General features: G+C 37.0%; 1 protein-coding gene and 1 non-coding gene across 7 annotated transcripts; one reads left to right on the top strand and one right to left on the bottom strand.

Annotated features, from left to right (window-relative positions):
• Positions 1 to 14233: 14233 nt before the first annotated feature.
• MTDH (metadherin) lies at positions 14234 to 69552 on the top strand. Of its 6 annotated transcripts, XM_045560724.1 has the most exons (13): positions 14234 to 14982; positions 28139 to 28237; positions 41623 to 41707; positions 42386 to 42562; positions 43976 to 44041; positions 45295 to 45531; positions 48280 to 48369; positions 50685 to 50783; positions 56983 to 57107; positions 61478 to 61585; positions 64303 to 64443; positions 67043 to 67199; positions 67830 to 69552. In XM_045560724.1, the coding sequence occupies exons 1-13, from the start codon at positions 14602 to 14604 to the stop codon at positions 67898 to 67900; spliced, it is 1836 nt and encodes a 611-aa protein (XP_045416680.1). In that variant the 5' UTR covers positions 14234 to 14601; the 3' UTR covers positions 67901 to 69552. The 6 variants fall into 6 exon arrangements, with proteins under 6 accessions (XP_045416680.1, XP_045416681.1, XP_045416682.1 ...); XM_045560725.1 differs by lacking the exon at positions 43976 to 44041; XM_045560726.1 differs by lacking the exon at positions 48280 to 48369.
• LOC123645564 lies at positions 35341 to 35628 on the bottom strand. Its single transcript, XR_006737679.1, has one exon. It is a non-coding gene; the product is annotated as a small nucleolar RNA U89 (small nucleolar RNA).
• Positions 69553 to 72089: the final 2537 nt, after the last annotated feature.

The raw sequence follows: 72089 nt of genomic DNA, 5'->3' as shown, positions 1-72089 counted from the left end.
ATGGATGATGTGTCATTTTACTCTAATCTGCATTCTCCCATCTTGCTGCCTGGAACTTGGACGTGGTAGCAAGCCATCTAGGACCAAGCGAATGAAGCCAATGTTTTAGGGGCACTAGAACCGCAGGATGGAAGGAGCCAACTTATCAGCGTTATATGAGAAATGAATCAGACTGTCAAATGAGATATCCAATTCTATCTTGTTTAAATTCTCATTGGCCTTTGTTAAAGCAGCTGAATCTTTATCCTAATTGAAACATCTTACAATTTCAATTTCAGTTGTATTACATTTAGTTTTTGTTTTTGTTAGAATTCATGTTATACATCTAGAATTCATGTTACTAATTGCTACTTCATTTTCACTAATTGTTACAGAGTATTTAAGGCAAGGAGCAACAAAACATTCAAATAATTATACAAATTTCTGTACAAAGAGGGATAGTAATTTTGCTAAAAGTAGTGGATGTTAACATCACACAATAGTTCAAAATGGTCATTTTATCAACTAATTATAAAAATCCAAATCCAGTGAACAAGTTCGATACTCAAGTTTATGTAAAATGCTGCCCACTCATAAAGAACATTAACGTAGTCTGTTAGGGGAGTGTGCCTGAACACTGAATTTGGTTCTTGGACTTTTGGAATAGTTAGGGCAAAAGCTAGAAGAAAGCATTCCAGTCATTCATGATAAATAAGTAATTTCCTGGTGCTAAATCCCATTAGTGGGTGTAATCCAATTACTCTCAATCTATATTTAACAACTTTTTAAAGTTGGCCAAGAATAGTTTGTTCAGAAGAGATAATGGCCATGTTCAAAAAGTTTCTGATATAAACTGAGATTGTTGTAATTATGAGCTCTTTCACAAAGCAGATTGCTATTAGATGCAAATTTCCATTCGTAAATAACTCTGCTAGGGAACCGAGAAAGAAAGTTTTGAGTCATTTCTCTTAGAATTATTAATACGAGGAAGCAGTCAGGAAAAGGGAAATAATCTTGAAATAGCACTAGTGCCTGTAAGTTTTATTTCATTGTGATGCCTGATATGACCATAAGTTCTATTTCTACTGTGGCTACCAGAAATAAAAGAAGTAGTATTATTAGAAAGGGAAAAGAAATGTGTATTTCTAGTCCTTATAATTCTCCTTGGACTATCAAAGTAGGGTGACAGTGGTAAGAAAATAGGATCCTTGAATGTTGCTGGAAGAGAAAGATATCATATGTCTTCAGAGAACCCTCAGGGAACATGTGGGAGAAGCTATAAGGATTTTCAGTTTCTCAAACTATGAATAAATCCTAAGAGTAATCTCATTTTAAAGTGAGGGCAGTAGTAGTGAACTAACTTTTCTTAGCTTCTCTATTTTCCTTAATGGGACAGTGATCACCATGTCACTTGGTCACAGAGCACTAGTTATCCATAGTTCTTCCCTCCCCTTTATCCCACTTCTTATTGTCACTCATTGTCACCCTTCTTTATTCCCACCACCACTGAGTTTAGGCACTTGGTACCTCACATCTTAAGCCACTGAAACAGCCTTCTTCCCACCCAAATTTCCAATCACCACATTCATTAATTCATTAGTTCAATATTTATGCTAATTGGTACTACAGTAAACCCTAGAAGTACCACAGTGTACACGTCAGACACACTTCCTACCCCCATGGAGCTTATGCTCTAGGAAGAGATGTTAGCTAGCCAATTGTATGACATACTCATCCTCAAATCTATAGAATAATCCCAGACCTTATCCTCTGTTATGAACTGAATTGTATTCCCTCTCCCCACAAATTCATATGTTGGCGCTCTAAGCCCCAATATGACTGTATTTGGAAACAGAGTCTTTAAGGAGGTAATTAAGATTAAAGGAAATGATATGGGTGTGGCCCTAATGCAACAGGACTGGTGTCCTTATAAGAAGAAGAAGAGACATCAGAGACCTCTCTCTCTCCAAGGACACACAGAACAAAGGCCATGTGAGGAGACAGCAAGAAGGTAGCCATCTACAAGACAAGCAGAAAGGCCAGGAGAAACTAATCCTGGTGGAATTTGATCTTGGACTTCCAACCTACAGAACTGTCAGAAAATAAATGTCTATTGCTTAGGCCACCTAGTCTGTGGTATTGTTATGGCAGCCCAAACTGACTAATACATCCTGTTACTGTTGTTTCCACCAGATTTAGGCATTCTTCTCCAATACCATCTCTCAGCTCCAGGTAAGTAAAATTTTCCAAAGACATACCACTTCCTTTCTATTCCAAACCTTTGCTCAAGTTGCTCTTCATCATCGTTACTAGACCTGACTCTTTGAATACAGAATTCCGTTATTTCTTAGAGCATAACTGCAAGCAAAGCCTGTTAATACCTCTCTTAGATCTTCCTGCCTGTGACTGAAGTCTGAACTAAAGCACTAATAGGGGGTTTTCTTACTTTAGTTGTAAAGTAGGGAATAAAACAACTTCATAGGAATAAGAATCATAAATATAACGTAACTGCCGGCTTGGTAGATTTGCACCTGTCCAGCACTTTCACATACTTAGATTTCATTTGTTACTTACAGAGAAGTAGGAAGCTGACAGTTATCTTGGCCAAAACTAAGTACAATTATATATTTTATTTTAAAGTAATTAGGTATTCCATATTATAGTTTTTTGTCTTTATTTTTCCAAGAAAACAATGCCCTAACATATTTATCTGAAAAACACATCACCTATCAAAAATGTATTTTTTTGGTAATGGTGACAGGTTTGTACTGAAGCTCTCACATATAGCCACAAAATGGCTTATCAGGATTAAGAGTCACAGCAGAGACAAAATAAGTTTCTCCAAATAGTAACCACACTTGCAACTAACTTGCACCATATTTTAAGGAAAAGAAGAGAAAAAAAAATTTACTAGGTTCCAGTAATTCATCAAATGTAGGATTTATTATAATAGATGTATGTAGCAAGGCCATATTGGAGTGATAAACTTGGTAACTGCCAAAGCTTATTTTTTAGATTACACTCTCAGTTCTTGTGTCAGCTTTTGTGTATCTGACGTTACTAATTTGCATAAACACTTTGGTCTTTCCCAGCAGGGACAGCTGTTTCTTTCCTTTCTGCTCAGCCACCAGAATAGCTACTCATTTTCTTACATACTTTAGGTCTCAAACGAGGTTTGAGGTATTTTTTTCTCTCTCCAGGAGAAGCTATTTATCACCTTCTAAAGAAGTTTTTCCTTTTAGTAATAAAGGTTTCATGGCTTTAGAAAAACACTTTAAACTAACTAGAAGCCTCTGGGGGTATATTAATAAATGAAATGGATTGACATATCTTAACATTTAGTGGTGGTATTATGTGGCAAACTGTGCCTCAATGAAACACAACACTTAAATAAATATTACAACTCTTAGAAAGTGTTTCCAGGGAGGCATTTTCAACTTATATTATACTAATAAATATTACTCAAAAAATGATAATCCTCTTGGGACAAATTTTTCTATGGTCAACAACAAGCTTCTTCTCGAATTTTAAAAGACAAATGAAAACTTATTTTATTCTGATTAATTATTTACATAAAATATTCAAACAATTCAGAAGAGCATAGAGAAAAAAGTAAAAACCACCGAAAAATGCTAATCCCTAGATGTGGCCCTTATAAACTCTTGTAAAGATTTTGGGAATGTCTTGCCAGATGTCCCTCTATCCACATATACACCTACACATATTCTAAAATGTTAATGAACTAATACTAAGCATGTTATTTTTGTAACCTAATTTTATTCACTTAGCAATGTGGCTTTTCATGTCACTGAGTAATTTATATTCCTAAATATATATCATATGCTTTAGTGGCTGCATAATACTTCTATTCTTGTATATGCCACAATGTATCCAAACAATCACTTCTTTAGGTTTCTTCCAATTTTTTTTAGATTATAAACTATAATATAATGACTATGTGATTTCACTTTTGTATCTTGTCCAATTATTTCTTTTGTTTTTTTTTTTCTTTTTTTTGAGACAAAGTCTCGCTCTGTTGCCCAGGCTAGAGTGCCATGGCGTCAAGCTCACAGCAACCTCAAACTCCTGGGCTTAAGCAATCCTTCTGCCTCAGCCTCCCAAGTAGCTGGGACTATAGGCATGCGCCACCATGCCTGGCTAATTTTTTTCTATACCTAGCATAATGCCTATCTAGCATGTGATAGGTGTTCATATTTTTAGCTGTCCAGATCATTTCTTTCTATTTTTAGTAAAGACGGGGGTCTCACTCTTGCTCAGGCTGCTCTCGAATTCCTGAGCTCAAACAATCCACCCTCCTCGGCCTCCAGAGTGCCAGGATTACAGACGCAATTATTTCTTTTGGATAGTTTTCTAGCAACGGACTTCGGTGGATAAAAAGACATTTACCTTTTGGGATTTTAATTTTTTTTCTTTAAGGTTATATTGTCAATTTGCCTTCAGAAAGCTGTGCACCAGTCTACTCTCACCAACACTGTTAGAGAATGCCTGTCTCCCCACAACCTTGCAAATACTGAGTATTGTCCATCTTTTCCAACTTTGGCAAAAATAATAGGTATTTCCATTGCTGTGTAACAAGTTACCACAAACTTAGCAACTGAAACCACATTATCTCACAGTTTCTGTGACTCAGGCACCCAGCACACTTATAACTGAGTCCTCCACTTGAAGGTCTCTCATAAGGCTGTGATCAAGGTGTTAGCCAGGGCTGGGGTCTCATCAGAAGGCTTAACCAAAGAAGGATTCACTTCCAAGATCACGTATGTAGTTGCTGGCAGGATTCAGTTCCTCTTGAGTTGTTGGCTGGAGGGACTCAGTTCCCAGCTGGCTGTTGGACAGAGGCTGCCCTCAGTTCCTTGACATGTGTCCCTCCAACATGGCAACTTCTCTCATTGAAGCCATCAGGGAATAAAGTCTGCTAGCCAGATAGAAGTCAGAATCTTCTGTAATCTGATCACAGAAGTGCTATTCCCTCAATATTGAGATATTCTATCGGTTAGAAGCAAGTTACCTAAGAGAATGGGATTACACAAGGCTGTGAATACCAAAAGACAGGGATCACTGGGGACCATTTTAGAAAATGCTTACCACAGTCGACCCTTTGGTCCCCAGTGATTTACATCACTTCCACATGCAGAACACATTTACCCTCTACTAACGTCCTCAAGAGTCTCATCCCATTACAGTCCAGAATCTCACCATACAAATCAAGTCCAGGTGTGAACGAGGCAACTTTAGGTGTAGCTTGTTCAGTACACCTTCTGAAGCACAACTCCTCTCAATCTGCAGACCTGTGAAACTAGAGAGACAAGTTTCCTTTCCCGAGACAGCCAACCTACAATGGTGCCACAGGCAAGGAAAAACAGCACAGATATTCCCATTCAAAAGTAGGGGATGGAGGGGTATGGGAGGTACAAAGGCAGTGGTCCATAGCAATTCTGGAATGTAACTCAGCAAATGTTGGAAGTTCCTTGATTAGGTTTCAGTATCTGGGAATACTTTTCTGTGGGTCTTGGCGCCACCTTCTGTGCTCTTGGTTCTACCTCCTGAGTCTGCCTTCCTTTTTCCATGAAAGGTGTACAAGTTTAAAGCTAAGTGGTTTTCTTATGCTGCTTCCTGCTGGTAGAATTTTCGAAGTCCAATGCCATCTTTTCATTCTCTACTATCTCTGTCCCTCTCAGTCCAATCTGGCAGTGTTTTGGGTGATAGAATTTTCTCAAAAACTTTGTAGGCCTTCTGTGAATTCCACTGAGGTTCACTCCATTGGATAAAAGCCACATCCAAAACTTTTCTCTAGGTAAGATCTTCTCTACCTTGGGCTCCTGTTGATTTTGCTGAGGAACCATGTCCTTAAATTGTTTGAAATGTTCCTTGAAGCACACTCTTAACTTCTTTCAAGGGCGCTTTGTGTAACTGAATACTTTGATTCTTTGATTTTTGTGAGGTTTTTGTGATTTTGTTTCAAGAAACAGGGTCTCTGCTCTGTCACCCAGGCTGGAGTGCAATGGTACCATCATAACTCAATGCAGCCTTGAACTCCTGGGCTCAAGGGATCCCCCCGCCTCAGCCTCCAGAGTTGCTAGGATTACAGGTGTGAGCCACTGCACCTGGCTAAACAAAAAGTTATACAGTCACACCCTAAGCTTTTTCTCTGTGCCACTTTTCCTGACAGTGCTCAGAAGCCTTTTCTATTCTAGCATCTTCTCCCATTTGAAGAGACTGAGAATTTTCAAAATCAAGTCTCAGATCTTTTTGTTTCATAGTTCTTCTCTCAATTTACTTCTCTCCCTTCACATTTTACTATAAACATCAAGAAGAAACCCAGTGGCAGCTTCAACAGTCTGCTTGGGAATATCCATTACTATTATATATATATATCCAAATCTACTGCTTACATGTGCTGCTTTCCACGTAATTGCAAGGGACATATGACTAACTTTCCTACTATTACATAACAAACATACCCCTTCCTCCAGTTTTCAAAAACATGCTCCTCCATTTCCTTCTGAGCTTAGAAGTGTCTTTTAAGTCCATATTTCTACTAACAGTATGTTCAGGGTAATTTGGACTTCATCGTGCTCCTCCAAATTCTTCCAGCCTCTGATCAACTCCTTGGTCTCAAAGCCACTTTCACATTTTTAGGTATTATAGCAGCACCATTACCATGTACCAAAACACCAAAATACCAAAATCAGTTCTCTATCACTACATAACAATATCACCACAAACTTAGCAGCTTCAAACAATTCACATTTACTGTCTCCTAGTTTCTGCAAGTCAGAAATATGGGCACAGCTGAGCTGGCTCCTCTGCTCTAGAGCCTCTCCGAAAGTGTAGGTCAGGACCCGGTGTCATGTAATGCCCAATCATGAAGGGATCTGTTTCCAAACTTATGAGGTTGCTGGCAGGATTCAGTTCTTTCTGGGATGTCAAGCTGAGGGTCTTGCTTTCTTGCCAGCTGCTGGTAGGAGGCAACCTTCAGTTTCTTACCACATGGGCCTCTCCCCATGAATGCTCACTTCACCAAAGCCAGTGAGGGAAAGAGAAGACAGTCTACTAGCAAGATGGAAGCTACAATCTTATGTAACATAATCATGGAAGCAACATCCCATCACCTTTTGCCATATTCTACTGGTTAGAGCAAGCCACAGGTCCCTCTCCTACTCAAGGGTGTAAATACTAGGAGGTGGGGCTAGCTGGGGGCCATCTCAAAGTCTTTCCTCTACAGAATACTAACTGATGCCTTCAATTAGAGGTATATCTTTGTGCCATGTGTAAATAGCTATTTTTATTCATATTAACATCAATATAAACTATCCTTATAAATATGTTCTGAACACCTATCACATGCTAGATAGGCATTATGCTAGGTATAGGGTATATAATACAATGGTGAATGAAAACAGACACAGTTCCTGTTCTCATGGAAATTATAGTCAGAAGGAGAGAGAAAATAATTACATGAATAAATGTGAAATTATTATTTTGACAAATGCTATGAAAGTTCATGGAGCTATGAAAATAAGTAACTTGAGGAAGTGACCTGATTTAGTGGTGGGGCATAGCTTCTGGGAGAAAATGATATTTCATTTGAGATATAAAAAACTGAGCAAGGGCTGGGTGCAGTGGCTTATGCCTATAATCCCAGCACTTTGGGAGACCGATGGGGAAGATCACTTGAGTCTAGGAGTTTGAGATGAGCCTGGGCAACATATTAAGACCCTATCTCTACCAAAAAAAACCAACATCAGACAGGTGTGGTAGTCCCACCTGCAGTCCCAGCTACTCAGGAGGCTGAGGCAGGAGGATACCTTGAGGCCAGGAGTTCAAGGTTGCAGTGAGCTATGATTGGGACACTGCACTCCAACCTGGACAACAGAGCAAGACCCTGTCTCTCTGAACAAAAAAGAAAAAAAAAGAGCAGGAACTAACTAGCAAAAGCAAGGAAATCCATTTCATGTGCAGGGAAGAGCACATGCAAGGGCCTGTGACTACAGAGAACATCAAATGATTGAGGAATGAAAAGCTGGAGCCAGGAAACCAAGAGGTACCTCCAACTCTGATCTCTACTTTGGGGTCTTCGCCCATATGTCCATGTACCTATTTGGTATCTTCATTTGGATAGTTTGTACTTCTCAAAATCAATGTGTACAAAACCAATCATGGTTTATAAAACTTAGTTCTTTCCCAGTATTTCCTGTTTCAGTGATGGTACCACCATCTGTCCAGTTGAAAGTGAGAAGCCTAGAAGTTAATCTTGACAATTCCCTTTTCTTCAATCCCTCACCAAATGTCATGGACTTTATTATTAGGTACCCAACAGTGCTCACATAATCCAGACACACTATGTTCTTGCATGTCCCTAGGCCTTCCCTTTTCCTGGTCCCCATCCTTGGAAATCCCCCTCCATCTTCATCCCCTTCTCGACTTAGCAGCATCCTAACTTATCCTTCAAGACTTAACCCAAATACAGTGCATTCAGTGTTCTGCCACACCTATGCTGAAATAATCTCCTTTCCTCAGTGTTATGAAACACTTTGCAAATATCTCATCATCCCTGTTACAGGTTGGTTGTCTGGGAAGCAGACTTTGAGACAGATCAGCATGTAGGATATCTATCAGGAAGTGCTCTTAGAACCAATGCCAGTGGAAGGAGAAGCAGGCAGGATTGGGCAGAGGGAAAATTGAGTTGAGATGCAGTACCAACAGTCCTCAGCCACGCCCATGGAGTGCTCTGGCTGGGATGGTCCTGGGGATTTTTCCAAGTTGGGACAAGAAGGCGGGGACTTTAAACCCCCCACCCAGCCACCCCCACCCCATCCAAAAAGGCTGATAGGTCATTGGATGTGGGCTATCCCTGGAAAGAGGCATGACCTTGGCTGAGAGTTTTCCTCAGTAATTTCCTCAAAAGTATGACAGGCTACGGATGTCTTCTGGCAATAATCTCAGTACTGAGGAATAAGTGCTTCATTCCTGAAAAGGGATCCAGGAGGTGCACTGCAGCACCCACTATAATCCCCAGGCTCAAATCAACTTACTGTAGTCTTACTCCTTTGCACTAAGGAAGGCTCCAACATTCTCACTAGGTTTTGAGATTTTTGAGGATACTATGCATTTAAAGCTGAGAGTTGGGATTTAATAAAAATCTGGTGATAGAATGACTGAATAAATGACCCAGAGAGACAGATTAGCCAAAAGCCCAGGACCCAAACTGACAAAACAGAGTGCCAAATTCTTCCTTTACACCAGTGTTTCTCAACCATTTTTTCATCACCACCACCCCCGAGTATTTTTAGATTTTTTTTTCCTGATTGTCTCTTATTAAATTTTAATGCCACAGATGTATTATGTATCTGTGTATGTACTATATCTGAACTTTATACGTTAAAAAAGATTTTTTGCCTCCAAGAACCAATAATTTTCATTCCCATGGGAGCCATATTGCTCCATTGAGAATGCATGATTTATAGCAGTAATTGCTAAGCGGGTCAGATTTACTAAAAGCCAAGATCTTTGACCCATTCTGTCTTATGTAGTAAAGTCTACATGAGAAGTCACATTACAATCTGGGTATGGTGTATGGAGCATGAAATCAGAGTAAAAGGGGTTAAATGCCCTTAGGAGATACCTATTGAGCTAAGATCCTCCAATCTAGTTTTCCCCACTGTACAATTATAACAACCCAGTAATTGTGTAGTCAGGGGAGACTCCATTATTTTATCGAGATTCTGTGCAAACTATTGCCTTTGTCACTTAATTCGTGTCACTTAAATTTAATTATAAAGTATTTCAAGCATACAAAAAGTAGAGATAAGGAGCACCCTCGTAACCATAACCTAGTTTAAGTGATATAACATTATAGATATATATCTAGCCTCCTATATATTGACACTTCTCATTGGTCCCATCTCTTTCCCACCCTCCCTAGAAATAACTACTCTCCCAAATTTGGTGTTCATTATTCCCATGCATGGTGTTATATTCTTATTACATATGTATTCCATTAAGTGAACATACCACAACTTTCCCTTTTGTTACCACTTTCACAGCCTCTGTGTTTCCACTGGCCCCCATCCTGATGTTCCAGTGAGGTACAATTGATAAAATTCCAGTTTTTAGTTCCATTCAGATTCTTAGCATATCTTCTGCTCTCTTAAAGACTTGGAAACATCTGGCCCTTTCAGCAACACATTTATAAATTATATTTCAGTTTAGGATTCTGAGGATACTACTACAGATAATTTCATTATTTACTAATTCTTACTAGATTTATTCTGAGGATAACCCCTTCCTGACCATATCTCCAAATTCTTGCCACACTCAATGGTAGTTCCCTCACTGTAAAATCATCCTCCTAGGTGTGTAACTCAGTGACCCAGCAGTTTATAATGGCAAGAATCTACATTTTGAAGACCCAAGCCAACATTCTTCTTTCATCAGCCCTCAAACATAAGCTACTTAGGTGGAAGTTAGCTTCCCATACTGCAATGGTCTTAATGTTTGTCTCTTACAAAACTCATATACTGAAACCCTAATCTCCAATATGACTGTATTTGGAGATAAGGCTTTTAAAGAAGTAATTAATGTTGTAAGGGGTCCTAAAAGTAGTCTTGATCTGATAGGATTAGTGTGTTCTTATAGAAGGGGATATCAGAGACCTCTCTTGCTCTCTCTCTGCTGCATGAGAGAACACAGCAAAAGTGGACATCTGCAAACAGGAAGAGGGCCCTCATCAGAACCCAACCACACTGCCATCCTAGCTTGGACTGACAGCCTCCAGAACTGTTGTTTAAGCTACCCAGTCTGCGGTATTTTGTTATAGTAGCCCAAGCAAACTAATACATGTACTACCCCAAGAAATGACCACACAGTACACTGACGAGGAGGAGTGACCGAGTCAAGAGCAGTGGGAGGTCTGGGTTCTAGTCTGAGCTCAGCCACTCTGACTCTAGGGTATGCAACTTAACCCTTGCAAGCTCCCTTTTTCTTGTCTATACAAGTAGCACTTCTTCAGGTCCCTTAAAACTTTCAAATTGGGCCGGGCGCAGTGGCTCACACCTGTAATCCTAGCACTCTGGGAGGCCGAGGCGGGCAGATTGTTTGAGCTCAGGAGTTCAAGACCAGCCTAAGCAAGAGCGAGACCCTGTCTCTACTAAAAATAGAAAAGAAATTATACAGACAGCTGAAAACATATATATATATATATAGAAAAAATTAGCCGGGCATGGTGGTACATGCCTGTAGTCCCAGCTACTCGAGAGGCTGAGGCAGGAGGATTGTTCGAGCCCAGGAGTCTGAGGTTGCTGTGAGCTAGGCTGACGCCACGGCACTCACTCTAGCCCAGGCAACAGAGTGAGACTCTGTCTCAAAAAAAAAAAAAAACTTTCAAATTGAAAGTATTTAATTCACATATTGTGGGCTACCTTTCAAGTAATTACAGTGCCAGGATTCTAACCTCAGGAAGTAATCACGAATACTCACAAAGATTTAGTTATAAGCATGTTCATGACAGAATTGCATTTAATGACAAAAAAAAATATGTTAAAATACAGAAAAGACAGCTAATAGACTATCTTGCCATTAGAAATGATACTGTAAGTGAATATTTATTGTGCAAACCTGTAAAAAAATACTTTTGCTAATTAATGTCAAGGATGTAGTATGGGGGGAGGGGATGGGTGTATCCATACATAATGAGTGCGATGCACTCATTGTACCCCCATAATATGCTGAAATTATAAAAAAAGGATGTATATCAAGAAACCTTGTTCTAAAATAGTACAACCAAAAAATAAATAAATAATATAAAGTGAGGGAAAATAAAAATCTTGTTCTTTGAAATCATAGACTGGCAAAATTTTGTTTGAAATCCCATCAGTGAGAATGGAACATCTCACTCTTGTTAGGATCTGAGCCATGAGAGTCGTTTTTTAAAAACTTTTCTGAACTGCTTTATTGGAGTATAGTTGACACTAATTAAACTACAAAACTTAAAGTATACAATTTGATAAGTTTTTGAAATATATATCTGTAAAACCATCACCACAATGAAAATAATGAACATATTCATTACTCCCAAGTTTCCTGGGGCCCCTTAGTAATCCCTCCCTCCTACATCTCCTTGCTCCTATCCCACATCCCCAAGTAACCACTAATTTGCTTTCTGTCACTATAGATGAGTTTGCATTTTCTAGTTTTATATAAATGGAATCATACAATATGTACTCTATTGTCTGGCTTCTTTCAGTCAGCATAATTATATTGAGATTTGTCCATGTTCTTGCATGTATTTATAGTTCCTTTTTATTTCTGAGTAGCATTGTGTGTGTCACTCCTAGAAAAAAGTTATTTCCAGACCAGGTGCAGAACTTCAGCTAAGGGGTTTCAAACACAACATCTTAACTTTGTCATTTACAAGGAATTAGGATTCTCAGTCTACTTAGGCCAGACCTGATATTAATTCCTTTACATACAGCCCTGCTTTGCTTTGAGTTTTTCAAAACATTGCTTTATTTAAATTTTACCTAAACTCCATCCTGCTGCAAATGAATAAATCTAACTTTGTGGGACTACAGGTCTGTTTTTGGTGGGTTTACCAGATGGGCTTTATCAGTTGGAATGAATGGTGATGACTACATTAAATGCAAAACAGTAAATAGCATATGACTCCATTTTTGTTTTTAAAATGTAAACAAATGGAAAGATGACAAGAATGTTATATATGAAAAATTAGTTTATCTGTATTACCAAATACAGTAAACATATTTTTGTTTTTCTACTTTTAAGATTAAAGGTCACAGAAAAAAAAGAAGGTGATGGATTTTACTGAATCAATACTTGCTAGTCTGCCAAAGGGACTGTAAATCCCACTATTACTACTGTAATTGTTTAATGCGTTAAGTACACAGGTGTTAATCTACAACAGTTAGTGAAACTTCTAAGGAAAATCAGGATGTTTCATGCCTCTGGAACCAAAATATATATGTAGGATTACAAATCTTATTTCACAAATATAAGTGTAATTTGGAAACTTTTAAAGCTAAAGCAGATCCCGATGACATCTTCTAAGTTTTGGGCCTTGTAATTTAGTTTTTAATTATAAGTCTGTATAAAGTTTAGCAAGAGTAATTTATTTCTATTGTTTACAAAGCTCCCTTCCACCCATTAATCACAACATTCGTTACAACACTTTTGCAAAGTAGGTCAAAACACTCCCTAATACATTTTTGGCATTCGGTGCACACTAATATTACCCCTGTGATATTCTTTGAGAAAGCCCGTATTTAGTTCACTTAAGACACATGCTTACATGCTAATTATCACTTAATGATAAAAGAGTTTTCTTACAGCAAAATGATGGAATTTTAAAACCCTCTGGCAGCCTCCAAACATTTTCTTGTGATTAAAATCTGAAAAGGCACTTCCTTTCCTTCTAACTGCATCCCACAGATGGTCAACACAGCACATAAAACAGGATTTTGTAAAACTCTTTTTGCGGTGTTGTATAAAAGCTTAAAATAAAACTCAACGAGAAAGCTACCTCCACACGTAAATACAATCTAATGTGCTTCCTCTTATTTCTTACTAAAGCTACAAATTAGTAGAAGAATAGAGCCGCCCACGAACTTTCCCAACTTTTGAATACTGGGAACTAACAACGTGAAAAGCAAGAGTGAATGAGCGAAACGATGCGAACGCGCCCTAGCCAGGCTGGCAAAAGGCAGGCTCGCAGGACGTTAGCTGGCCCTGAAGAGAAACATCCAATTTGTGAATTAAACCCAGGCTCCGCAAGAAGAGAGCCGGCTTCAGTTCAGCCTCCGCTGAGTTCACTCTGGAAGCATCCAGTGCACCGGGGTCACCGGGGAGAAAAAGCGGCTTCCACCTCAACACCAATCCCTAAAAGAAAACGAAAACGCTATACCTGCTAGGACGACTTTGACCCAGACCTGGTGACCCGGTTCCCTGCTCTTCACCCTCCTCTTCCCGCCCGCTGCCCCATTCAGAGCGCCACGTCTCTCATCTCCGCGCCACCAGCTACCCCGCGGGGGCTTCCTCCACATAACCCCTCGCAGTCCGCCGTCCAGAGTCACCCGACCCCACGCTCCGCGTCTCCACCGGGCCCAAAGGGCTACCGCCAACCACAACAGCCGCGCCTTCACCCCAACTGCTCCCGCCCCGCCCGACCGCGCCCGCACCCACGTGACGCCCACGCCCCGCCCGCCTGTGCCCACGTGACCCGCGGTCGTCCCCGCGCGCGGCGTGGATCGCGGCCTGAGCCGCCATTGTTCCTCCCCGGGAGGACAGCGGGGCCTGGCGCTGGCGCTGGCGCGGAGACGCCGCTTAGCGGCCGCCGCTGGAGACACTCCCTCCCGCCTGCCCCCCTCCTGCTGGCGGCGGCGGGGTGAGGCTGACTAGGGGGAACCTGGGAGCCCCCTCTCTCCTCCGCGCGGCGGCAGCGGCCGATCCCCGGCTCCGGCGCGAGGGGCGGCCGCGATGCGCTCGGCCTGAGGCTGCTCAGTCCGGCCCCTCCTCGCTTCCCTTGACTAGTCCACAGCGTCTCCGCGCCCCGGCGTCATCCTGTGAGTCCCCCTGACGGGAGGGAAGATGGCTGCGCGGAGCTGGCAGGACGAGCTGGCCCAGCAGGCCGAGGAGGGCTCGGCCCGGCTGCGGGAAATGCTCTCGGTTGGCCTGGGCTTTCTGCGCACCGAGCTGGGCCTCGACCTGGGGCTGGAGCCGAAGCGGTACCCGGGCTGGGTGATCCTGGTGGGCACGGGCGCGCTTGGGCTGCTGCTGCTGGTACTGCTGGGCTACGGCTGGGCCGCGGCTTGCGCCGGCGCCCGCAAGAAGCGGAGGAGCACGCCCCGCAAACGGGAAGAGGCGACAGCCGCGCCGGCCGCGGCCCCTGACGACCTGCCCCTGCTGAAGAACCTCAGAAGCGAGGAGCAAAAGAAGAAGAACCGGAAGAAACTGACGGAGAAACCCAGAGTGAGTAGGGGAAGAGAAGCGGTAGAACAGGGGCGAGGGGCTGGTGCGACGGGCCGGCGTGGATGCGGACCCTCGAGCTAGGGGAGACCGAGCCTCAGCTGGGAAAGGAAAAGAGAGGCGTTAGTTGAGACGCAGATCTCCAAAGTGGAGGAGAAGGTGGATAGGTGGACATATTACTTGGGGAATGGGGAAACTCAGGAAGTATAGGACGGGTGAGGAAGATCAGTTTGGAGGAAGGAAGTTGAAACATCTGGGGTTCCGCTTAAATAAAAGTGCCCAGGGTTCAAACCATTTTCGGAAAACTTGACCGCTGGAATAACATACCAGTCTTCGTAAAGGCCTGCAAGGTAGGTTGTATGTGGAGAATAGTGGGACCGTAAGGCTGGGAAGTTACGGAAAGACTGCGCTTGGAAGACAGAAGTCTATCTCAAATCACATTGAGACGGTGGCCAGTGGAGGAAATACGGTGACCTAAAAACTCTGGGGCTTACAGAGGATTAAAGGTGTGCAGGTCTAGACGCGCTTCCATTTTAGTTGGGACTGTTAGAGGGAAATGGTCGCTTGCTCTTGTTCTGGTGAATGTGGCCAACGGAGACCGGAACAGGAGCAAGGCAAGAAGGAGTGGGTTACCTAATATACTTTGGGGTATATGGCCTTATGAAAAAGCGATAAGGCGAGTTCAGTGAAGAGGTCTGTTGTACACCCGTGGTACGGGAGGTTTTTGAAATAGAGTAAAAGGGGATGACAGGGCAGAATGGTGAAAGCTGAGAGGAGAATTCAGGCAGCGATTTATTGGGCCACGTGTGGAAATGCAGAGGGCATCACCTAAGTTTTATCATGTCTTCATATTTTACTTCTACCTTCTTTATTGCCATTCCCGTGATATCTGTCATAGGTTTTTATATTTTTTAAATACTTTACAGTTCAGCAATTTAAGAATATGGAAGGTGTGTAGAATTAGAAACAGCTTCTAACCCTTTTTTGTTTGTTTGTGTTTTGGAGACAAGAGTCTCCCTGTTCCCAAGGCTAGAGTGCCATGGCATCAGCCTAGCTCACAGCAACCTCAAACTCCTGGCCTTAAGCGATCCTCCTGCCTCAGCCTCCCGAGTAGCTGGGACTACAGGCATGCACCACCATGCCTGGCTAATTTTTTTCCATATATTTTTAGTTGTCCAGATAATTTCTTTCTATTTTCAGTAGGGACAGGGTCTCGCTCTTGCTCAGGCTGGTCTCAAACTCCTAACCTTGAGTGATCCTCCCGCCTTGGCCTCCCAGAGTGCTAGGATTACACGCATGAGCCACCGTGCCTGGCCCTAACCCATTTTTATATCCACTGAATTAAGTGCTTTACCTTTTCAGTACAATTCAGTAAGCCAGTACCAAGACCTTACTATGTGAAGTGTGCTCTAGTGTTTGATGGGCAGTGCGAGGTGTACACATATGAGAGTTAATCACTGGGACAGATTCATAAATAATTACAATTTTCCATAGACTGATAGGTGCTATGGAGGGGTGAACAGAATGTTTGGAGATTGGAAAACTAATTCCATTGGAGAGCTTTAGGAAAGGTATTGGAGGAAATGGGGTTTGAGTTCAAACTAAGAAGAGTATTGTTGGTAACAGTACAAGAAGACTATATTAGAGATGTGATAGGTTACAGTGTGTTATTAGGCCTAGAAAAGCATTCACATTTTGTCTGCTGATTAAGAAGATGCAAGATACATACAAAACCTAGAAAAGGGCACAACTTTATTAATGTGAATACTCCCTTAAGTTAGGAGGGGAGAAAATAGAACTGATTTGGAACATATATAATTTAAAAATTTATAGAGAGCATCAAGGATTATCAGAAAGTAATGTTATGGTAGAAATAGAGAACCTGGCTCCAAAGTAAGGGAAGAAGTTAATCTTGAAAAAAACACATTAAGCATAAGCCTGTGTGGATGAAGCAGGTTATAAAAATTTCAAAGCCCTATTTGGGACGTCTAGAATTTCAGATGGACTTGAGAGACAGGTGCTCCAAGAGCCTATCTGAAGTGCGTAACACTCAGATGAGTCATCTGAAGAAGGAACACTGACTGTGGTGAATGCTTATGTACTGTGGAAAATGCTCATTAGACTTAGGACTTACCCCCTCCTCCTTTTCATCTGAGTTAAGGAAACGGAAAATGAATAAGTAAAGCTAGTGTTAACCTTTGAGGAGTGGAGAATGGGAAGACTGGGTGGCTGAGTATTAATTAAGTGAGAAAGTATCTTTGTATACAGAGTGTTGAAAATGTATTGGAGAAGTTTAGTTTAATCAACGTTTACAAAATTGTGGCTTTCTAACTTTTTTGACTACAACCCCCAGTAAGAAATACATTTTACATTACAATACACACACACAAAACTGTTGTTTTTCTTTAATATTATTTGTGACCTGCTAAATTGGTTTCACATTTGATTATGAGGCATGCCCTACAGTTAGAAAAATTGCTTTACAGGGCTAAAGAGTATTTTATAATATTACTGCCTTCAATTTGTAAGCCATATCTCACAAATTGTAGGCAGTAAACAGGAATACAATATTAGTATGTCTCACTGTGAAGGGGATACAGAAGTAAAAGCTCAGTTTCTCTATGGGGAGCTTTTTGTTCCAGTTGTGAAAAAGGTATACTCAAAAAATTAACAATACAACCTCAGTGTAGGCCCAGGTGGGCTTGAAAGGCTTTGTCACAGAAGCTGACTTTACAAGTGATAGGAGCAAGATAGTGGGAGGGCCCTGAGAAACAGCAAAGGACCTGGATTGGAGGAAGACTTAACTCTGTCAGCCTGGCAGGAATGAGGAACTCTGAACTTGAGTAAGGCATTTAACCTTGCTCCGTTCAGCTTATCTTGTTTATAAGTTGGAGATCTTAATTAAGTTAAAATACTGCAGTATTCTTCCAGTGTTACCCTGGCTATTTGTTGTAGAGTCCCTTTGAATGCTTGTTAAAATTTACAGATTTCTGAGGTACACCATAGATCTTGTAAGTTCAAAGTCTCTGCATGGGTCCAGGAAGTCTGCATTTTTTTAACAATCTCTGTTGGTGAATTCTTGCCTATTAGTTTGAAAATCACTCACTAGAATAGGGCTATAAGATCTCTTAGTGGGGCCATGTATCATCTTATAAGATCTTACCATCTTTTATTACTGCATCATTCTAATATACATTTTAGGATATATTCTGATTCAAGTGGATTTAGTGGTGTAAACTGCCACAGTTTCTTTGAAAGGACATTACATATTCTTTTAAGACATTTTACTTAAATATAATTTTTACTTTCATCTTTTTATTTCACTATTTTTAGCTTTCTGTTAAATCGTTTCAAATTTTGCTCCCATTTTCAAAATTTGTTTCTAATAGTTTGTTTTTATTTGTAGGGTAGGTGGTGGTTAGCTTTTGAAAATCTGTTTTTACTTCAACCTATTCATAAACATTTTTGGAAATTCTTTTATCAATTTGGTTTTTGTCCCCTAATAAAATCTTGCCATAGGTCTTTTAGAGTATGAATTGCAGTTTACTCCCTTATTAAAAGTGAAGGGGAGGGTGCATTTTTCATTGGACTTAGTTCTTAGCATTTTTTGAAATTACTGTTATATGTATTTTTCGTGATACCTAGTTTGATGTGGGTATTACATAGACACTCAGTAAATATTTTTTTTGCTTGATTTTTAATCTGAATAATGATTTAGATGAATGTGAGATCTCAGATAACTAGTCTATAACAGTTGTTGCTTTGAATTTCAACTAGAAGCACATAATCAGGATCGACTTCAAAGAAAATTCATTTTAGTGAACAAACTATTTGTGTATTAGTGTAGAAAGTTTCATAAAGATTTTCTGTAGTGTAATTGTCAATATTTCTTAGCTTAGATAATAACAGTAGTGTTTCCTCTTGTTTGCTGCTATATAACCTTGCACAGTGCTTGGCACTCAAAAAATAATTACTGAGAGCATAAGATGTCCCACCAAAGTATTTATACAGCTTACTCCTATTCTTCATGCCTGGTAAATAGCCATATAAGCCTCCTTTTTATTTTTACCGTAGAAGATGGCTGTTTGCCTCTTCTGGGTTTCATTTTGTGAGGTCCATTCTTCTGCAGCCAATAAATTACGGTCATGTGCTACATAATGATGTTTCAGTCAACAATGGACCTCATATATAATGGTGGCCCCTTGCGATACTTTTACTGTACCTTTTCTGTGATACACAAATACTTACCATTGTGTTACAGTTGCCTACAGTATTCAGCACAGTAACATGCTATACAGGTTTGTAGCCTAAGAGGGAAGGCTATACCATATAACCTAGGTGTGTAGTAAGCTCCACTATCTAGGTTTTTGTAAGTAATGCTCTGATATTTGTACAACGACAAAATCACCTAAAGACACGTTTCTCAGCTTGTATCTCCATCATGAAGTGATGCATTCTGATGGTATGCTGTGTCTTTTGTAGTCATTACTTCTGTTCCAGTTTCAGTGCCACTGCTCTACTTTAGGACTTCTATTACCTTTTGCTTAGACTATTCTAACAACATCCTAACTGGTTTTCCTGCTTCCAGTGTCTTGTTGCTAATCTTTTCCACCCACTCATGCCAGTTAAATCTTTTGAAGCCCAGTCCTGATCATGTGACTTTCATGTTCACATCTTTTCAGTAGTTTCCCTACCACCTGTTGAATAAAATCCAAAGTCCATAATATGGCACTCAGGCTTCTTCGTGATCTAACCCTACCTTACCTAACCCTACCGCTAAGACAAGAAAAAATTCTGCTTAGCTAGATTTCTATCTCTTTGTTCCTATTATTTTAATCATTAAAAGACCCTTTTATCTCTGTACCAATTTCTACCTGTCCTTCAAGGCCCAGCTGCAGTGCTGCTTCAATTGTAAAGCCTTCTCTAGCTCCCCAGCTAGTTATGTGTTCTTTGTAACACCTACCATAATGTTCTATATTTAGTAGAAACTATGCAGTTGCTGTATTTTTAGATCAAAATGGTCTAATATCACCATGTTATGTGATTCTGTCTGTCATTCAGCAAGTAACTGACCATCTGCTCATTATCCATATTAGCATAGAGCATATTGCTAGTTGTTTACGCACATAGAAGGTACTTTATAAACAGTAATGAAAGGCCAGGTATGGTGGCTCACACCTGTAATTCCAGCACTTTGGGAGGCCTAGGTGGGAGGATCACCTGAGGCCAAGAGTTCAAGACCAGCCTGGGCAACGTAGTGAGACCCTATCTCTTTAAAAAAAAAAAAAAACAATGGAACAGATCGATATGGTCAATTCTTATTTGTGGTGGTTCTGTAAAGTTGCCACAAACATTGAATTAGTACTGAACTGGTGCTCCTAGGGAAAACGCAAGGTTAGTTTCCTCCAAGCCTCTGGTCACAGTATTTTCACCAGCCAATCAATACCTAGCCTGTTTTATGTGTGTTTCTGTTTAAAAACATTTTAATTAACATAGTTGATTCATTAACATTGAACTTATTGCCAACAGCAGTAGAACCATAGCTGAACAAAGCTTATTTAATGTGCATGTTTTCTCTGTAAGGTGTATCACAGCCTTCTTACACATAGGAACACTACACAGCAAGCACTTCAATACTATAGTTGGGGGCTGTTTTAAACGGTGAAATTACCAACAGAAAGCATAAAAATGCAGAGTATGTGACACTAAATTGACCTCAAAAAGGATACTTGTTTACAGTTATGAGAGCTCAAGTAAAAAGGTAGAGTGCTGCCTTGATCTCAGCTGGGAATGTGCCTGTATGAGGACTCAAATTTTTTGCAGCTCTATGCATGTCCACAAATGACTGTGAAAGCTAAAGTATTGATTTTTATTCTAACAACATCCTAATAAATTTTAGCAGGCAAATTCACCAATACAGCATCCATTGATAATGGGGATCAACAGTGTATTAGTCCATATCTGTGTCTGGACCATTCCTCTCATCTCCAGATCGTCATGTCTAGGTGTATATTTGATTTCTCCAATTGGAAGTCTAACATTTATCTCAAACTTTTAACATTCCTGAAACAGAACTCATAATTCCCTGTCCTCTCCCAGTCTTCCCCATTTCTGACAATGGTAAGTTATTCCACCATCCATTGAGTTATTCAAGCCAAAAATCTAACAATCATCCATGATTCTAACCTTTTTCTCACTTCCTGATATCTTCCTCACCTCATATCTAACCCATCAGTTTTATCTCCAAAATATATATTCAGTCTGACTATTCTCTTTCTACTATCACCTTACCTCACCTGAACTTCAGCAGTAGCTTTCCCTTGACTGCCTCCAGTCCTTTTTCAGTGCCCTGGTAAGGAGTCTTTTATCAAAACAAATCACTATCTTGTCTAAAACCAACACTTCGGTAGCCCTTTGGTTTAAAATCTAAACCTTCTTCCATGGCCTTTGTGGTCTAGCACCTGCTTTTCTTTCTAAGCTGATTTTGAGTTAGTTTCCTTTCATTTGCTACTTCCAACTACACTGATCTTTTTTCAGTTTTTCAAACTCTTTCACAACCCAGTGCCTTTACGTGAGCTATTATTAATACTTCTAGAACAACCTTCCCCCCACTATTCTCATCATCCTTTAGCCCTCCTCTTAAGGTCACCTTCCCAAAAATCCATTCCTGATCATCCTATTTGAAATTGGCATCCTCTTTTGTTTTCTCTCTCAGCCTCATATATGTTTCCTTCATAACAGTATGGTTTGTAAATTATTTGTTTACATATCTATTTTTGTGGAACCTCCCCCTTATCCCCAGATTGTAAGCCAGTGGTAAACAGTGCCTGGCATATAAGAACTTTTGGTAATTATTTGTTGAACCAAATGCTGATTGAAGTGGCTAAAATGACATCTCATAGTTTAATTGGATAATCTGTTATTGAGCTAAATAAATTTGTCTCTTAATATATTCCCAGTAGAGTTGTGGGGTTTTTTTTAATTCTTAGGTAATGGTTTTGCTGGTAAGTAAATTATATCACTTACTACCTGTAGGGTTTTCTTTTTACCTTTAAGTCACTATCTTTTTTAGTTTTAATTCTTAAAAGAATAATCATTTGATTTAAAAATGCCAAGAGTTAGGTAAAACAAATATTTGTGATTTTACAAAAGAGGAATCTTGAGATTCAGAGATTAAGTGACTTATTCAAGGTCATAAACCAAAGATGTTTCAAAGGCTAAACTTATCCTAATATTCAGTCTAAGAACTGCCAGTTATTTCCACTGTACGTCTCTGGGTTCGATGGCATGTTCCAGGATATTAAATTGTATTCAAAGAACAAATCCAATTTTCCCAGTGAGTTATAACTTACTTTATTGCTTTTAAAATTTGCTTTTAGAGTCAAGTTTCTGATGAAAATTATACTGACCTTTACAAAAGCTCCAGAATTTTGGCCCCATTTGTTTGGTTATGTGATAGGACTTTTTCATCTTTTCATTTTATTCTGCTGGAGGCCTAGCATAAAAGACCTTTAATAGTTCTGTCAGAAAAGACCTTTAACAATTGTGCTCATTGTAGATACTAAGAACAGCAATAAACTCTCTGAACATTCATTTTTGTTGTGCTTTGTCATTATTAACTAGTGCATTATTTCTCAAGGTTGTGAAAGCCTTGAAAGTATTTTTGAATTATTATTCAAGCAAAATCAAGAGATCTAAGTGAGGAATTGGTGTTATTTATATTGATAATTTACTTTGTTTTCTCTCCAGCTATGCTAGTAGTTTTCAAACTGTTCCACAGAATGCCAGACTTCCAGAAGACATCCATGAGTATCTAAGAAACACATGCATGGATATGTGTCAGCTGTATCACTTGTAGTCCTTTTCTCAGTACCCATCAGATATAAAATCTTGAAAACCAATGCTTGTATTTTTTCAGAAGTCATCTTTAGCATAATTTGGCCATGTGACAAGTATTGTCACCTCCCCATCTCATAAAAGTAGCCTTGAGCATCCCTAATGTAGTCCACAAGGAGAGGGTTTGGAATCCCCAAGAAGAGTTGAATTTTTGGCTAGTGTTTAGAAAGCACACAGACCTTCACCACTAAAGGAAATATCTCAGGAGATATAGCAAGATTTTACAAATTTGAAGTATAGTTCATATTTGTAAGATTGTTCTCTCGGTTATTAAGAGTTTAAAATTGAGGTTGAACTTAAAAATAAGTAGGTAAATTATTAAATACAATGCCTGGAGCTGTAGTTTATGTGCATGTTTAATTTATATAGTTGATATGTGCACAACATTGGGCAGGGAAAAAACACATTTTGTGCTTTCAAACAAACTGACAAGAAATTGTTCTATCTTGAATTTGTATCAGAACTCTTTACAACTAAAACAAAGAAATCGATCAAGAGTAGATCTTGTCCATTAAATGAGATAATGCGTGTAACATACCTAGCAAACACTTGGAAATTGTTAGTTAATGTTAGACTATGTTATAGTCTAACTTATCAGCTAAAGGTGGTGCCTCTTTTGAATTTCCTAATGTCTTACCTTTTACCTTTGTTATGGTGGACATAATATATATATTTATGCCTCCTGTATGCTAAGTATAACTGTCAGCCAGTAAAATTGAGACTCCAGTGAAGTAGTAACTTGTCCATGGTCACACATGTTTGGGATTTAAACTCTGGTCTCTCAGCTTGCCTTCAAAACTCATACTCTTGAGAGTATGAGGGTGAGTATACCTTTTGTCTCGTATCTTAGCATGTGCTATTGTATACCTGTCTCTCTTTGCTAGGTTCTAAGCTTCTTACGTGCGTGCGGGATTGAGCCTTACTTTACTTGCCTTTGTTTCAAAGTTGTAAGGGTTCTACATATCACTGTACTGTATTTGCTTACTGAGCATCGAGGAATGAACACATGAGTGAATGTAATATTATGTAATTTTCTTAGAAAACAGCAGTTTTTTAAAAAAGAAAGATAACATTGCAGTGCTGTCTCTAGAGTGAGCCTGGACTGTTTTTAGCCTCTGAGAGGATATGTTTACTTATCATTTGTGATCGATTAATTTTTCAAAAAGTTAGTGTCTAGAGCATTGGGCCTGACAGATACATGTCCAGGCCCTTTTGACCACCAGGACTTAATGTTTATTTTGAGCTTGCTGGTATGAAAAATGACCCAAATGCTTAAACATGGGGATAGAAAGTATGGGCCATCATAATTTTGGAGAGGAAAGGATATTAGAAGAGAAGAAAATGTTTCTTGAGCAAGTATGCTTTCACATGCTCTCTCATTTGGTGTAATTCTAACAAGAAACCTGTAAGACGAGTACATATTTTTCTCATATTTACAATTGATGAAATTGAAGGTTAAGTCAAGAAAAATGCTTAAAATGACAGTGATTAAATTTCGAAGTTGGCCCTTAATCTCAGGCTCGTCCGACTCTAAAACCCAACGCCTTTTCATATATATTTTTTGGTAGTTGGTAGACTGCCCTTCTATATTCTAAACCTAAGAAGTTTCCAAGTAATTTTAAGTCATGATCTTTACATTTTGTGTCTAGAAATAAAATTTATGTAACTAAATGAAAATAGGATTCTAAATGATTTCATTTTAGAAGTCAGTGTTAAGCCTTATGTATGCTAACTTCAGATACAGATTCTTTTGCAAGTCAGTTTAACAAGACTACTCAGATGAAGTAGAAATCTATTATTAAGCATACCTTCTTATTGTGAACTTTAAGATTCCCTGAGAGCAGATTCCTTTCATATGTCTGTTTACAAAGTCCCTGTCCCAGTGCCTGATACTTGAATACTTAATAAATAAATGCTTATGGAATTATGTGGAATTAATAAGTTTAAGATTGATTAACATGAACCATTTTATTTTCTTGAAATCAAGAATCATAACATAAGCTCCTGCTCTCCTAATACTATGGCCCCTTCTTCCATTCTATTCTCCTCTGATGTTTAGGTGTCCTCATTCTGGTTTACTACCACCCCTGCCAACACACACACACACAGTTCTTTCTTGCATGCGTTTTAAAAAAAGATCCAGGTGGGGGTTGAAGGGAGTTATAACAATAAGGTAAACATAGCAATAACTACAAGGAGTTTATCCACATAAATAAAATGATTATATCATTTTTCTGTTACTGGTTGGCTTTCACCAAATTTGAAGGACATCTTTGGTCTAACTTAAGATACAAATTGTATGCTATAAGTTTGATTGGCTCTGGAGAGGAAGAACTCAAAGTTCTCCAGAGAATTTTAGGATATGGTACAATGGGAGGCCTATATAATTGCTAATCTGTATAAATCCACCTTATATATTAAAGTGGTATGATTGGAGAAAATAATACTTTTATATAAAATCCATGTTGACAGTCACAAGGGTAGACACATTGGATTTGAAGTGTTGGTTTGCATTTAGTTGCTTTTTGTGTGAGCAAATCTATATAATCTCCCATTTAAGAATTTGCTAATTTATATATGGTTAATGATTTTCCAGGACAAGGCCTTCTTGACAAAATAGTGGCAGAATAAAAGGACTAATTGTGCTGCTGTGTGAAGGAGAGCTGCTATAGTATATTCTTTTTTCCGGCTACCCAAGAATTCTGTTGACTTTACTCTTGGGATAGAAGGCTTTTTGTTGCATGGTGTCAGTCATGTGTGGGGAGTTGTTGATGACTCTGGAATCTAGTAGTGATGAGAGCTATATAAATCCCAAGAGTTAGTGGAAAATTTGTTGATCTGCATAGGCCAGAGAGAACAGCTGCAGTTATTGCCATTACATAGGTTGATGTTGCAGAGGGAACTGAAATTGGCGCAGGTAAGGGCACATGTGCACTTTTGGTTTGCTAATCAGTTCAGAGCCTGTAGAAATGGAAACTGAGTGTTCCTGGATCTGTGAGAGTGCTGTTGGTCACTGACTGAAGACTTCAGAGTTTGTATTTGTTGGAAAGGAAAGATTGTTTCATCTTTCATTTAGGAGGCTACATTGATAGTGTTTGCAGTTGGTCTCAAATAAATGGCATTGAGCTTTTTGGCAAGTTTTTAAGACAGTTTTCTCATCTTTTAGCATTTAGTAAATAAATGATTCAGTGTATTCATTTATGTGAGTAAAATGGAAGTGGTGTATAAGTGACTATGATGATGGCCGGGTGCGGTGGCTCACGCCTGTAATCCTAGCACTCTGGCGGCTAAGGTGGGAGGATTGCTTCAGCTCAGGAGTTCGAGACTAGCCTGAGCAAAAGTGAGACCCGTCTCTACCAAAAAGAAAGGGAATAAAAACTCAGCTGGGCATTGCAGTGTGCAGCTGTAGTCCCAGCTACCCAGGAGGCTGAGGCAGAAGGATCACTGGAGCCCAGGGGTTGGAGGTTGCAGTGAGCTACAATGACACCACTGCACTCTACCCAGGGGGACAGAGTGAGACTCTGTCTCAACAAAAACAAACAAGGCAACTGAACACCCCTCCACACAGCCCACAACCCCTTCATTTTAAAAAAAAAAGTGACTATGTTGGAGTTTCCTATGTAAGCCTTGTGAGTTGCTAATGGAAGAGATGGAAAACTGTGTAATTAAAGCTGCGAAATTAGCCAGTTAGTGTAACGCTTTCATGGAATGGTGAGGCTAACCCCAAGAAATCAGAAAAGGTAAGTTTGACTAGGAAGGCTGGTATGAACTAAGAAGTAACATGAGAATAGACCAATAAGTAGATGATGATATTAGAAAGTAGGATTAAACAAAGTTTTATACTCCTGATGTAGGAAGTTTCTTACCTTTCTCCATGTACTGCCTCCCTCTTCCATCCTCCCGCCATATATATACATACATATACAGAAAGAGAGATTAGAAAAGGCAACAACATTAAAAAGGCAAAACAGCACAGAGGAAAGAACCAAATCAAGAGTAAGGAAACCTGATTTTGGCATTAGCTGTCTGACTTTAACAAGTTGCTTAAGACCCAGCAGATTAAATTTGGATTAATTAGGAATTTAAGCAGCTAAAAGACAGCTTTTGTTTTGATTTTCTGCCACAAATCTTTGGAAAGCCTATGAATTGGATTTTAGAATATAAATGGCCTCTTTGTCTGTGTGTCCCTGATCATTTTTAACAAATGCAGGTAAAGTCACATAGAAACTTTAAACATTCATATTGTTTTCTTGAGTATAGCTCTGCTATAATGAGTAAGTAGTCTGGTGGAAGACTGTTGTACAAGAACTAAAATATAAAGCCATTGGACCTGTTATAATAGTATATTGGTTTGCTAACTTTATTGACTTTGAGGGGAATGCACAATTGGAAAGAAGTGGTAGAATTTAGAAAGAAGGTTAGAATACAGATACCTAGGCTCCATTCTTAAAACTCCTCAATCTATATACATTTCTGATGATGAAACGCAGAAATAATTATTTAAAATGAAAAAAAAAGATTCTGATTAAAAGCCAGATTTGGGAATCACAGATTTGACTCTGCTCACAGACACCTCTATCATTTTATTTTAGGAATATTAGGAAAGCTGAGATAGTCTTTTTAGGCTATGGCAGTGGGTTGGAAAAGATTCTTAATCCCAGAACAGTAGAGTCATTAAATTATAGAATTAGAGGCGACATTAGAGATATTTAACATTCATTTGTTTGTATACTATCTATGGCTGCTTTTGTGCTACAATGGAGAAGTTTTACATAGTTGCGACAGAGGTTAAATGGCTCACAAAACCTAAGATATTTTCTATCTGACCCTGTACAGAAAAATTTTGCTTTTGAATAAATTACACCTATCATTTTATAGATGTAATAATAAGGCTCAAAGATAATGAATACAATGTTCTGAGATTACAAAGCTAATCGGTGGTCAAAGTGTGAATACAGGTTAGTTCTCCTTTTAACTGCCACTGTTGCATTATTTTTGTTAGAGGGACTGATAGATACGTGGATGAGATTAGAAAATTTGTGACACAGAATTTTGTTTATGAGTGTACTATGTTTATATTCCAAAACAGTGTTACTGGGGACAATAATCCACCAAGTCTTAGATAACATTGCTGGACAAAAACCTTTTTAATTTAGGTCAGGTGGTAGATTTTGGTTGTAGCATATACTGTTTCCTGAATATAAATCTTTAGTTTGATCTGCTAAGCATTTTGATAACATAATGCTTTTTGTTGCCTGTGCAGCCAAATGGACGGACTGTTGAAGTGGCTGAGGGTGAAGTCCGAACTCCTCAAAGTGTAGCAGCAAAGCAGCTACCAGAAATAGACAAGAAAAATGAAAAGGTAAGTTTGGGAGCATATGAAATTGTATGCAAGGTTCTTAATAAAGAGAATGACATATAAAAATGATGCTTTCCTGTTGTGTAAGCTTGTATGTATATCTGTCATTTAAGGGAAACTGAAAATCTGAATTAATCATAGTGGATGGTTGGTGAAAGTTTAACTAGGTTATTTTTTAGTTTTTGTTTTTTTAAAACAAGGATTTATTGCCAAATATTTTAAACATCGCTGTGGCATTATTAAATATTTATAATGCCAAAAACAATTTATTCACAACTTGAACATCTTTTGTATGAGTAAGGTTCCAGATATATAACATATGTCTTATTCAAAAACAGAATTGTGGAATTGTGTTACCTTCGTTAATAGTGCACCTCTACCATAAAAAGCTTAGCAAAATTGTCCAGTGGTATTTAGTATTAAAATAGATTTCTGTTGTATTGGAGATATAATCATTTACTTATTACAGTTTGACTTTAACAAAAGAAGTGTTCTGCACTTGGGTCATTATTAAAAAGCGTGGTTATGCACTTCGGTTTGGATGTAAAGCTTTCCAAATAGGACAATATATCATAACCCAAAAGTGATACATTCTTGGGATTTTATTAATTTTCTAGTTGCTGGTGTTAGAACTGACCCACTTTTACTTAATGTAGTTGGGAAGTAGGCAAAATAAATAAACTTAACAGTGGTTCCTTCTACTATGAGAGTTGACTTTTCATTCAGTTCTTTTATGTACATTGAATCACCTCTCCCCCCGCTCCACCTTTTTTTTTGCTTTGTTTTTTACTCTGCATGTGTAACCCTTTTTCAGGATACACTAAAAACAAACAAACAAACAAAGTCACTGGTAGGTAAGTGATTGCTAGGAGCCAGGGTTCAACAGCTCTAGCCTCATGGGATAGTGGTATGAAATGATCACTGCAGTTTCTTAATGCTTCCAATTTCAAAATGTCTTGAAAGAACTGGTGAAATCACTTCTCCGCCTGTAACCCAGTGAAATTGATCTAGAGCCAGGACAGCTACAAGACAGCTCGAAATGAAAGGTAGTTTTGGAAAGAATTAAATTTATGTTTGACTTTGCCTTTGACAAAAAAGTAAATAGTAAATGACTTTCATTAACAAATAAGCATATAATTTAAGGATTGTGAGTTTACAGAGTGAATAGTTGATATGCCTAATACAGATTTACACATCTCACACGTACTGTTTTCTTGTTCCTGGGCTTTCTCTCTATTAGTGAACAATTTATACTTACTTATACCTGCTTCCACTCCCTGAATTATCCTGAAAAATTTGTAGTTGGGATAATTAAGGAACTACCGTTAAGCTCTTATTGCTTAATCATATATAGATTGAGTGTAACAGGGTGTAAAATTGCAGTTTAAAGTTTATAATCATCATTCTGAAATTTCTTATGGTAGGAAATAATTATAATAAGTATAATACAGCAGACACCATGCAAGGTGAGGTATGTGGGTATGTGTGAATATATTTACAAATCTAGTAGTGACAACTTACTGAGCACTTACTGGGTGTACTTTGAAGACTTTGTAGACATTATAAAAAATAATTTGTGACATTACTTATCCTCATAAGAGCTCTGAGGTAGTAGTATTATACCCATCTTACAAGTGAGAAACCTGAGGCTTATGTTAAAGTATGTATAGTCAGTTCTGACCCAAACCCATCTGACTTTAAAGTCTGTACTTTTTACTCTCCTAAATTATTTCTAATCCTCTCAGAAACATTGTCAGGCAGATAGCAATAGCCCCATTTTATAGATAAGGGCTTTGAAGCCTAGAAGGATTTTGTGATTTCATTAATTTCGTACAGTTCTGAACTAGAATCTGAACCCAGCTTATTCTGACACCATAGCCCCATGATCTTTTTATCACTTGACAACCTTTCAGTTGCTGTTGCTTTTTCAGTACAAAATTTCTACCTTTGGTAGAAATTCTGCCTATTTGATTTGACTTTTTGAATGATGATAAATGCTGTAATTTATGGCTGGTGTTTCTTTTTTGCCATCCTGCATTTTGAATTTGTGTTTTAACTTGGTTAAATCTAAGTAACTCTCATTTTAGTTCATTTTTTATGTTGTTGCACTGTGTGTTTTTGTGTATTTTAAATAGGCGGGTTTTTTAAGATTTCTTATTACCTATCTTTTTAAAGAAAAATATCTTAGATCTACTTAGGTACCTTAATATACATTATCCTATGTTTTCCTCTCAGAGCCACATCTTAGGCACTTTGAGAAGTACGACTTTTGTCCATAGAGTAATTGTACTCTAAGCTGTGATATTGGTTACCTTGCTCTATCACTGGAGTAAGACTTACAGATAAAACTTGTCTATATGACAAGAGCTATAGATCCTAGGTCTACAAAGCAGGTTAAACTACCATAGTCTTCTAGGCCTTTATTTGAGTATGAAGGTCAGTGCTTCATTGATTTTAGTCTCCAGTGGAGTACACATAGGACCATTAGCCAGGCTGAAGCTCTGTGCTAATAGATGCTAAAGGGAATAAAGAGAAATGTAAAATATACTTAACCCTCAGAGAGATTACAGTGTAGTTAAGGGAAGGCAAGCAAAGAGAAGTTATCTAGTAACGTAAGGCATTAAGTACCAGATATTTGTAGGAGAAAAGGTATCCTGCTTGGGTAGCCAGAAAAGACTGACTTAATTGGGCTCTTAAGGATGGGAATGATATTTCTATAAGCAGAAGTAGGGAGACCTATTTTGGAAGAGAAGAGAAACAAATGGACATACTCAGACATATTCAACGGAAAGCTCTAGACACATTTGACCATGAAGGTGAGGTAGGAATATGATAAAAACTTAGATATGTTCAGCTGGCAGCAACATTTATTAATATTCATTCATTCATTAATGAATCAGTTTTGCATCTCTGATTATAAGGGTCTAAATTCAGGTAGAAATGTAAAGATTGCTAGTAAGAGAAACAACAGAACCAAAATGTATAAATTTGGTCACTACCAGGTTGTTAGGATAAAGTCAATGGTATCCACTGAAACCCTGATATCATTCATTACAAATATTAATAAGGTCTTACATTTTTATGATCCTACGCAATGTACAAAATATTTTCACATCTCTTAATACTGATGAACAACTCTGGGGCGATATTATTATTTCTTTTATATAGCTGAATAAAGAGTTTAGTGGATTGCCCAAGATCACATAGCTGATAAGTAATGTTCCTTCAGTTTTTCTAAGGCAACAGTTTGCAAAGTGTGGTCCTTGAACCCCTGGGAAGGAGCCCCAGGGGTACCCTTTCACTGAGTCCTTATAGATAGAACTATTTTCATAATAATTAAGACATTATTTGCCTTTTCCACAGTGTTGATGATTATACTGATGGTGCAGAAGCAATAGTTGGTAAAACTGCTGGCTCCTTAGCATGTGAATCAAGGCAGCTAAACTACCAGCACTCATTGTATTCTTAACTGCCATCCATTCACAGTAAAAAAACAACAAAACTAGTTTCACTAGAGTGTCCTTGATGAAGCAGTAAAAATTATTATTTTATTAGTCACAATTCTTGAATACATGCTTTTTAATTATCCTATGTGATGAAAGGGAATATATGCATAAAGTATACTACGTACTGAAGAACGATGATTGTCTTGAGGAAAAACAGTTGTGCAGTGACTTATTTGCTGAACTAGCCACTTATTTCATGTTACTCCATTTTTATTTGAAAGAACAACTCAGACAAGTCATGGTTATTCAGACTTGGGTATTTGCAGACATTTTTTCAAAAATAAACAAGATGATCCCGTCACTTAAAGGAAACTGGTAGTATTTGCTGCAAATGATAAATGATTTGTTGCCAAGTGAAGATTAGAAATTTGAAAAATTTGGCCGGGCGCGGTGGCTCACGCCTGTAATCCTAGCTCTGGGAGGCCGAGGCGGGTGGATCGCTCGAGGTCAGGAGTTCGAGACCAGCCTGAGCAAGAGTGAGACCCCGTCTCTACCAAAAATAGAAAGAAATTATCTGGCCAACTAAAAATATATATACAAAAAAATTAGCCGGGCATGGTGGCTCATGCCTGTAGTCCCAGCTACTCGGGAGGCTGAGGCAGTAGGATCGCTTAAGCCCAGGAGTCTGAGGTTGCTGTGAGCTAGGCTGACGCCACGGCACTCACTCTAGCCCGGGCAACAAAGTGAGACTCTGTCTCAAAAAAAAAAAAAAAAGAAGAAATTTGAAAAATTTGTATCCACAACCATGAACTAAGGAATTTCTGATGATATCAGTTGTAATATTAATAAATGTGATTTTTTTTTTTTAAAAACTGTATAATGTTTTAAATTTTGGAAGCTCTGTTTTTAACTTAGTAAACCAATATTTTTCAATTGACCAATGCTTGCGTGTTACAAAATCATGAATAAAAGATTCGTTCAAAGTGTAAGGTAAACCAATGGATTTTAATGTAATAGAGTATGGAAAGTTCACTGATGCAGTTTCAGATTCCACATTGCAACAACTTTTAAAAAACTACTACTTGATGAGTTTTAGTGTAATATTTTTTCCTTCCTCTGTCTAAAACCCTTTTATGTTTTCCTGTTGCTCTTAGAAAATACTCCACAACCTTAAACATGACCTAAAAGCCCTGGCTGTGGCACCAGTCTCGTCTCCTATTTCTTAACCTCTCTAAGCTCCAGCCATGTTGGTTTTCTCTCCTTTTTGTTAAATAGCTTTATTTTAAGATATGTAGTAAAATTCACTTGTTTTAAGTGTACAAGTTTAGTGTTTTTATAGAGTTGTACAGCTATCACTATGATCTAATTTTATTAATAGAACATTTTCCTCACCCTCGAAAAATCTTGTGCCCATTTTCCCCTCTCCCTAACTCATCCCCAGTCCCCAGCAGCTACTAGTCTCTGGTGTGATATCAAAGAAGATTACCTGCAAGTATCTGGAGAAGCTATTAAAATACTCCTCCCTTTTCCAATTGCATATCTATGTGTATGTACCCTGATTTTCTTCTTGTGCTTCAGTCAAAACAATGAATCACAATAAATTAAATGCAAAAACAGATATGTGAATCCAGATATCTTCAGCTAGACATTAAAGGTATTCGAAAAATGTAAAATAGTCTGAAAGAGCATCCTGTGACCAAGATGTTTCAGAATTGCTGCTCTAGGAGTGATCAATGTCTAGAAGGCCAAAAATGGAATAATTCTGAGACAACATACATTTACACAAGCATAAGCTAGAGCAACTCTTAGCAAAATAGAATACCTGCATGCCCAGCAAGCTTACATACATTTGTGTTTTACCCTCCATAATACATCTTAGAAACTACAATTTAAAACCAGTGGTTGACAAACCATGGCCAAATCTGGTGTTCTTCCTGTTTGTGTAAATAAAGTTTTATTGGAACACAACCACACTTTATTTTTTTATTTATTGTCAATGGCTGCTTTATACTACAACCGCAGAGTTCGGTAGTTGCAACAGAGGCAAGGCTTTATGTTCTGCAAAGTCCTAAAATATTTACTATCTGGACTTGTTTTTTTTTTTTTTGGCTAAACCCTTGGTTTAAATTCCCATTGTAGTCTTTTGGATTCATCACATGTTTTATCTGAAGTGCTTTGATGTGGTCTGATTCTCTGAGTCTTGGACTATTGACCTTTTGGGTTCCCTTCTGCCACAGTTTGTAGCTTCATTGATTTCTTGGGTTTCCACCCAAGGAATTAGTTTTCAAGGTTCTCCTTAAGGTAAACAAAACTGGTAAAAGAGAGAATATCTTACCAGGGAAACTTCATTTCTGCTTTTATGTCTAAACTCCAAACAAATGGTGGAACAGAGACCAAAACCAGGGCTTCTGCCTCCAGTTCATCGTATTTCCACTATATAATGGTTTTACTAGACAGGGAGTGGCAAGAGGGGATTGAAATACAGTGAAATGGTGAATTTGGCTTATATTTGCTAAGATAGAGGTGAAAATGGGATGGTAAAGTGAAATTAATTTTTTAGCCTATTGGAAATCTAATAGCTGAGAGGTTTTATTTGAGTGAGAGTTAGGTAGACAGAGCTATATGTAATGCAGTCTAATTTTAGTCTCTTTCATTGGTTAGCCAAATATTAATTGAATACTTCCTGTGTGCAAGGTACATACAAAAAATTTTTTTTAATTAGCCAGGCATGGTAGCACACACCTGTAGTCCTGGCTACTCAAGAGGCTAAGGCAGGAGGATTGCAGGTTGGGTTTTTTTTTCCCTACTCCTCATCTGGCTCCAGGAGGATTGTTTGAGCCCAGGAGCTGGAGGTTGCAGTGAGCCATGATCATGCCACTGCACTCCAGCCTGGGCAACAGAGTGAGATCCTGTCTCCAAAAAAAGAAAAAAACAAAACAAAAGAACTCTTATCAGCCACATGATCATGAGGTAATGATGATTTAACCAGATGTCATAAATTCATCCAAAAAAATTAAAATCATCAATTTTTGAAATAGGAATATATTTTTTCTTTCTTTTTTTTTAGCTTAAGTAATAAAAATTTATTGCAAATTCCTGGGTTGGTGACCTGGAGGGCAGGAACAACATTAGGAAATCACTGAGAAATAACACACTGTCTCAACACCCCTGGCCAATACAAAGGAGGAAAGTCGTTCACCAGAAAAAGGGCTGGTCTTTAGTCTTCCTTGATCCAAGACGGGTAACGAGGCCAGTGCAGGTACAGGGGACCATCACATGATACTGAGGGTGGAATGGGAGTATGCTGGACTGTTAGCTGGCTCCTCAAAAACTGAAGAAGCAGATCCACTTGCTTTCTGGGGGTGGAGTTCTTGGTTCCCGGGCTCACTTCTTACGTTGATGAGGCTGTCGCTTCCCCAAGTGAAACTTTCATCCTGTAGGTTCAGCACAAGGTTGTCAGCAGTGAGACAGATATGATTCTGTGATGTGGCAGTCATCTTGGAGATGTTCTGGGCTACCCAGATCTTGCGAAGTTTGATGTAGCCAGGGTTCTTTATCAGCACTTCTCCTTGAGCAGGGTAGGGTTAAGGGTTCACACAAGGGCAGGTCTCATCCCTGACCTCATCCTTACCGTTCCCTTGGTCCAGTCCTCCTTTGGGCTATCAGATCAAAAGTGTCACTCAAATAGCTGGTGCCCAGCTCTACTTTGGGCGTCACCTGTGGGCCTCCCTACAGGCTGCTGCCAGGAACTGGAGGCAGCAGCAGAAATCGAGGCAAGGCCAATGTGCTTTCATTTTTTGAGACAGGGTCTTGCACGGTTGCCTGGGCTACTAGAGTGGTGCAGTGATCTCATAGCTCAAACTCCTGGGCTCAAGTGATCCTCCTGCCTTGGCCTCCCAAGTAGCTGAGACTATAGGTGTGTGCCACCACACCTGGCTAATTTTTTCTTTTTTCTGTAGAGAAGGTCTCACTATGTTGCTCAGCCTGGTCTTAAACTCCTGGCCTCAACTGATCCTCTCACCTTGGCTTCCCAGGTGAGAAACCTGCAGGGATTATAGGTGTGAGCTACTGCATCTGGCCTTTTTTCTACTTTTGGTAAGAAACCTTGCCCAATTACACTGTGCCTCGAATTTTAGCTAATGATAATCTAAAACTATCCCAATTTAGCAAGATATCTAAACATTTACAGTGTGAAGGCTGACCTCAACAGTTTTTTAGAGATGTTTGTTTATACATTATTCTATATAATAGGACTTTACTAAATATATTTATAAGTACTTAGATTAGATGCCTCTCTTGAGGTTTCTTGTTTAAAGAAAGAATAAGACATATTATGGGGAAATATTTGTTGTTTCTGGCTGGGTGCAGTGGCTCACGCCTGTAATCCTAGCACTCTGGGAGGCCGAGGTGAGAGGATCACTTGAGGTCAGGAGTTTGAAACCAGAAAGAGCGAGACCTCATCTCTACTAAAAATAGAAAAATTAGCCGAGTGTGGTGGTGTGCCCCTGTAGTCCCAGCTACTCGGGAGGCTGAGGCAGGAGAATCACTTGAGCCCAGGAGTTTGAGGTTGCTGTGAACTAGGCTGACACCATGACACTCTAGCCCAGGTAACAGTAAGACTCCATCTCAAAAAAAAAAGAAAAGAAAACTATGATGACAGAAGAGGGAAAGCCAGATTATAAATTGGAAGGCCAAACCTTCAAATTATAGTAAGGGCCAGGGTGGTAATCATCATCCTTTATTCTACAAAGAGGATTCATTGATTACATGGTAGCAAAAGTGAACCATACTTATTTTATTTTATTTTTTTTTACTAAAAATGAAGTATTCCAAATCTGTTGATCTTTTTTATACTGACAAATGGTTGTCTGCTTAGCAGATACTTTTAGGAAAAGTTTATACATAAGCTGTCCTTTCAAGGTTAAGGAATGTTTATTTAACAAAGTGTCAGCAAGTAGCTGGTTTTTGAAAGAAACTCATGCAATGAAGAATGTAATCTGGAAAATTTATATCATTGTGTGATTTTGTTATTAAAAATCATTTTATATCAGATGTGAAAATTCTCATATCTGTATTGCTTGGGAACAGTTTTCTAACAGAATGATAGCCTAACTGCCCAAATTGTGGAGCATGAGTACATGGGATTCAATTCCAGCTCCGACGTTTACTGATTATGTGATCTTGGAGTTGGTTAGTAATCACTTATGCCTCCCTTTTCTCATCTGCAAAGTGGAGACAGTAGCATCTACCTAGGGTTATTTTGAGAATTTAAATAGGTTAATTAGAAAAAGCTATGTAAGTAATAGCTATAAACCAGATTTAAAAATTTTTACTGAACCTATTTGTTAGAAATTACAAAAAACAAATAGAACCTTCTGATTCACTTGGAAAAAACAATATATTGATGTTAAGGAAGATTAAAATTTATTAGCTGAATTCCCACAAAAACCTTTGCATACTTAGAGAATGAGACTGAAAAATCAGTGTCATGATTAGTAAGCGCAGTCAATGTATGTCCTGCATTTGGATCTTCTTACGTTTTTCAGCTAACAGTGGTTGATACCAAGTATTTGAATGCATGAATGAATGAATTTAGAAGATGTTAAAAAGTAATGAAGCATATTCCTGCATATTACTGTCACTGAAAATAGTTATATTTTACAAATGTATATACTGTCAGTGTATTAGAATATGTATAAATTTATAAGTAAACATTTTCAAATACATGCTCAATTTTTTCCCATGGAAGTATAAGAACAACAAACTTGTTTAACCCATTGTTTAAAGAGTGAATAACAAACCTCTTTATCTGGCATACTTAGGGATTTAAGTGAGTTAACATATATTCCATGAATGTATTAGCGGTTGGGTATTGGCACTGCTTACTTATATATTTTGAATAACTCCTAGTGAGATTTTAGAATTTTCTGAACTTCCTATTCATCATAATTTCCTAAGAAATTATCAATCCATCTTATTTAGTGTATATTCTTTAGCAGTTTTAGAAAGTAGTGATAGGGGATATAATAATTATTTATCAAAGCTTTTTCATTGTCTAGATTTATTATATTTGTTTATTTAAAGGCAAGCTCTCCTCTCTCTCTGTTGCCCAGGCTGGAGTGCAGTGAGGCAATCATAGCTTACTGTAGCCTCTAGCTCCTGGGCTGAAGCAATCCTCCCACCTCAGCCTCCCAAGTATCTGGCATTACAGGAGTGCACCTAATTTTTTTATTTTTTTTTTTATAGATGGGGGTCTCACTATGTTGCCCAGGCTGGTCTCAAACTCCTGGCCTCAAGTGATCCTCCCACTTCATCTTCCCAAAGTACTTATAGACGTAATTATAGTCATGAGCCACCAAGCCTAGCCACCCCTACTAATTTCTAATGCTAAAGAGACTTCCTCAAGAGCAGATTTCTTCTTCATCTTTGTATATCAGTACTGATTGTGAAGTATTGGCAGTCCCCAGGTTACAGATGACCAGATTTATGATGTTCTGTACTTAAAAACGGACTCCCAAGGCTCCCCATAAGGATAATTTGTAATTAAATAATTAAATTAATAATTTGGGAGCTTGTTTCTCCCACACATGTAAACAAGCCTACATTGCATAAGCGGTCCGTTGGCGTGGCGTCTTTACACTAGTGACTAGTCCCAGTGCTTATGTGGTCACTTATGCACAGCATCACTTTCATGTTCTTGAGTTGATTTTGTGAGTCTTTGTTTACTCTTATGACCGTGCCTCCAAAACAAAAGTCTACTGCAAGTCCAGGTGAGCCTGAAGCAAAGAAAAAAGTGATTACAGTGGAAACAAAAGTAGAAATAATTAAGCATTTGGAGAAAGGCCAGACACCATCATTCAGTGGGAAAGCATTAGGTTTCAATTGCTCAACTATTGGAACAATTATAAAGGATAAAGTGAGAATAATGGAACATGTGAAAAGCAGTGCTCCAATGAAAGCATCAGTTATTACTAAGCAGTGTAGTGGATTAATTACTGAAAGGTTATTATTGATTTTGTTAGAAGATCAAAATAAGCATGACATTCCTGGTAGCCTGGCGTTGATGCAACATTAGGTGAAGGTTAACCTTTAATTTCTCTTATCTCCCATCTAAACTTTTTGTATGAGTTTGTTTTTATGTTCTGTTCATTTGAATTAAAAGAAAGCACAATGGTTTCTGTAACTTACTACAATACAGGGTATTATTATTACAGTATTACATTATTATTACCACATATGAGCCATTATAGTATTGTTATTATTATTACTGTATGTGTACTCTTCATCAGGGATCTGAGTTACATACAAATCTGACCTAAAGATGTCTCAGGAACGTATCTCATCCATAACCTGGGGATGGCCTGTATTCAAATAAAATAGAGAGTCTAGAGAATATAGTGAAATATCTCTTATTCTCTTGCTTTCAAGAAGTTCATATTATTGTTAGAGAAACTATGAACACTTGCACACATGGAAAGGTATAGCAGTACTGGAAGTGTCCCCAGGAAGTTATGACAAATGGCCAAGTCTGTGACAGTTTTAAATGTTTCAAGTTGCTTGTATTTAAGAGAAAAGAAAGGGGGAAAGCAATAGTGATAAAGCAAATGGAGTAGAACTTGAGCTGGAGCAAAACAATTTGAGTACAGGCCTCAGTTTCCTTATCTGTAAAATGGGGACACCTACTTTAGTTAGTTCCTGTAGACCTCTGTTCAATATGGTAGCCACTTCCACATGTGCATATTGAACACTTGAAATATGACTAGTCTGAATTGACATTGCTATTAAATGTAAGATACACACCATATTTCAAACTTAGTTTAACAACTTTTTCATACTATCTTATTAATAGTTTTTTAATATTGGTTACATGTTGAAATGATAGCATTTTTAGATATGTTGTGTTAAATATATTATTAAAATTAGTATCACCTGGCCGGGCATGGTGGCTCGCACCTGAAATCCTAGCACTCTGGGAGGTTGAGGTGGGAGGATCGCTTTAAGTCAGGAGTTCAAGACCAGCCTGAGCAAGAGGGAGACCCTGTCTCTACTAAAAATAGAAAAAATTAGCTGGGCATGATGGCTTGTGCCTGTAGTCCCAGCTACTCCAGAGATTGAGGCAGGAGGATAGCTAGGCTGACGCCATGGTACTCTAGCCCAGGCAACAGAGCAAGACTCTGTCCCAAAAAAAAAAAAAAAAAAATTAATATCACCTATTTTAACTTTTAAAAATGTATCTACTAGAAAATTTTAAATTATATATGTGGTTTGCATTATATTTCGTTGGCTAGCAGTGCTCTAGACCAGAGATAACAAACTCTGATTTCCTAAATCCAGCCAGATGACTGTTTTTATAAATAAAATTTTATTGGAATGTAGTCGAACCCGTTTGTTTATGTATTGTATATGGCTACTTTCATGCTACAGAGGCAGGATTGTGTGGTTGCTACAAAACCATATGGCCTACAAAGCCTATCATACTTCCTATTTGATCCTTTACAAAAGTTTGCTGCCCTTGCTCTAGACTATAATTGACAGGTGTTCGATGTGTTGTCTTTACTAAAGAGTGGATATAATGGAAACAGACAATAGATTAGTGATTGCCAGCGGGGAAAAGAGAAGTGAGGAGTGATTGCTAATGGTTAGAGAGTGTCTTTCTTTGGGATAAAGAAAATAATGTTGATACTTGTACAACTTTGAATATATTAAAAACCACTGAATTGTGCACTTTAAAAGGGTGAATATCGTGGTATGTGGATGATAACTCAGTTTTTTAAAAGTGGATATGAGTCTGGTTTGTTAGATATAATAAAGCAGTATGTATTAAACATAGTACATGTTAATGATAACGAGAATATGCAAAGAAACAAATAAATGCAAATCACAGGAGCACAGTAAAAACTTTCAAAAATAGTGTTTTATATACTCCCTTGTTAAAGACAATTTTTAATCACCTTTAAGAGATCATGCCACTTGAAAATATTTATAAGTTTATTGATAGGAAAAGCAATTAGCTGTCATTATTGCTTACTCATACAAAAGGCTTATAATTAAGGTACAATCTCTTATTTAGTTGTAAACTTAACTTTAAGCTGAACATAGCTGATCTCAATAAATAGCTAAAATGAGTGAATACAAATTATAAATAAAAACTATTTTATGAATGTTAATTCTCTTCTGTAAGCACTTACATAAATATAGAAATCATTGCTTTACAGAGTTCTTAGCAAGCTTTTGAAAAAAAATAGTATTAGCTGAAGGGAGTTGGAAAGTCTTTCCAAAATGTCTGTATCTTGTATATGTATAAGTATTTTATCTTTATTAAATTATTAAACATCGATATACAACTCCCAGGTATTTTTACATTGTCTTGAAGTTTATAAACTATTACCTACTGTATATAATTGACTCATTAATTTGTTATACGTAGGCTGTATCAACTATCTGCTTTAGGTAATCCAAAAACCAATAATCGGTACATCATTTTCCTTCTGAACAGTGGCAATAGGTTTTAATTTTATTGCTCTGACAATGCCATATTATAGTACCTTATTTATGGTGTAACTTAGTATAACATGTCTAAGAGCACAGACTTTGGAGCCAGACAGACCTAGTTCCTAATTATAACTTAATTTACTAAATGTGACCCAAGACAGCTTTTTCATTAATAATATTTAACATCTGTAAGTTTCCATTTCGTCTCTAAAATGGGGACAGTACCATTTTTTTAAGGAATAAATAGAAAATGAGTGCAAATTAGCACATAGTAACCACTCAATAAATGGTAACTTTATATTATTATTGCCACTTAATATGTTGAGTTTTTTAAATCAAACATTAAATTTTTTTAGTTGTCAGCATCATACATTTCATTATGTATTTTACTGACTCTTACCTTTTCAAAAACATAACGAAATATTAAGTAACATTCTATTTTACTTTCAGTCAAAGAAAAATAAGAAGAAATCAAAGTCAGATGCTAAAGCAGTGCAAAACAGTTCACGCCATGATGGAAAGGAAGTTGATGAAGGTACTTGAGCAAGGGAAAGGACTATAGAAAATTTTTAATCCTTTTTTACCAAGGTGTATTATATAAAAGCTGCATTTGTTTCACTTAATTTTGTATCTAGCTCTTCTTTTTCATTACTGTAGATTTTAATGTACAGATCTGTGACATCGTTAGGAAACACTTTTGTTAAGGATCCAGTAGTTCTTTTTCTGAGGAGAACTGCCTTGTTGAAATGTAAGGTCACACTCAATATTTTGAGCAGTTGAAAAGCCACTCGTCTTTGTTTCCCAGAAGTATGTTTTGGGTTTTTCCCCCATTATTCCTAAATATACCATTCCTGGAAGGCCAGGTATAAAATTCTTCAGTAAGCCATTTAATAGTGATTATATAACACTCTCCTATCTCTTCTGTCAGCAAGATAAAGATACAAGATGACTTACATCTATCACTTTCTCTAAACCACGGAGGAAAGATTTGATAAAAATTACTAGGATAAATAATAGCAGTTTGTTGCCTAAAACATAATGGGATTAGAACAAATTTTTAGGATAAATTAATATAATCAGCACTCTTGGTTTTTAGCTTAATATCTAAATTTATCATGATATTTTATGTGCTCCACCCCATTTTTCCCCCCAAAACTACAACTTTTTTGTCTTCCCCTTACTGAATAACATTTTTTTTCTGGGGCTATGTCAGGAGCCTGGGAAACTAAAATTAGTCACAGAGAGAAACGACAGCAGCGTAAACGTGATAAGGTGATGACTGATTCTGGTTCATTGGATTCAACTATCCCTGGGATAGAAAATACCATCACAGTTACCACCGAGCAACTTACAACTGCATCATTTCCTGTTGGTTCCAAGAAGAATAAAGGTATATTAGTGGAACATAAGAGTGGTACATCAAATCAAACTCCTTTTATTCAGATGTACAAAATATTATGTCAAAACCTGACTATTTTGAACTGCTAACATCATTGTGCTGATATACCCTTCTTCGTGAGAGTATTGTGAACCATGTATTGGTTTACCTAATACCAGCAGTGTTACTTGTTACATATTGCCTAATGAATGACCTATTAAATTAAAATTTGCCTTTCTGCCTTGAGTCACATGAGAAAATGATGTTGCCTCTTTTCCTCGTGTGTATTGCTTTGCCCCAACTTTCTTGCATCTCCATTTCTTACAGTGGATAAGACATTTACTAAATGAAATAATTTATCATCATTCTGCATGTTGGATGCTTTCATTTAAAAATGAAACAAGCATGTTCTGGTTAGTGCAGGTTGTGTCTGGATTTCTTATCCCCCCCCCAGCTTTTTGAGAGTGCCATAGGTGTTTGATAAAGCTAGACCAGAATTTCAAAGATTATGAGCTAATGTTCTTCCTCCCAAGTATTTGAGATGTTCATACTATCCAATACTGATGGCTTCCTGGTACCTCTTTACATTGCCATCATTTTTACACTGGTGTCTGCAAAGTGATACTATTAAACTTGCCTCAAGGCATTGGCTTATCCTTCCTTCATCTTTTTGTTAATGACTTTCCCACCTCCCCATCCCTCAGTTATTTCTGGATCTCACTTTCTTAGTCTTGTTACCTTTTACTGTTTTGCTTGATAACTTGGTGGAATTTATTGCCATGTTACAGCAATGACTTCTACTGAATCCATTTTCACTGTCATATATTAGCTTTGCTTTAGTATTTTTGTTGGTGTTTCCTTTTCACTGTCTTGTGCATGCACAATTATATGTCATGCTGTTTTTTTGATATGTTGTGATCATTATGCTTTTTAGTGTCAGAGAAATAGTATTTTTTGTGTTATATATTTTCACCTCTTGCCATATTTCCTAAGTCCTGGTCCCAAATACTGGCAAAGTTCTTTCTTAAGTTGATGTGTTTGCTTCCAGGATTGTTGAAAAGGCAGCTGGTATTGTTGAGAGAGGTGGCAAAGTTGAATCCAATTACAGAGCCCAGTGCTCCAGTTCCTACTTAAAAGAATCGTGATAACTGTTACAGAATAGCAAACTCAATCTGTACTTAGGCAGTTTTCCGGGTTCTTTATTGGCATTTTAGTTGACTAAGGATATGGTAACTAGAGAACTCAGTTCCTTACAGACATGTGAAATATGTTGTAAAATTGACTTTTTTCCAGTGAGAGGATTTGGCACTTGAAGGAGCGATTTATTATAGATAATAAGTAAAAATTAATTTGTATGTTACTCCTAATTTAATGTACATAGTGGCCTATTTAGTATTAAATAAATTTTATTTCTATTTCAACCAGGTGATTCTCATCTAAATGTTCAAGTTAGCAACTTTAAGTCTGGAAAAGGCGATTCTACACTTCAGGGTGAGAGAAATTACATGTAACTTAAATTGAAGGCCCATCAAAATAGAAAATTACATACATGTCTCTTTCCTCATATGAATGATGCAGAAGGAAAGAAAAAGTCTTAAAAATGATTTTTAATTACTAAAGTAACAATCATAGTCCAGAGATTCTGGAAAATAAAAGAAAATCACACCCACTTCTAACAGTCTTTGGTATGTTCTAGTCTTTTTCCCCCCATATATAAAAACATTCTTTCAGCAGTAGTTTATATGCAGTTTTGATTCTTGCTTACATCACTTAATCCAGTAGAGAAGAAGATCTTTGTTAAACATGGGTTTAATATAGGTATATGGGATAAAAGACTTTACTCTTACATATTAAGAAAAAGCCTAAGTTCCTATAATTTTTAAACCTTTCTTGGTACAGTATCAAATATTTCACAATAAATGGACTATAGTTTGAAGTTTTTTAGTGCTTCATAAATAGAAAATACATTTTTTTTACTCATTTATAATAAAGATTGAATTAAATAGTGTATTGCTGACCTGAAAACAAAAGTGTTGTAGTAAAGTATAAATTCAGAAATGAAAAAAGCACTTTCTTGTTAAGGCTTGTTCAGTGCTTGTTCTTAGCACTGGTAGCTTCCTTTGTACCCATGGTTCTTGATCCTGGCTACACAGCACAATTGTCTAGGAAGCTTTAAAAAAACAACACATACACACACATATGAAAAGAAACATGTGTACACACATACACACACACACATACCTACGTACTGATGCCTGGGTTCCACCACAGAGATTCTGATTTTAATTGGTATGGACTGAGGCTCCAGAGTATATTTTTAAGAAATTTCTCAGTTGATTCTGATGTGCAGCCAGGTTTTAGAATCACTGCCTTATACATAATATATGTAAACATTTAAGGAAAGAACATGTATCTAAGGAGAAGTCTTCATATTCTTAGTGGGTGAGTATTCTGAGTATTCCAGAATGTGTCATTTTTCTGTTTGCTCTATTGTACTTCCTTTGAGCAAGTCGTTCTGCTATTGAAAACTTATGTTACCTTCAAACCTCTTATTAAATTTAAGGCATCTATGTTGATCATGTCACTTTAAAATGTATTTCTATCTTTAAAGCTCAAGGTATTTAAAGGACAGTAGGGAAAGTGAATGATAAATACAAGTTGAACAGTCACAGAAATTTTAAAATATCCCACTTTTAACAAGAAGTCATGTACCTGTTTTTAATCTTTATTTTCTTTTCTTTAAGTTTCTTCAGGATTGAATGAAAACCTCACTGTCAATGGAGGAGGCTGGAATGAAAAGTCTATAAAATCCTCCTCACAGATCAGTGCAGGTGAGGAGAAGTGGAACTCTGTTTCACCTGCTTCTGCAGGCAAGAGGAAAACTGAGCCATCTGCTTGGAGTCAAGACACTGGAGATGCTAATTCAAATGGAAAAGACTGGGGAAGGAGTTGGAATGACCGTTCAATATTTTCTGACATTGGTAAGAACTGTGGGAAAAATTTAAGTTCATTTGAAATTGCTAATCTTGTACGTTTTTAATTTCCCAGGAAGAGAATACCTCATGAATAGAAAAATTAGTAATGTCATACAGAAATATATTATAGTAATAATTAACTTACCTCAGATCCTTTTTGTGGAGCAAAGTGGGAACTAAATAAGTAAATAACAATGTTTATCATCTACTCTTTACCTAGTGCTTTTACATATTTTATCAAATTTGATTATCAATGTAGCTAACTAGTATAATTGTGTATTCTTAGTGATGTGATACATGTAATGTGTGAACAGTTTTTGATTAATTTCAACAGTTCTAATGAGTCTAAATAAAAATAGTAAATGGAAGTACAGTTTATAGCTAGCATTCATTCATAGAGTATTTTGTAGTCTGCAAAGTGCCTATTTATAATTAAATTTTCCCCTGAATTTTAATGATAAAGAACAGTAGTTGAGAAGCTTATTTCTGTTGAGAGCCATCAAGTTAAAAGCTACTTAATTTTCAGGTGTGCGTGTATTATGGAAAAGAAATCCATGTTAAATGTGGAAAACTGCAGAAAAATAAGGAAAACCCCATTGTTACCATCGTACCACCCAGTGACAACCACTCTTAGTTCTTTATGGTCTTTTTTCCCCCTCTCTTGTATATAGTTTTGTTTTTGTTTTTTGTTTTTGGCATAACTCAAATTGGATATGCATTTTTATATTCCTTCCCCACCCCTTAACATTGTAAAAAAACATTTTCCTCACTGTTTGTATTTTTATATATTGCCCGAATAATGTGTAAGCATACCATAGTTCACTTAACTATTCACATATTATTGGAGAAATTATTTTTCTTTTTTTAAACCACTATAGATAATACTGCATTGAATATATTTGTTTTTAGGACAGAGTCTTGAGAGTGATACTGGATTAAAGGGAATATGGATGTTTATAATGCTCTACTACACATTATCTAAGTACTTCTTAAGAGAGTTGTTCTAATTTATACTCTCAGCATCAGTATAAGTGTCCATTTATCATATGCTTACCAAGGTTGAGGGTTTTTTTTATTTAATCTTTTCTAATTTGATAAGCAAAAAATACATAAATTGTTTTGGTTAACTTTTAAAATCACTAATGAAATTGGATGTTTTTTCTGTAACTTTCCTGGTCATTTCTGTTTCTTGTATGAATTGTCTGTTCATGTTCTTTGCCCATTTGTCTAACGGCCTCTTACTGTATTTTTTTTTTTTTTTTGGATCAAGTGATAATTTCTTGTGTGTTAAATATAGTTTTTTCTCTTGTGCTTATTGCAGATATTTTTTGTTTATTTCTTTTAATTTAGAAGAATAGACACTAGAAAGTTTATAGTGTTTAGTAGAAAAAACTGTTTCTTTCTTTGCTGTTAGCTTTTCCTATCACTTTTCTACTTATTTATTTATAGAGATGGGTCTTACTCTGTCACCCAGACTGGAATGCAGTGGCACAATCATAGCTCATTGCAACCTCGAACTCCTGGGCTCAAGTGATCCTCCTGCTTCAGCCTCCCAAATAGCTAAGACTACAGGGACGTGCCATCATGCCTGGCTAATTTTTTTATTCTTTTGTAGAGACAGGGTCCTATTGTGTTGTCCAGACTGGTCCTGAACTCCTGGCCTTAAGCAATCCTCCTTCCTCAGCCTCCCAAAGTGCTGGGATTACAGGTGTGAGCCACTGCACCTAGCTCCCTATCATGTTTTTAAAAGCTAACACCCTTAAGAATCAAACTCTAGATCATTTACTAGTATTGTTTTTAAGCTTACTCTCCAATCCTCCTGCCATGTCCAAAAATTGGGTAGAATTATCAAAATTTGTTTGAAAGAAACATTCCCTAAATTTCCATTCTCATTTTTAGCAGAGAAGAAACCAGGGTTTTTGTGCTATAAAAGAAATGTTCAAGTTTTATGGAGTAATGTTAGGAACTGTGACCTTTAGGGATATTTGCAGTTTATTTATAAAAGCTATGTAGTGTTTCACAATTAGGACATACATTAGATGGTACTTACTTAATTTTGCTACAGTTTAAATTAAGCAGCAGGTTAGAGTTCTTGCCTGGATTGAATTGGACCTTTGTTGAAATTGAAAAGGAACTATATTAGGTTTGCAGTAGTTCACTGAGAAGAGACAGGTTGACTAGTCTCATGGAGGTTTCTTTAAAATAACTCATATAAGAAAGAAATGTCTTAAAAGTATTGAGAAGATAGCATGGTATAGAGGAAGGAGCAGGGACTAGTTCAGACAGATCTATTAGGTATGAATCTTTTTATGGACATTTAGGCTAGTTATTTAACCTGTATGACCTCATATTTAAATAATTGTGAGGATTGGTTATAATGAATGTCAAGTACCAAGTTCAGTGCCTGGCCCAAAGTAGTTGCTTAATTATGATTAATAGTAAGGTAGCTTGATATAGTGGAAAGAGCACAGACTTTGAAAATTGACTTGGGTTCCAGTTGTCTTCCTAGCTATCAGCAAGTCACTTAACTGCTTGAAACTGCCTAGCAGGGTTGCCATAAGAATTGGAAGTGGCTGGTGTAAGGGGCCCAGCCACATACTAGATATTCAATAAGTGGTTGGCTATTGCTATTCTTAAGTGGTTCTAATCTCTAAGCTTATCTTTAAATATTGTTATCATAGTTTTAAATCTGTACATATCTTTCAAGTCTCATTGCAAATTGAAGGTTCCAAGTGACGTTCTTTATTTTAACAGCTGCTTGGTCTAGTGTGGATAGGGGAATGAATACCTCTGAACAGAATTCTGCTTCTTTTGCATCTCTCACACTTAACTCTGCTGTTTCTGGTATGTGAAAACAGTCTTTCATTTAGTTAACAAGAAAATTTTGTTTAAATTAATTTTAGTGCTTGTTATTTGAAAAACTCATCTGCAATAAATATTGCTAGCAACATAAGTAATAAATACATAAAGGGGCAGAATCCTTTAAAAAGCAGGGAGAGAAGAAGACCTAAATTGTTACACACAAGTGGCTTAGTTCCTTTCTTTAGGAAAATAAAGAAAAAATCTGTGGCCTGAGATCACACCATTCACTGGCACACAGATAAATATGTATGGAAGTCCTTCCCTTCATGGGTCATATTATTCTGTTACTAGTATACTCCTGCCATACTTCTAGTTGCAGTTTGGCATTTTATTTCTATTCACCCTTACTTATGAGTTTCTAGCTAGTAAGCCTGTCAGATTTTGTGGACCTCCGCTTAAAAACTCTACTTTGAGTATCCGCTGATTTAGAAAATACACAATTATACAAAGTACATAACTTCTTTCAATTCATCGTTACTTGAATGCATGTGCCAGTCATTAATCATCTAAAAGCTACATATATTTAACAAATATTACGTAAATGTGGGAGACATTGTTTTGTTTGCAGTGTCTGGTTCACATTGGAATTCATGGACCCAGTTTACTAATTGTGTAGTTCTGCAGTATCTAGAATCACTAGCCTAGAACAGAGGTCAGCAAACTTTCTCTATAAAGGGCCAGAATAGTAAATATTTTAGGCTGTGTGGACCATACTGTCTCTGTTTGCAGCTACTTAACTCTGCCATTGTAATAGGAAAGTAGCCAGAGACAATACATAAGTAAATGACTGTACCTGGTTCCAAAATAATTCTTCTGTTGTTTTTGTTTTATTTTGTTTTGACCATTTAAAAATGGTCCTCTAAATGTATTAAAGTAAAGAAAAAAAATTTTAATGTAAAAACTATTCTTGGCTAATTGGTCATGCAGAAACTGGATGGTTGGATTCAGGTCTACAGGTCGTAGATTGCCAAACCCTAATCTCATAGACCACATTTCAGTTCCAGAGGTACAAGTTTATTGTCTCCCTCTTGGTGACTTTGTACAACACAGATGCTATTCTCCTCATATATTCAGAGAAAGCACCATAAGCCACTAAAGGAATAGCACCACTATTGACAGTAGTGCTTCTAAGCAACTAATACACTAATTATATATAAATTTTACAGGGTTACTGTTATTTGTTAAAATTTACATTAAAAATATATAACTGTTATGTATATATATCAGGCAGTTATCGTATTAGTGGAATGCTAGTAAGATTGTCTACAACCAAGTAGAAGTGTGTAAATTGGTAAGGACTCTGATGGTAGAAAGTGATTGTATATAAGTTTTATACTAGCCGTGTATCTTTTCTTAACCATTTCTTTGTATCAGTGGCTCTGAATCCAAAGCAAGTATCAGAGTCATCTAAGGACTCCAGTACACATGGAAAGTCTTATTCAGAAGGTATACCTGGTGGAGAACCACTGCTTTACACTTACATTCTAAAATGAATTTATGTCTGTAGAGCAAGGCTTCTGTCCTGGCATCTATGAACTGATATGCCCCAAAGACTATGTGCAAAATTTTATATTAAGTTCTGGAAGTAGGCTTCCACAGAGTTTATCAAATTCCTAAGGACTGTGTGAACCCACTCTCACCCCACCTACTTCCCCCCCTCCACACACACACCCCAAAAAATAAAAACAGACAAAACTTAGAAGATAATATTCTGTTTTCTTTAAATGCACCTGAACTCAACTTAGTCTCTAAACCTCCAGCAACTCTTTTGTTTCTTTGGCTTCCCTCTGCCCCACCTGTCTAGATAATCACCTGTTTCTTTAACTTTCCTTAGCCTGATAGTTCTAGCTAACTCACACATTTTCTAGTGCTCTTTTTCGGGGTTCTGTGGATATAGGCAAACCCTGAACATCCAGGACTAAAATGATCAATGGCAGAGACTTCTTTTATGTTTTAATCTTTTCCGTTAAAGAGAAAACAATTTTTTGACTTCTCAAAATGTGTAGATAACTACCTTGAAGTATATATTACAAAAGACAAAATCCTAATGGATTGGTACTAGGGAAAAAATATATTTCTGAGCAATGAATTAGATCAAGTGATTATCATAATTTAAAATTACCCTCCACTCTACTTTTCCTTTTAACTTAAATCTTTTTCTAATGTCTGAATTTTTCCTTGTAGGAGAAATTTAAAAAAATAATAAAGTCTCCGTGTGCGAAGTATAGAGCTATTATTATGAAACATCATTAGGAAATTCCATTTTTTAATTTTATTGCATTCGTTTTTCATTTAAGGGTCTACTGCTGAGCCAGTTTCTCAGTCTACCACCTCTGATTATCAGTGGGATGTTAGCCGTAATCAACCCTATATCGATGATGAATGGTCTGGGTTAAGTATGTCCTTTTAAAAATTATCAGTTTTTTTTGTTTGTTTTGGTTTTTTTTTTTTCCAGAATTTTCTTTCTAGCACCCTGAATTCATGCTTTATGTTTTAATTTTAATCCTAATTTCTCACCTTTAAAGGTCATAGTAATACACCAAATGTACTACTTGAAACTCGATTATTGAATATATCTGTAGAATTAAAACTAAATTTTCATAATGACTGAGGCAATATTTAAACATGAAGTTTTCTTAGTTACTCTGTAGTATTTCTAGTTTTTACAATTTTTGTTTTAAATGAATGAATGTTTCTTCTCCTAGTTTTAGTGTAATGGAGTAAGTAGAATGTACAAGAAGGCTTTGAACTTGTGAAGTGTGCACATATTTGCGCTTGGTACAAAACAACTTTCTTAGCCCAGTTTCCCATACAAGCATAGGAGGGTTAAAGGAAGTCATAAAGGGGGAAAGGGAACAAGAGTAAGGTTTTTATGTTCAGAAAGCTCATGCTATCTTCATTTTTTTTAAAAAAAGGTATCTGGAGTTTTCTCCCCACATCCTCAAATGTCAGAATTTACTCATTTCTTTGAACTTTTATATCACATCCTTTTCTACTATTTACTTAGCACTTATATGTTAACCTATGGGGCTTTCCTCCATTTTGGTCTTTTTAAAAACATTTTTATAAGAATATGTTTTATTTCTCCAAGTGGAATTGAAACCCTCTGTAAACAGGAACTATCATTTACTCTTTTATACACTCAGTACCTAGAGCAGTGCTTTATGCAAAGTGTTCAGTAGTAATAATGTAATAAAAGTAAACACTGGACTATGTGCCAGGCACTGGTCTAAGTCTTTTGCATCTCATTAACTAATTTAATACTGATAACTATTCGGTGAAGTAGGTTTAATTTTTTTCACACTTTATGAAGAAACAGTGACAAAGAAAAGTTATCTAACTTTCCCTAGGCCACACAGCTAGGTAAGTGGAGGGAGGTGGTATTCAAACCTTGCTAGTCTGGCTCCAGAGTTCATGCTCTTAACCGCTACATGGTACAGCCTTAGTGATGACAGTAATCATGAAGGTAAGCAGGCAACATGGTAGTTAAAATACAGTTCACAGATTAAGGGAGATGAGGTTAGAAATGTAGATCAGGGAGGGCCATATTATAAAATGCCTTGAATTGCTGGCTAAAGATTAGGGAAGTTTTGAATACTAGCTTAGCAGGTAGATATGAGTTTTAGTCCTGACTCTAAAATATAGTATCTCATATAGCTTGGGCTTTCATTGTCACTTATCTGGGAGCTGTAAAATGGAGCAAATAACCTGTCATATCTACTTCCATAGGTGGTTGTGAGGTTTTAATGAGGTAATGGATGAACCTAAAAGCCCTTTGTAAATTATAGTCGTTCCCTCAGTAGCCATGGGGGATTGATTCCAGGACCCTCCTCGGATACTAAAATCCACAGATGTTCAAGTCCCTTATAATAAAATGGTACATTATCTGCATAAAACCTGCACACATTTTCCCATATACTTTAAATAATCTCTAGATTACTTATAATACTTAATATAATGTGAATGCCAAATAGATGGTTATACTGTATTGTTTAGAGAATGATGGTAAGGAAAAAAGTGTACATGTTCAATACAGACACAACCATCCTTTTTTTTCCAAATATTTTTCATTCAAGGTTGAATCCACGTGTGCAGAACCCACAGATACAGAGGGCCACCTATATAAAGTATCATCTCAATCCAAGCTATTACAAGAATGTGGAAATGCTATTTTTGGAAGAAACAGTCTATCTGTGCTTTAGGAAGAATTATCAGCTATATGCAGAGTAGAATTGATGAGTGATTATATAAATAATAGGAGTGATTGTAGAAAAACAGCAGTAAGGTATCTTGGGCTGCCATCGGTTGAAGCAGAGGAAAATTGAGCAAACAAAGCTCCAGGTTTTCCTGCTGAGACAGAATAGCTCCACTTTAGTCTAAATTAGGATTCTTTGAATATGAAAAACATGATTGGCTGCTAAAATAAAGGATTTTTAAAAATATGTGTCTACAGGATTCTGTATTTAAAGTAGTATGTGTCAGGTACACCATCTTCTTCAAGTTTGTTATGCTGTGTTGGTGGTCTTTGAGTCCCAAGTTTCTCTTTAACCTCATTGTCTCTGTGAATTTTATTTTTTGTGTTACCATCTTTAATGCAGCTACTTTTTGGTGCTCAGTGAATTTAATTATTACTTCTGAATTTATAGAACGCGTGATTTAGCATTTGAGATTGCTAATCTACAAAGTATATTACATTAGCTTTACATTTATAGTATGATACGATTAATATATTGATCCTCTGGCTTGAGGTATAGGCATAATTATCCTGACAGAAAGGCATTAAATTTGTCTAAGTTCTTATGTATAAGGTTAAGATGCTAAAGTACAAAAGATAACATTCTTTAAAGACATGTTAATCTATCATTTATCTTGACCATAAAGGAACAACATCATTATAGCCCCTGTAAAAAGTCAAATGTTGAATAGAACTTTATTTTTGTTGGCACACGGGAGTGAATGAATTAGCTGCAGTACAGTGAAGTGGTTAAAAGCATGAGCTTTAAGAACTCAGATTTGAATTTGAATTTGAATCCTAGCTTCCTGGCCTTTGCCCTTATGCAGGTTACGTGATCATTCTATGCCTCAGTTTCCTTATCTGTAAAAATAGTAATTCCCTCCCCACAGTGCTGTTGAGAGGATTAAATGAGTTAATACACATAATGCCTTTAGAACACTGCCTCACACATGGTATATATCCAGTAAGTGTTACTGTTGCTGCTGTTGATATTCTTCTTCTAGTGGCAATATTAGTAGTCTACTCAATGGGCTTAATTAATATTGTCTGTTTAAACACTAGAGAATGTCTTTCTAACATAATTGTTTTATTTCATTAAGGCTATTAAAGTTAATGTTGAATTAAGTTCTGACAAGAAACAACTGACAACCAAATAAAGACCAGTGATGAGTTGCTTAAGCCTAAAACATTATTTCACAAGCAAATTAAATAGAACAAATTTCTTACCTTTTTGAAAAGAAAACCAGTATGGCTCTTTGAAGACATTGGCAAACTAATGGGAGAAATTTGAGATGAGAAATTACTCTGTTTATAAATGGAGAAAACTATACTGTGCATCATTTTTAAGGGAACTGTTCTAGGAAGTTTATAGCACATTAAGCAAATGAGTCTTAAGAATTATTTATTGAGATGTCTCCTGGTGACAATATTTGGATTTATATGATTGATCTATTGTTTTAAAGTAGTGTTATTTGATCTCATTTAATTAAAAAAATCTGAAATCAGTAAGCATGGAAAAATCACCAGGAGACAAAAGTCAGTAGAGATTTATGCTTCTGTTAATATTCTTCTAGAAGTTAAGCCATAGGCTATAATTGTTCTCCCAAACTTACTGGCCATCTAAGCCTTTTTAAAAAATAGTTTTGCTGGCCAGGTGCGGTGGCTCACGCCTGTAATCCTAGCACTCTGGGAGGCCGAGGGGGGAGGATTGCTTGAGCTCAGGAGTTTGAGACCAGCCTGAGCAAGAGCAAGACCCCATCTCTACTAGAAATAGAAATTATGTGGACAACTAAAAATATATATAGAAAAAATTAGCTGGGCATGGGTGCATGCCTCTGAAGTCCCAGCTACTCGGGAGGCTGAGGCCAGGAGAATTGCTTAAGCCTAGGAGTTTGAGGTTGCTGTGAGCTAGGCTGACCCCATGGCACTCTAGCCCGGGCAACAGAGCCAGACTCTGTCTCAAAAAGAAAAAAAAAGTTTTACCAAGTGCTTTCCTAGATTTTTATCCCTGATCCTCACCTCCCACCATATTAATTAAGAAAATGGGTCATATGTTAGTGTATTGCCCATTCAGTTGCCTAAACTTTTTACCACTTGACAGTTTCTTCATTTTTCTTCTTTTCTGGGAAGAGGTCTTAGAGATATGGCTTATGGACAATTTTCCAAATATGTGTTTCTTATCTGTGAGATTTAAGCAAAACCAGTGACAGCTTTGACATTTGGATTTCCTAATGGTATTGTTAATACATGCTTGGTATAAGATTAGCAATCTAGATTCCTTTGTATTTGTAAAAATGATTTCTATATTAAAACATACTGAGGGTATCTTATCGAGAGATTATCATGATCGCAAGAAATAAATTCTTCTCCCCCCGTGGCGCTATTTGGAAAGAAATAAATTCTTAAATATGCCTGATAGAAACTGGTTTTACTGTTATCAATGATATTAAAAACAATAGCGACCATTTATTGAACACTTAACTGCATTGTTGTGCGTTATTTTACATGTATCTTACGTAATCCTCTCATCAACCCTATGAAGTTGGTATATATAGCCCATTAAAATTAAGAAACTTGACCTAAATCACATTGTTATAAAGTAGTAGAGCAACATTCAAATGTACACCTGTTGGACTTGAAAGCCCATGCTCTTAACCTCTTTGCTAATACTGTGTAATACTGACTCCAGATACCTGCCCATGGTAGTGAATTTAGAGATACAGGAAGGGACTTCCTTTTTTGGAACACATTTCACACTTGTAATCACTTGTTCCATGTTCTTCCTCCACTAGACTATAAATTCTTGCTTATCTTCAGTCTCTCCCTATCCTCTACTGGTTTAGCTTCTCTTCTCTGTTTCCACAGCCCCCATGGCAGAATCTGTCACTCTTACTTGTCTGTTGTACTTACCCATCTCTATCCCTGACAAGACTATGAACTGCACATGACGAAGGATTCTATCTTACTCATTTTTGTATCTCTGATACCTGCCTAGCTTAAGTTCTAATACCTAGTAAGTGCTTAATAAGAATTGAATAGATGGAATTCCTGTAATTAGACTATTAAGATATATTTATTAATGTGTTATTTTCTTGTCTCCATATAAATTTGCAGTCATACTGTGTAGACAATTTTATCTTTTTTTTGTGAGCATTTTCCCAGATCATCATATATTCTTCCAAAATAAAGCCTTCATGAGGATGTATAATACCTCCATGTTAAATAAAAATAGTAGAGTTCACCTGGAAAATAAGATAGCAAAAAATAACAATTAGAGTAATACAAGCAGATTGTCCTTATAGATATGAAAATGTATTACATTTTCATTACATTTTGTATTATGTGTGGCACTATCCCAGGAATAGATCAGTGGAATAGAATGGAAATTCCAGAAACAGACTGCAGTACATATGGAAGAACTGAGTATTTGATAACACATTGTTTCTTGTTAAGAAGTGTCACTTGGAAATAAAGCCTAACCTCCTCTGTATTTTTAAACCAATGTAAATGAAACCTAACCATGAGTAGATGTTACAGGAGCATATATGGGAGTATATGCAAGGAGGAGGGGAAGAATTAAGAGCTATTTATTTAAGCCTGGGGAGAGCCAAAGAATGTTTTTTCCTTTTAGAATAAGTCACTGATAGATTCCTGCAGGAAGTAAAAATTCAGTGCCTCCTAAAGTGAAAGAAAGGGATTAGGAAATCTAAAATAAAACTTATTTTTGATAATAGGATGATTGAAGCCTTGAAAGTAACTTAAATATCAGATAAAAGGAACATTGAATAATCTGAAAAATATAAGAAGGTACAGGTTAAGTATTAAAAGAGGAGGAGGAGAAGAAGTTAAATATTCTATCATGACTTGATGAATTTGAAGAACCTAATCTTGAAAGGCGCATAAGGATGGGAGAGATAGAGTGTGAAATGACAGGTGGAGAGTGTAATTTTGGTACTGCTGTTAAAAATTCTGTACCCTAGAAAATAAATCAATTGCAAAAATGTTGTAATAATCAGGGCCAAAAAATGACCAGGTCCTAGATCAAATTAAAAATGGACAGGGAAAAGAGTAAATTCAGGACATTGGTAACAAGGAAGTAGGGAGACTGGAATTAAATGGTCAATAAATACATTTTCTGGAATTTCTCAGAAGTTCCATTTAACTGTATGATATGCTAGCAGAAGTTTAATAAAGATTGTTACCCATCATGTTATTGGTTTCTTTCTAGCTCTTAAAATGTGCTTGGGAGAAAGAACAGTAGTTTAAAGTTACAGCTAAGTTCAATATAAGAAATTTTTAGTTTTTGTCTTTTAGTTAATGGCAGAAATGATAGATACCTAATTCACACTGTTAAATTTTAGATGGTCTGTCTTCTGCTGATCCCAGCTCAGATTGGAATGCACCAGCAGAAGAGTGGGGAAATTGGGTAGATGAAGAAAGAGCTTCACTTCTAAAGTCCCAGGAACCAATTCCTGATAATCAAAAGGTGAGTGTAAGAGATGGGTGGGTGTTTATTTGTTAATGAGAGTCTGAAGGAGGAGAGTTCTGGATCACAGAGGCTGAGATAAAAAAATAATTTTGGATAAGAATGGAGGAGAGGTGGTGGATGACAGCAACATGTGGTGTCAGGAAGGGTCCTGCAAGGGGGGGTAGGTGAGTTGTTTGTATTTTAATAATAGGAGAGATTTCAGCGTAGGGTTGGCAGCCTTTTTGTTAAAGAGCCGTACAGTCTGATGCAGCAAGCAGCCATGGGCAATATGAAAATGAACTTTGGCTGGACGCAGTGGCACAAGCCTGCGGTCCCAGCACTTTGGTAGGCTGAGGTGGGAAGATTGCTTGAAGCCAGGAGGTCAAGATCAGCCAGGCAACATAGTGAGACTCTGTCTCTACAAAAAGTAAAAAAAATTAGCCGGACATGGTGGCGCACACCTATAGTCCCAGCTACTTGGGAGCAGAAGCAGGAGGATTGCTTGAGCCCAGGAATTCAAGGCTGCAGTGAGCTGTGATACCACCACTACACTCTGGCCTAGGTGACAGAGCAAGACCCTATCTCTAGGGGAGAAAAAAAAGAAAAGAAAATGAACTTTATTTGCAAAACCTGGTGTTGGGCCAGATTTGTTTTTTTGCCAGTCCCTGTTTTAACATATTTGTCAACAAAAAGGGAAAGGATCTAGGATAAAGTAAAAATTTAACATAGGCTGGACATGATGGCACATACCTATAGTCCCAGCTACGTGGAAGGCTGAGGTGGGAGGATCACTTGAGCCCAGAAGTTTCAGGCCAGCCTGGGCAACATAGCAAGACCCCATCTCAAAAAAAAAAAAAATTAGGGGTCAGGTGCAGTGGCTCATACCTGTAATCCCAGCACTCTGGGAGGCTGAGTTGGAAGGATTGCTTGAGCCCAGGAGTTTGAGGCCAGCCTGGGGAACATAACAAGACCCCATCTCTTTAAAAAAAATTAGGGGCCAGGTTCAGTGGCTCACACCTATAATCCTAGCATTTTGGGAGGCAGAGTTGGAAGGATCACTTCAGCCCAGGAGTTTGACATTGCAGTGAACTATTATGATGCCACCGCACTCCAGCCTGGATGACAAAGCAAGACTCTGTCTCCAAAAAAAAAACTTTGGGCATGGTGGCTTATACCTGTAATCCTAGCAATCTGGGAGGCAAGGTGGGAGGATCACTTGAGGTCAGGATTCAAGACCAGCTTGAGCAAGAGTGAGACCCCTATCTCTAAAAAAAAAATTAAAAAATATATTTTAAAAAAGTTAGCTGAGCTTGGTGGTATGTACCTGTGGTCCTAGCTACTTGGGAGGCTGAGGCAGGAAGATTACTTGAGGCCAGGAGTTTGCGTCGCAGTGAGCTATGATCATGCCACTGCATCCAAGCCTGGGTGACAGAGTAAGACCCTGTCTCTAAAAGTAAATAGGTAAAAAATTAGAGCTGGGCGCAGTGGCTCACGTCTGTAATCTTAGCACTCTGGGAGGCCGAGGCGGGAGGATCACTTGAGCTCAGGAGTTCAAGACCAGCCTGAGCAAGAGCAAGACCCTGTCTCTACTAAAAATACAAAGAAATTAGCTGGACAGCTAAAAATATATTAAAAAAATTAGCCGGGCATGGTGGTGCATGCCTGTAGTCCCAGCTACTCAGGAGCCTGAGGCAGAAGGATTGCTTGAGCCCAGAAGTTTGAGGTTGCTGTGAGCTAGGCTGATGCCACGGCACTCTAGCCCAGGCAACAGAGTGAGACTCTGTCTCAAAAAAAAAAATGCTCATCAATTGGAGAATAGAGAAATAAAACGTGAAATGTTTGTACAGTGGCATATTAGAAGTTAAAAATGAATGAACTGTAGCCATGTTAATACCAATATGAATAGATCTCAAAAACATGCTGAATAATAAGCAAGTTACAGAAAGATATAGTATGCCGTTTATGTAAAAATTTTTGTATGTTGGTACACATAAATTTATTAAAAATTGGATGCACACAGAAGGATGTTCATGATATTGGTTATCACTAGAAAGGTAGTGCAAAAATTGGACAAGAGGTATAAAGGAATTTGAAATTTATGAGTAATGTCCTTTATTTTTAAAAATAACCTAAAATTTATCAAAATGTTAACTCTTCTATGAGTTAAAAGGTACTATGAAGTTGATGTCAGCATTCTTCCATTAATAGTATTTTGCCATGGGGAACTATATTTTTTGTAGGGTTGGATTGTAATGGGGGAGAAGCAAGCTGAAGAAACTCCTTTTTGTGACCTGAACATCATTCACAGGCTGCATCTGTTCGTGTGATATTTTAATCATTACAAGCCTCTAGAACACTTTGAGGTGAAAACTTCTATGGAAGTTTCTCTACTGCTGGTAGCCACCTTGGACTGAAAATCTTTTAGCTAAGTTTGTACCAGAAATTGTTTTGCATTGTGTTTTTATCTGCTGGTAATTTCTGTAAGCTATTTGGTGGTTTATAAGACCACCAAAATCATTATAATGACTATGGTGCTGAGCAGAGAAACAGCAATTACCCAGATCATCTTATCCTCTGGACTAGGAATCTAGGTCGTCATCGGTGAGAATAAACAAAAAGCATTTTTCCATTGAAATTTCAGCTACATGGTGTGTGTAAAGAGATATCATGAATACTGATTTAACAGTCCTAACTTGATAGGGATTTTTTGTCATGCAGAATGTTATTTTCAGTGACATTCCTTCTCATATTCAGTTTTTAAAATTAAGCCTTTCATTTTGAGATAACTGGATTCACATATTGTTATAAGAAATATTACAATACAGAGTGATCCCCTATATCCTTTACTCTGGTTCCCCCAGTGGAAAAAAAACTATAGTACAATGCTGTAGTCCCCACTTACCCAGTAGGATATGTTCCAAGGTCCCCAGTAGATGCCTGATACCACAGATAGTACCAGACCCACAGTATATACTATGTTTTTTCTTATACATACATACACACCTATGATAAAGTTTAATTTGTAAAATTAGGCACCATAAGAGATTAAAAATAACTAGTAATAAAATAGAACAATTACAACGATATAACAAAAGTTATATGAATGTGTTCTGTATCTCTCACTGTCTCTCAAAATATTGTACCATCAGACCAACGTTGACTCTAGGTAACTGAAACCACAGAAAGCAAAACCACAGATAGAGTCTAGTGTATCACAACCAGGATATTGACATTGGGGCAATAAAGACACAGAACATTTCCATCACCATGTTGCCTTTCTACAGCCACACTTTCGTCTGTCATCCCCATCCCCTCCATAACTTATCTCTGGCAGCCAGTAATCTGTTCTCCATCTCTGTAATTTTATCATTTCAATAATGTTATATCAATGGAATTACACAGTATATATTACTATTTGGTATTGGTTTTTTTTTTTTTTCACTCAGCATAATTTTTTGGAGATTCATCCAGGTTGTTGTGTGTATTAGTAGTATGTACTGAGTGATACTGCATTGTATGGATGCACCTCAGTTTGTTTAACCATTCTCTTATTGAAGTACGTCTGGGTTGTTTAGCTTCAGTTTGGAGCTATTATGAATCAAGGTGCTAAACACATTAATGTTCAGGGGGGTTTGTGTGAACGTAAGTTTTCTGTTCCCTGGGATAAATGCCCAGGAGTGCAATCACTGAGTGGTATGGTAGTTGCATATTTAATATTTTAAGAAACTGTCAAACTATTTTCTGGAGTTGTCATCTCATGTCACATTCCCACCAGCAGTGTGTGTGATCTGGTTTTTCTGCATCCTCGCCCATATTTGCAGTATTCTGATAGGTGTGTAGTGATAATTCATTGTGGTTTTAATTTGCATTTCCCTAATGGCTAATAAAGTTGAACATCTTTCCCTGTGCTTCTTTGCCATCTATATATCTTCTTTGGTAAAATGTCTGTTTGTGTCTTTTGCGTATTTTATAATTGAATTATTTTTTACTATTGATTTTCGGTGTTCTTTATATAGTCTAGATACCAGTTCTTCGTTGGAACTATATGGTTTGCTGTGTAGCTTATTATATATTTTGCAAATAGCTCTACATTTTAACTTCAGAGTAATCCAGTGAGTTTTAAAACACCAAAGTTTGCACAGCTCTTTGTCTTAAAGTGAGTGATGAAAGACATGAGAAAAAAGGAGTCTATTATAGACAATAAGAAAGAAATTCCACGTATTTTGTTATTTTTTAAATGTGTAATTTTCAATCAGTATTGTTGCTAATTTTTATTTTGATTTGGGGGGGGATAAAGACTGAACCTAATGAAATTATTTCATGATAATTTTATGAATAATGAAAACTTAACCAGTTGGTTCAGTGTAATATTTTGCTTTTAACATCAGGTTTCAGATGATGATAAAGAAAAGGGAGAGGGAGCACTTCCAACAGGGAAGTCTAAAAAGAAAAAAAAGAAAAAGAAGAAGCAAGGTGAAGATAACTCTCTTGCACAGGTAAAATATCAAAACACAAACATTCTGTAAGCGCCTACTGGTGAAAATGTGAAAAGATGATGTACAAATGCTAAGAATTCGTAAGATAAAAGACACAGTATGAGACATCAAATTTATTTGAAAAAATCATAAACTTTTTAAAAATAATACATCATTGTAATAAAAATGTTACTGCTCTAAAAATTCATATCAGAAGTGTAGCTAAGCCCAAAAATAGTAAAGTTTCAAATTACTCAGTGCATCTTTTATTATGTAATGGTGAAATGGAAAAGGAAGAATAGTATTTTACACATACAGAATTTCCTTTTGAGTAACTGGAAGGTAACATTTAGCACAATTAGAAAAACTATGTGCATAACAAGTGGAGTCTTTCACTTGACTCTGAGTTTGCTAGTTATTAATATTTCACTTAGTTATCTTTTCCTGCTTTTTTGGCTTCTAACCAACAGAAACTTTGTCTTTGCATCACGCCTGCATTTTCTTTTTCATTTCTTTGATCTCTCCTATCTGGGAAAAAAATTTAGATTATAATAAAGATGAAGTCAAAGATATTATTTTAATTTCAGATTTACCAGATTACTAGGAACATGCATGGATTTATTTTTAAAAGCATTAATACTGTTAAAATTTTAACTTACGAAATTATTTTTATTCCTTACTGTAACCATGTAACTAATTGTTTTCATTCCTTTAAATGTGGGAGATAGCAAAAATTTCTAGAGATAACCCCCACAGTAATTTTTCCTACTTGTTCTATTTGAAAGAAGTTTCGACGTGACATCTTAAGGAAATACATCTTTAGTTCTTTTTTATTGTAGGAAGCACAAACTTTCATAAATAATACCAATCTATTATCAATACTAGGGTTTTTTTCTATGAGTAATAGTAATTTTTGTCTGTATAAAATACTAGTAAAAATGAATGGGCATTAAGGTTAATGTGGCTGAGATCAATGGATATGAACAACTAAAACTATATAATAGGTGTACTTGGTAGCTGGAGCAGACTGATGAGAAATGTTACTGACAGCTATCCTTTGTAAGTAATACTGTCTGAAGTCCATTCTGGCTGATTCTTTCTTGGATTTCTGTGACTTAAATTATGATCTTTACTAATACTGTTTTTCTGGATTATAAATTAGTTTAATTTTGTGGGATAGATGTATTCTGAAATGTTCAACCTACTGGCAAAGGTCATTAATATGTAAAAGTTCCTTTGGTATTCTGGTAATCCTTTTTTAAGTGATCTCTCTCTGTTTTTTCCTATATAGTGAATGAGTTTCTGGGTTTAGATTCAGATCTATATTCAAAATCTGCCATTTACTTGTTTTTTACCTTGCATAAGTTACTTAATTATAGGTTGTTTTAAGAGTTAAATTAGATATCCTTGAAGTTCTATGCAGAGTACGTAGTACATATATCCTATTCATAAAAAGTTATATTTTGGAATTTGTTCTTTTTTCAGTAAGGTTTTTTTTTTAGCTAGTGGTATGTGGCTGGTGCGGTCCTTTATTATTAGAGTTCAAGTTAGGATGGAAATAAACTCGTCTTCTGATTAACTTTGTAAGATTGAAAACCGCACGTATTTCCAAAGCTACCTGCTCAGCTTAAATTCACAGCAAAATTTTGAACTACTATCTAAATTCAAAATTTACTATCCTGCTATCCTGAAAAAGTTTCATAGAATATCAGTGTTGGAAGAAAACTTTTAAGATCATCTTAGCCAGTTGTTCAAAAGAACAACTGCTATTTATATGGATGTGTTGCTAAAGAACAATACAGTTCAGTGATGTTCCTATTTAATATTCCAGTTCATACTTATTTAACATACCTAACCATATAATGTGCTCTAGAATTATTTTGTAGAAATTTTTTAAAACTCTGAGAGACTAAAGAATAGAAATGTTAAAGCTTGGATAGGACTTTAGAAATCATCTGGGCAAATTTTATATTACAGTTGAGGAAACTGAGGCTCAGGGAAACCGAGTGATTTGTCCCTGTGATTATATAGCTAGACTGTGGCATGGCCAGAATTGGAAATCTCTATTTCCTTCCTGCTATGTAAGTTTAATTTATCTAGAAAATTCACTTATGTATAAACATTTTTTTTCTTGAAGAGGTCATTTTAAAGTCTTAGTTTAAGTATCAACTGGTTCACTGTGTACTTTTTATTTTTAATCAAAAATATACTAGTTTAGGCTGGGTGCAGTGGCTCACACCTATAATCCTAGCACCCTGGGAGGCCGAGGCAGGAGGATCACTTGAGGTCAGGAGTTCAAGACCAGCCTGAGCAAGAACAAGAGCAAGACCCTGTCTACAAAAAAAATACAAAAATTAGCTGGCCATGGTGGCATGTACCCATAATAGCAGCTACTGAGGAGGCTGAGGCAGGAGGATCTTGAGCCCAGGAGTTTGAGGTTGCAGTGAGTTATGATTATGCCACTGCACTCTAGCTGGGGCAACAGAACAAGACTTTGTCTTGGGGGGAAAAAAATACATACATATGTACTAGTTTAAGTTTATTCTATTTATTAAATTAGAATTGTTATCATTTTGGGATATGTATGTATGTATATTGTTTAATTCACAGTTGGAGTTGGGACAGTTTCTGAATTGAAATTATTTTCTTGGGATATTTTCTAGACAACAAGCAAAATAGATTTTAATTAGTAAAGAATGAATGATTTATGTAATCTGGTAAAGTACTTTTCTCTGTAGGACACCGAAGAATTAGAAAAAGAAACTAAAGAAGAGCTTCCAGTAAATACCTCTAAAGCCCGTCCAAAACAGGAAAAAGCTTTTTCCTCGAAGACCATAAGCACTAGTGATCCAGCTGAAGTACTCATCAAAAATAGCCAGGTAATTTTTAAGAATAATAAAATTTTGTTTGTGAACACAGTGGCTCATACCTGTAATCCCAGTAACACGGAAAGATCACTGGAGGCCAATTCAAGACAAGGTTGGGCAACATAGCAAGACCCTCATATCTAAAAAGAAATAAGAGTTAGGCATGGTGGTACCTGCCTGTAGTCCCAGCTACTTGGGAGGCTGAGGCAGGAAGATCGCTTGAGCCCAGGAGTTCAAGGCTGCAGTGAGCTATGATGGTGCCAGTGCACTCCAGCCTGGGTGACAGAGCAAGACCCTATCTCTAAATAATAGTAATAATAAGGTCTGTTGACTCAAGAATTGTATCATAATTAATATTTTAGTAAAGCACTGTGCTAAGCTTTTTAAATACATGGACTAATTTAGTCCTCAAAACAACACCAAGAGAAAGGTAAGACTCATTATATAAATGAGGGTAGAGAAGTTGAATAATCTACCCAAAGTTACATAACTATCAGTAGTAAAATCAGAGCCACCTACTGTATTTCCTCCTACTAAATATCTAGGCATAAAGGGATGGCTTACAGAAAATATGACTAGTTGTATCTTCCGCAAAGAATGCATATAATATAACTGCGGTTCAACCTCCCAAAATGTAGTATTTGTTTCAAATTTGGTGACAGGTTCTTGAATGATGTGCCTTCTATGAGAAATATTTATGTGGCAGAGGGAACCATTTTATAAAAGGTCTAGGCCAGTGACACAAATTAAAATCTGATTTCTAATTGGGTATATTATACTATATTAAAATATTATACTAATTTTACATTAGTATTATAATATACTAATGTCATAATACAAAATATTATATTAATACTATATTAAATTTGGCTAGGCGTCGTGGTTCACACCTCTAATCCCAGTACTTTGGGGAGGCCGAGGGAGGAGGATTCCTCGAGCCCAGGAGTTCAAGACCAGCCTGGGCAATACACCGAGACCCCATCTCTACAAAAAAATAAATAAAAAGTCTGCCAGGCCTGACATCACACAACTATGGTCCCAGCTACTCAGGAGGCTGAGCCAGGAGGATTGCTTGAGCCCAGGAGTTGGAGGTTACAGTGAGCTGTGATCACGCCACTGTAATCTGGGCAGTAGTGCATGACTCAAATATATATATACATATATATATACATACATATACATAGGTATGTATGTATGCAAAAAATTCTAGAGGTACATGGTTCATTTATTTACACATTCAAAACAATTTATTGAGAACCTCCTGTGTGTCACATGCTATTTGAAGTGCTGGGATACAGCAGAGAACAAAACAGACAAAAAATCCCTGCCTTTATGGAGTGTACATATTTAGTGAAACAGTTTTAGACAAGAAACTGGGTTACCACTAAGAGAAAGAATTGGTAACAGTCTTGTACTAAAACAAGAGTTTTAATCATACTTCTTATTTGGACTTAATCCTTTTAATTCCCTATGGGTCTTTTGAGATAAAAAGATTTGATCTCAGTATATGTCTAGATTTAATAATAAATAGCAAGGGATCATTTGATATTTTGATGTTTTACTTAAATCATTTTCAGAAGCCATCATGTAACTTTTAACCTTTCTGTGATTTAATGTAGATAAATAAGAGAATAGAGAGGAAAGGGCAATTAAAAATAAATAATAAAGCTTTTAATTATGAAATAAATACAGGGAACATTAAGAAAGATAAAGCAAGCAGTGTAAATACAGCTTCAAATACCTGAGATACCTAGGCTGACACCACTTCCTCCTCTTATGTCCTTTTCCCGTTGTGCTTTCTTGAACCCATGGAGCCTGGAAGAACAGAGGCAAGAGAATTGTTACTTACCTTCTTAGCACTAACAGGTGTGAAACGATCTTCTCCTCATCTGTCACAACCTTAAGGGCACTCCAAGTTACTGGCATTTTTATCAGTACCAGGTCCTGACCATTTATTAACAGACATCCCTCCGTGAGGCAAATCAGTTAGTTTATCTCCTTTCTGCTCCCAGGCTGTTTCAGGAGAAGCAAGGCTCAAGAATCTAAGCCCTACCCTTAGCATTTAATCGTACTACCTGACTGGATAAAACTCTGAAATTTTGGACTTGAGTGTTATTGGTTGCTTGAAATCAGACTGGTAACCACAGTCTGCTCGTAGGAAAGGGAAGCTGTTGCTGTTGCTGTTTGAGATATCCCTACTTGCTGGAAAGGAGATAAAGGGGTGTCACCTAGTGGTAGTTCTGAAATTAGCTATTTTCTTTTTGTCTTTCACAAAAAGTTCTGAAGAGTTCAGAGTTGGTGGGCAATGGATAGACCCTTTGAATTGCAGACAGAAAGTTAATGAAAATGGAATTACTGACTCCTACTGGAGAGCCAAGAAACATCCTGTAATTTATACCTTTATTTTTATCTCAGCCTATAGTCATAAATATTATAGGTGATTTATTTGGTTATGTCACTAGAGAGCAGGTGTGAGTTACATTGCTTCTGATAAATTACTTGAAAACATCTTAGTATTTTCTTGGAGCTAAGTGGCCCCTTGACATTACTATGATATTTAATTTTATTTGAAAACTCTACAAAAAGCTGAGATAATTTTATTCCAAAATAGCCTATCAAGACTCTTCCACCTGCTGTTTCTACCGAGCCATCTGTTATTTTATCAAAAAGTGATTCTGACAAGAGCTCTTCCCAAGTGCCACCGATGCTACAAGAGACAGAAAAATCCAAGTCAAATACCAAGCAAAATAGTGTGCCTCCTTCACAGAGTAAGTAGTCCTTATTTTTGGTTCCTTTGTGTATTCTTTGTACTATTTATGTTATTCTTGCATAAGTGTTAAGGTTCTGATCTTAGAAATCTAATGGATTAATAGAGCAGCTTTTTCTTCCTTTGCAAATGCTAGATTTTTTGGACTCTTGTGAACTTCAGTTGTGAGGGCCAAGTTGCTAAAATAACTGAAGGTAGACTAGGTTGCTGAGGACAGAGAAGGCAGGTCTTGGTACCTGCCTGCTTGTCTCTCTGGTCCCTCTCCCTTTTTCTTTGCACATATTCTTGAGGCCACAACTTGTTCTATGCCTTTTTTCCTCTTTTTCTTCCTTTAGCTACCTTAAATGTCTGTTTTACCCATTTTTCTTTTATTAGCCATATTAAATGGTGGTTTTTCTAGGTCAAAACTGGTTGAATATCAGCAATTCCATATGGTTAAATCTAATACATCGAGACTGAAAAGAAAGTGGGGGAGGCAGGCATAGAGTAATTTAAAATACATAACTAGGACTTGAAAACTTAAACAAAACTTGAGGGTTTTAAAGCATTTTTTCATACTTTTTTTATATTATTGAGACATAACAGTGTTTACTATCCTCCTAATTTTTTTCTCACCCCTTTTTTCTTTTAGCCAAGTCTGAAACTAGCTGGGAATCTCCCAAACAAATAAAAAAGAAGAAAAAAGCCAGACGAGAAACGTGAATTTTTTTTCCTGAATTGGACAGACATGTGTTTGCAAACACTGTCTTGAAGATACGCTGTTTATGCAATAATTTGTGAACATGTACAGAGTTTTATATAAATTTAAACCAATTTTTAAAACAAAACTGTGAACACAACCACCATAAAAATGGAATCAAAGGAAAGTTAATTTATGAAATTAAGAGGTCAGCAGAATATACTACAGTGCTGGAAGACACTTGGGAAAGTCTTTTTAATTGAACAAGAATGATCTTAATTTAAGAATACTATCCTGGTTTTACAACAGTGACCTGTTTACAACAGATTGTGCCCTAACTCATCTGCAGTCAAGGAATAAAGGATTCTGATTAGAAAGAGAGTCGCCTACAAATTAGTAGGCAACTCCTTGGATCTTATGCACGGAACTTGTACCATTTGAATCTGTTTTATGCTTAAATAAAAGTGCTTTGATCAAATGCATAATCTGCCATATCTTTACATATTTGTTGGTAGCAATTTGTATTAAAGGAATCACAAGTGCAAATAAAAAGTCATTTATCATTTATTTAACTAAACTGTCATAGTTTAGTTTATAATTTTTAAAAAGTTCTTAATTAAAATATTGAAAATGCAGTTGACACTTGTATGGCTTATGAAGTTATTTTTGATAGTCTTACATTACTTGAATTGTTCAAAGTACAGTATATTTTAAATTAAGAAAAGTAAACTATATGTATTTGTTTTATACATTGAAGGGTCAGACTCACAAATAATGCTCTTGTTTATGATTTGAAAACTTTCAGGCAAAATCCAACTTACATTTTTCCTTTCCCTAGCAATTAATTTTTCCAGCATCAGCTCTCCTTAGTTACTAATACTTTTTGACTTTAAAAATGAAATCATTCACAAACTTTTAGTATATGATGGAGAATGAAAAACTAGAGTCAGACAGCTTTAATTGACATTGTCAAGACCTCCAGTTATCAGGAATACATTTTTTTACTGCCTTAACCTGTAGTGTGTAGAATATGCATCAATTTCTTGAAGGGGATTCGTGTTTTTATAAGAATTTTCATGTAATTATTGCAATTGTGGTCAAATAAGGAACGTTTCCTGCTTGGAACTATATTGATTTAAATGATGTGTGAGATGTTTCACCATTTTCAGGCACTGTGTAATTCTATTGTAATAAACTGGCAGGTATCTTTGTAACTATAAATAGTGCATGCTCAGCCATGTACACTGTAAATAGCCTTTACCAAACATGTGACAAGGACCATAATTAACATCACTTAGTGAATTGTGATTAAAAAAAAAGCCATGATTTATTTGATGTGATTGGCTTAATTGTTTTTATGTGGCACCAAGAATGAAACTGTTTAACAGCTGTAACCAATGGTACTGATCTATCCATCCAATATTGTCTATATTATATTTGATTGTGGTTTGATGGTATCACGTTATCAGACTAGGAAAGCTAAAGAAACAAAATGGTTTTAGTTTTGCTGAAGACTGGCCTTATTAATGGACAGCTTTCCTAACAAGCTATTATTAACTTTTATCAGGTATTAACATCTGTTTCAGGAACATGGCAGTATGTTTACATGTCAGAAGTTTTGTTTAATCCTATGGTATTTCTAAATTGATTTGTTTAAATAAATTCAGCAAATGGATAGCATTGTTTTTATTTGCTTCGATATGGGGGTAAATAATAGCTAATGAGCCAGGAATGGATTTCTTCAAATGACTTTACTGTTAGTTTGACATAAATGTTTCATAAATAGATTGGAGGATTACTAAGGTGTCAGCACTTTGTAAAGTTATCACAAAGGAGAATTTGATGGCGAGTCTGTAATTTTAGAATGTGCCAAATGGTCTATGCTCAACAATTTAATTGAACTCTCTCAACTCTACCTCACCATTTCTTTATCTTAGAATTCTGTTGGCTGTGTCAAACATAATAAGACTTTATTTCTCCAGCTTGGTATCTTCCCATTCCACCACCTAAGCCGGGTGTTAAAGACACCATCTTTTGAGGAGACACCTGTTGTGGAGATGGAGAGGCACGTGGCTAAACTGCGGTGGATGCAGTATAGAGATACCTCTATCCCTTCTCTCTGGCTCAAAAATTAGGACGTGGGTTTTGTTTTAAGATACGGCAGCTACATGAATGATAAAATTAATTACATTCTCTTTCACATTCATGAAGTGCAAACTCTTGCACAATCATTGTTCATTGCTCTTTACCTGTTCCGTAAGATCTTTATGTGAAATCAAAGCAGTTTCTGGCATCTGAACAGAAACTGATTTCCATGTCAACTCAGGAGGCACTAAAATCTAGGTAGTGATTCAGGGAGGAAGGGGAAAGAAAGAACCTATTGTTCTATGGTGGCATGGATTAGATGTTCCCCGAACTGCTAGTAGGGAAATAACTGACCCCTTCAGGCTTTGCCAGGCCTAGAAGAGAACCTTGCTCATATTAGCAAGCAAAGTCTCCTCAAGAAACTACTCAAAAGTCTCCCTAATCCTGCCTGCCTCCACATACTTACTGAAAATCCTTCCCTATTCTGGAGCAGGGAGTAGTGGTTAAGGGTTTCTCCAGACTGGAATCCTACCTATCTACACCCGGAGTTGAGCAAAACAACAGTTGAGAGAGTCCAAAAATATATATTGAAATAAAATGACATTAATGTAATTTACCATGTTTACTTTGTGCATGCATTTTATTGGGGAGGGGAGGTTGGAATAATTCATCCAAATCTAATGGTCTTATTTCATAGGCTAACCCGGTTTATATTTGGGTTAAAAATACTAGAGGACAATATTTAACTACAGAGTTTAGTTTTTCTTAATTAAAAACAGTCCTCTATTATACAGTGTGAAATATCTTTCAAAATTTAGAATTTAGGTTTAAGATGTCTACTCGATGTCTTAAAATTTTCCTGTAAACCTATTGCACAAACTGGAATTACTTCCCAAAAGGCTTAGGGAATGCAAATATGTTATTTGTAAGATGCATTGAGTATTATAAATAAAACGAACCATTTTTGATTTGTTTAAATTGCTCGTTACAGTTCTCTTGTGGGAAGGGACTTCGTCAGTCACTTTGCATCCTAAGCTACTCTAAAGGCAATTACTTTTGATTCCTTTTTCCCTAAAAACCATAGGTGCAGGTTTTACCACTGGGAAGGCAAATTAAATTAAATGCCTCTGAAGATGTCTGTTTATGACAGTGTTCTCTGTGAAAAACATTATCCATCTTATGTCATCTTCACAGTAGATGTAACTGCCTGCCACCAGGTGCAGTATATCACTTGCACCTGAAACTTGGCATTTCACATTAGTTTGCATGTATTAGTTTGGCTGTTTCCACAAACAATGATGACTTGTACAAGATAGAAGTTTGCTTCTCTTGCATATAAAAGTCTGGAAGACAGTCCAGGGCTAGTATGAACCTGCAGGGCCAGGTATCTAGTTTCCTCCTATATTGCTCTTCCTCACAGTGTGGCTTTCATGTCTCGGTTGAAGACAGCTGCTCCAGCTAGAAACATCCTGTCAACTTCTGAGACAGCTGGGAGAGGGCATCCTCCGTCCTCTAAAGAACACTTCCTAGCAGTTATGCACACCACATCAACTTATATTTCAAACTTAATCACTTGATCCCACTAGCTATTAAGGATGGGAAATAATAGCCTTTATTCTTCTGGATTGTCAGCCAAATGAATATTTTGGGATACTATTACTGAGGAAGAAAAGAATTGGATATTGGGCACTGTTAGCAATCTTTGTCACAGAGTTGATGTACACTGTGTATCTCCTACCCCCAAGCATCATTTTTTTTTTTTTTTTTTTTTTTTTATTTTTTTTTTTTTTTGAGACAGAGTGTCACTTTGTTGCCCGGGCTAGAGTGAGTGCCATGGCATCAGCCTAGCTCACAGCAACCTCAGACTCCTGGGCTTAAGTGATCCTACTGCCTCAGCCTCCCGAGTAGCTGGGACTACAGGCATGAGCCACCATGCCCGGCTAATTTTTTTTGTATATATATATTTTTAGTTGGCCAGATAATTTCCTTCTATTTTTAGTAGAGACGGGGGTCTCACTCTTGCTCAGGCTGGTCTCGAACTCCTGACCTCGAGCGATCCACCCGCCTCGGCCTCCCAGAGCTAGGATTACAGGCGTGAGCCACCGCGCCCGGCCCTCCCCAAGCATC

This window comes from Lemur catta, chromosome 9 (genome assembly GCF_020740605.2).
Source record: "Lemur catta isolate mLemCat1 chromosome 9, mLemCat1.pri, whole genome shotgun sequence".
NCBI classification, from domain to species: Eukaryota; Metazoa; Chordata; class Mammalia; order Primates; family Lemuridae; genus Lemur; species Lemur catta.
This window is presented reverse-complemented; position numbering and strand designations above follow the sequence as displayed.

What these genes read in the sequence shown, in the direction of transcription:
- MTDH (XM_045560724.1), top strand. Translation starts at nt 14,602, where the DNA reads ATGGCTGCGCGGAGCTGGCAGGACGAGCTGGCCCAGCAGGCCGAGGAG. An exon ending in TAGACAAGAAAAATGAAAAG is followed by an intron (nt 28,238 to 41,622) that starts GTAAGTTTGGGA and finishes TTTTACTTTCAG; the next exon opens with TCAAAGAAAAATAAGAAGAA. An exon ending in ACTTAACTCTGCTGTTTCTG is followed by an intron (nt 48,370 to 50,684) that starts GTATGTGAAAAC and finishes TTTTCATTTAAG; the next exon opens with GGTCTACTGCTGAGCCAGTT.